Source organism: Genypterus blacodes, unplaced genomic scaffold (assembly GCF_046128005.1).
Source record: "Genypterus blacodes isolate CSIRO-AG114 ecotype Tasmania unplaced genomic scaffold, CSIRO-AGI_Gbla_v1 ptg000121l_1, whole genome shotgun sequence".
Lineage (NCBI taxonomy): Eukaryota > Metazoa > Chordata > Actinopteri > Ophidiiformes > Ophidiidae > Genypterus > Genypterus blacodes.
The window spans coordinates 104,692-175,264 of record NW_027466924.1 but is presented as its reverse complement, the minus strand read 5'-3'; the positions used below and the strand labels follow the sequence as shown (position 1 = coordinate 175,264).

The following is a 70,573-nucleotide window of genomic DNA, read 5'->3' as shown; positions in this document are numbered from 1 at the left end:
CAGACTTCTTCCACCCGGCTGCTGCGGTTCATCCGGGCAGCTCCGGGAGCAGAGGCAGCCCGGGCGTCAGAGGGCCGGGGTCCAGGCTGGCCTCGCCCGCCTCCTGGGCCTCGCTCCGCTCACCCGGAGCCAACAGCAAACCCCTGAGCTCTCAGGTAAAGGACAGGTGTGGGTCAGGGGAAAACTATTTGCTGTTAGGATCTATTAGTAGGTATGGAACTGTTTCTGGAGTGCTAGGAGGGGCAGCTGGGGTCAGAAAGAACCTGCAGACTAAAGAAGAAGAACACTGCTTTATTGATCTCAAGATAGAGATAGAGATAGTCAATATTTACAGTAAAGTCAAATGTACGACTGAGGGGGAAAGACTTCACAATACCTTAACTGTACAATCAATACATCCCATTGAGGATGACTTCATGTTAGCGGCGTGTGAAGGAAGGAAGCTCACTGATCCATGGCTTCCCTCCTGTGAAACCTGTGAGTGAGTTTCTTTTCCTTGTTGTTGAGCTCTCGTCTATACTGGAATCAACACCTCCCCTCTGTTGGCGTGTGCATAAAACAAACTGTAAAGGTCCTTATTTTAGTCCTGGTAACCATGGAGACAGGCTTTGCTTTTCTCTCCTTGGTTACTTGTTTGGTTTGTATCCCGGGCTGCTTGGGCCACGCTCTGCAGCACTCAGCTAATTAGCCGTCCGGCCCCGAGAGTTAACACTGCGCTTTGTGTTCTTCATCGTCTCTCCTCTGTGTCCTCTGTCCTATCTCCTTTATCTCTTTATGTCTTTGTTCTTCTTTGTCCCTAGCTCTCTCGTCTCTGCGTTCTTTGTGCCCTCTTCTTGTTTCTTCCCTCGTCTCTCAGTCTATGAATACAACGTAAACAGCATGTGAGCATCCAGGGACACTCAGGCAACCAAAAGTGTCGATTGTGATCAGAAAACAGTGACCTCACTTCATTCTTTCATGTTTGGTAGCTAGCACCTTCTCCCCTCTTTCCATAGCGCCCCCTGTAGTTTAGTTAAACACATGAACTGTGTATCTGTGAGTCCTAGCTAAACAAACTCCCTCAGCTTGTCCACACCAAACTGCATGTAATCAATGCCTGTTCCTGATCAATAACTTTGTTTTTCTCATGGTGCCTAGCATCCCTCCCACAGTGACTCCTCCTTGGCCACAGGCAGTTCAGAGGGCAGCCTGCAGACCACACTGGAGGAAGGACTCAGCTTCGGTGTCTTCCCACCACGGGATCTGGATCTCCCCAGGCCTCTGCTCTGCCCCCTCCCCCGCCACCCCTCACACCCTCAGGGCCCCGCTTCAGCAGAGCGGGGCAACTCCTTATTAAAGAGGCGGAGCACCGGTTTTACCCTCCAGGCCACCAGGGGGCACCAGAGGAGCCAGAGCAGCTGTGGCGGGGGCAGCACCAGTCCCGGCTGTCCCCGGCAGGACTCCATGGACCCTTCAGACGAGGACGTGGGCATGGGGACCGTCGTGGGTCGCCAGGACTACAACAGTGAACACTTATCGGAAACGCTGAACAGCCTGTCGTTGACGTCGCTGCTCTCCCCGGGCTCTCTGGCTCCCCCGCTGGTGAAGAAATGCAACAGCATGGGTTCGCTGGACCAGACCAACGCGGCCACGCGGCGTAAAGACGGCCGGCAGCCGTACGGCATAGATCCCCAGGGGTACCCGTCCAACCCCTGGATGGGAGGAAGGACGGGAGGTGAGGAGGAAGAAGAGGAGGAGGAGGAGGAGGACGATATCTCAGGCTTCAGCGTGAAAACCAGCAGCCGGCCCGCAAACACAAGCTCCAGGAGAAATAGATGAAACATTTCTTTTGCTGAAACGGAACTATCCAGCAGGTTGCATAGGGAGAACAGAGAGACGCTTTCACCAGCTGTCCTGAGAACGTTCTTCCTCTCTGGCCCCATCAGTCAATTCTCCAGATTGTAACTGCTTCTCAATGTTGAAGTCCTTGTTCATATTCAGAAAGGATTTGACAATAATGACCTTTAGCCAAACAAGGATTGAAGCTAACATGTGGCTTTCCAGTGGAGCCACGCTGCCTAACACACAGAAACCCCTCAGAGAGACGAGCGTCCTCTGCATCCACGGACACAACAGAGGAACCGGACACTCAAAGACTCAATGAGTTTTCTCTCCAGCCAACACACCCCTCCGCCTTCTACCAATACAGTGTTGTCAGGTTTGGACAGATGCTGAACTCCTCCCGAGCTTCTTTACTGGGAGAAGTGAACTTTGTACAGGTTTTTTGTAACATCCATCGCTGACAGTAGCATCAACCAACCTTGGTTCCTCTTTAGCCGGTTCGGCAGGTAACAGAGAAAGGAGAGGTTGTGTATTTGCTGTGTTCCATCCTTTTTCGACTTCGGCGTGCCGGAGTTGTGTGAATGTAGACAACATCCGTCTCTTGTTTGTGAGACAGCGAGGGAGACTAAGACGAGAGAGGAGTGTGGCAGTCTGGAAAGCCATGAATTCAAATAGAAGAAAAGACGTGAGAATGTTGCAGAGAACACATGTGGGTTTACTTCCTGCAAACCCATGAAAGGGCTAAAATAGGTGAGACCAGACTGTGTTGTGTGGGAAGACCTGGGCCAAACGGTGTTTTTAACAGCGCATGTGGAATTATAAAGCACAGGAAACACAAGCTGCTCTCCTAAAAGCTCCATTTAGCTGATTCAAAGACACAAAGGCCTCTTTTACACCTCGCATTAAAGGAGAAGTTTGAGCTCTATGACATCATTGTTTGTGCTCCATTCTAAACGTTTCCCTGGTCTGCCTTTGTAGACCAAACTGGTTTCTCTGCTGTGGTTTCCTGTCTCAATGGATGGGACTCGACTGGGCAGCGTTACGAGGCTCTTAAACTCCTACAAACACTCGGTATGAAAACGTGGCGCTGACGTGTCCGCTGGCAGGTTGATGGTGGAGAAGGACGGGAGGAGAAGAGTCACCAAACGCACCTGGTTTTTGATGCTATAGCAGAGTTTGGCTACTCCTCTGTGAAGATGCAGATGGTGTCTCTCTCTCTCTCTCTCTCTCTTTCTCTCTCTCTCTCTCTCTCTCCCCCTCTCTCTCTCTCTCTCTCTCCGTTGTGCAGCTGTTGGATCTGTGAGACTGGATGAGCTGCAGGAACAGCAAATAGAACTAATCGTGCAATTTGGTAATCAAAACACATTCAGTCTAGAAGTACATTAGTAGAATGAGTTCATGAGTACACAGAGTTGAAGTTGTTGGAGTTTTAGAGCCTCACACTCGTTCTGTCACATTGGGTCGCATTCATTCTGACCGGGCGCTCCAGAAGGGAAACCAACGAAGCGGCCGGCGCTTCAGAGCTTGGAGCAGTTAGGATAGAGTTCAAACTGTATGAGAGTAGAGCTTCAGTCACCTCTCTGTACCCAGATACGTCAGGCAGCAAGAGAGAGACGTGGGCCAGCAACTCCTCTGTGTTTGATGGCGCCGTGTTTAGGAGAGACTTATTCACATTTGGCTCATTTCTGTTTTGAGCAAATCTGGCGTCGGCGGCTCAGCTAGTGAGTCTTCTAAATTGGAAGTAAGTAAGTGGAGTTTAGGTCACTTACTGGGCGTGAGTGTGTAGCGTGTAGCGTGTAACTGTAATCTGGATGTGCTGCTCTGATAATGCCAGCTCTAAACGAGGCTTTGAACAGAGAGCCGCAAATAATGATTCGACTCAGGTTTGCTTGAGTGTAGCAGGATTATAGAAACTACGGTGACGTAAAAAGGTCAAACTATGGCAAGCAGCAGGGCCAAAATGGTGTCGTTTGTAACTTTAAGCTCTTATTTGTCTGACATTTTGACAAAAATGTGGTGATCCGTCCTGTTATAAAGTTGTGTCGCAATCTTTGAGCTCCAGAACAGGAAGACCTCATGTGGACAGGACCTTATGCACAAACTCACACAGACACACACTCACACACAGGCACGCACACACACGCACACACACACACACACACACACACACACACACACACACACACACACACACACACACACACACACACACACTCAACGCCATCAGCAACAGAGTGACCGGGCTCCAGTTTGAATAATTAGGTAATAACACCTTAATAACACTTAAGGGGGACTTGATTGATTTTTACACATTTAAGTCTTTGTTGATATTGATCTGTACACATCATTTGCACCTGTAGCCTTTAGAATCAATAGAGCGTTTATACATTTATACATACAGTCACAGAGTCACAGAGTCTGGAGGTGACACGTCAGCTTATTTTAGTGACTGTGACTCTGGTTCTGGTTCTGGTTCTGGCTCATTTGAACAGGTGAGATAGCAGCAATCTCACCGGGGTACAAACCTAAACATGCAGTCTGCGGCCTCCTGTAAGAGGGCCGGACCCCTAGTTTCCTCATTTGACCCTAATTCAGCCCAAATACAGGAAGTGAGCCGAACACGCCGGTGCATTTGTTTTGCCCTCGCTCCACCCAGAACTTCTGACCAATGACAGATTCACCTTTACTCACACACAACCTTCAACTCCTCACTTCCTCTGGTGCTCTTTACCTCCATACAAAGAGACACAAACCCACCCAGATGAACAAAGACACGTCGGGTCAAAGCTGCTATAATACAGCAGGAGATAAGATCATGACATCACATGACCTGTTAGAGCCCACTGAGAAGCTGTGTGAGGAGGCTTCAGACTCCTGCTAAATAGTGCTACACAAGATGAATTCACTGAATGTCGTCAGTCTCCTGTTTTTCACTTCACATTTGTCATTTTTGCTGCAAAATCACCACAGAATTTGCACATTTAATTACATTTCAGACACAAACTCATCCGTCACACAGCCCGGCAGCCTTACAGTGTCACACACACACACACATTCTACATGTTCACACACACTGCACAGCATGGCACAGTCACACTGAAGCACACACACACACACACACACACACACACACACACAGCAGTCCCACGTCAACGAGCCAAACAAAGATGTCAATGTGAAAACACTGCAGCGTGACTCTGTAGCTGTTTGAGACGAGGAAGGTGACTCCTCAGCCTTCATCTCTCCCACCTTCTTCCTCCTCCTCCGCCTCCTCATTCCCGTTCAGCCCTATTAGCCGCTTCCACAGAAGAAGAAGCTGGCGTACGAAATGATTATAGACTATCCCCCCCCCTATTGGAGATATGCAATATGCTGGAGTCGATGTAGAGTTAGACGTATGAGACTCGTATAGATAGATAGCAATATGCTGAGAGAAGATGATATTTATGAATCCCTGTATTAGAATAAAATGTCATCAAGATTCAAAGGTCACTGAAAGGACGACGATGTATTCATGAATCCCAGAGTGGTGGCGTGTGTGTGTGTGTGTGTGTGTGTGTGTGTGTGTGTGTGTTCTCGCTCTCTCTCTCTCTCCCTTCGTCCCTAAAGCCTCTTTTTGTTTCTTCAAAAATGCATGTGTTGTTTGTTTTCTTTCCGTTTCTTAAATGTCATTCTAGTGTCATATAAAAGTGGAATAGCTTTTCAACAACCCCTCCCTGACTCCTGAACTCCTTCTTTGGAATGGTGACGGATGCGGAGAAGTTCCAGTTGGAACTGCGTCAATGTTGGTGTGTGTTTCAGTGAAGTACACAGAGTTGCTGAGCTCCACTCGTCCGACTAACAAACCGGTTTGATCATTAAGGTGGTGACGTCATTTATTTACCACCTGAGACTTGGAGAAGTGGGTCAAACCCTGACGTGTTGGCGTCTCATCATATTGGCCAATCGGTTATCAGCGTTATCCAGGTGAATGTTTGGTCCTGCCTTCTTCCCCCACAGGTGGTAACGCTCAAGGTGCTCACTCATTTTGACACACGCTCTCTTCTTCAACCAGCATCCGTACGGCCGGCGTGGTCGGAGCACAGGACGCAGACGCAGACGCTGATGTTTGCCGTATCTTCTGCTGCTGTCACCAGAACTTAACTCACCTGGATCCCTGCAGCTCAGGGTCGGGGTGGAGGCTCGGGTTTGGGCTCAGCAGAGTGGACTGTTCTAGAAGGTTCTGGGTTTGAATGTGTTTGCATGTTCTCTCTGTGTCTCTTTGGCCCGTCCAGGGGAGCCCGGTGCGGTCACACCCCAGCCCTCCTCCACCCTGCACAGGATGCTGTAAGTATCTCCTTACAGGTTTCAAGCAAATCCAAAAAGAGAGACCTTACTGTCTTTGATGGGGAACAAACCGCCGCCGCTTCTTCAGAACCCCAGGTCTTTCTTTCTGGCTTTTCAAGCGTGACGTTTTTTCACACTTTCAGCACCCGGATTGCGTTTCCATGGTGATATGATACTTTAACAGGGCTTTTCTGAGCCCAACAGACAGCAGCACACACCCAACACCAGTCAAGTTAGACGTCACATAGAAGAATCACCTATACCTTCCGTCACACACACACACACACACAGCACAGAGAGAAGGAACACTCCGTATTCAAAACGTCTGAGTAACAAAGAGTTGCACACAAACGTTTCCATGAAAACGTGTGAAACCACATCAGCCTGTTGTTATTTCTGATAACATCGCCTCAGTGTTTGTGTGAGACGCCGCTGTTGTTTTCTAGACGCGGGGGCGGACTCGTCAGTCATCTTGACCTGCGATGACGAGTCAAAGTGCTCGTCCAAATACGTTTGGAAAATCATAGAAATTAGAAAAACTAGTTTGACTCCTGTGACTCATTTGACTCCTTCGACTCCTGTGACTCCTTCGACTCCTTCGACTCCTGTGACTCCTGTGACTCCTGTGACTCCTTCGACTCCTGTGACTCATTTGACTCCTGTGACTCCTGTGACTCCCCATCACGACGCAGACAAATGGAGTTTGAATAACGGCTAAAATTCTAATGTTAGCTAACAAACACGCTTACGTAGCAATGTTCAGGTTAGAATGATGGATTTACTTATGACACTGCGGTAAAGTGCTGTAAAAGCTTCTGAACTGAATTGTTGATTAAGTTCAGAAGCACTGACAACAACAACACTGAGTGAAAATAAGGTGTCCATAAGGTTGATCTGACTGTGACCACTTGGCCAACAAGGTGCAGAGTGTGAAACTGCAGCAGATCACATCTCATCCACACACACACACACACACACACACACACACACACACACACACACACACACACACACACACACACACACACACACACACACAGTCTGGTTTTCTGTGTCTTGCCTCAGGCTGAGCTGAACTGTACTACAATAGCTTAACACCACCTGAGAATTGGAGCAGAACTCACACAGGATGCAGAGACAAGATAGCATGTAAACAAACAAACAGGTACGCATGATCCCATTTCAGTCAGCTGTTCTCGCCCACTCAACCACACACACACACACACACACACACACACACACACACACACACACACACACACACACACACACACGCTCTCACTTGACTCAACGTAAACATCTCACAGAGCTCTAAATCATTTAAGGTTCAGTTTACGTGGTACCGTGATATCATTGAATACAAGTTACACACACACACACACACACTTTGATGGGAAATCAGTTTTTCAAAGTGGCAACATGAAATGGTCCTGTGTGTGTGTGTCTCTTGATAGAATTCCCAGTGTAATAAAAGAAGGAGCCTCGGAATTTCCTCCAGATTTCCCATTAAAAAAATGCAATCAGGGCCGAGAGAGAGAGAGAGAGAGAGAGAGAGAGAGAGAGAGAGAGAGAGAGAGAGAGAGAGAGAGAGAGAGAGAGAGAGAGAGAGAGAGAGAGAGAGAGAGAGAGAGAGAGAGAGAGAGAGAGAGAGAGAGAGAGAGGACTCTGGTAGATGTATGCACACATGTTGGGCTCTGTGTGTGAAAGCACATGGGATGTGTGTGTGTGTCCGTGTTTCTGTATCATTCTAAATGATAAAAAAAAAGGTTTATTTAAATTTGACCCCCCCATTACATTTAAAGAATAAAACTCAAATACGATTTTGGACTTTTTACTTTTCGGACAATCTTAAATGGAGAAAATGTGAAGACATTTTTAAAATCAGTGTTAAATGTTATTATTAAAAATACATTATTTAATAAAGACTATTTTGTCATTCTCCCGTATAAATGTTTAAATATAGGAACAAAATGTTTTAGAACCACCAGGAAATGTATTATTATTTCTTTAAATTCTTTTTTTGTTAACAAGCTTTAACCTCTACGGGGTTAATTAACCCTTTAAGGGAGCGACGACAGGAAACTTTCTTCACTTCACAGAATTATCCATGCACGCCTTCTGGTTCTTAGACACACACACACACACACACACACACACACACACACACACACACACACTCCAATCTCATTTCCTCCCTTTTTGCCTGATATGCAGTTTGGGTTTAAGCCTCAGCCCACACTTTACATTCTGCTCTTCATTTTTCAATGCACACCAAAGCCTCACAGCGCAAACACACACACACACACACACACACACACTGTCTGTTGGTCAGATAAACCTCTTAAAACGCTTTGCCTCTTCGTGAGCAAACTGCTGATCTGTGGATGTGACTGAGGCCTGAGCACTCAGAGTCAGATTCAGATTCAGTCTCAATAACGGCTGACGCTTTAACATTTAGCCTCACTCAGAATGTGACTGCACTTGGAGCGACACTTTGTCTTTGTCCTCATCTGTCCTCTCCCTGCTGGTTAAAGAGACACATTCTCTTCTTTCTTATTCTTCCTCGTCCTGCCTCATTCAATGGATTTGTCATGATTGTCTCTTAGCATTAATTTTATTACACACACACACACACACACACCGTCACACTCCTTCCACTCTGCCTGCCTCTGTGCCGACTCCTGTCTGTCATGAACGGTGAACTCTATTGTTCCCGCCGTTGAAGCTGTAACCCGTGCTGGCGCCGAGCCCGGGCTGTAAGAAACGTTCGAGGCCGGGGCAAAGTCATTATGCAGCAGGTATAAAGTCAAGTCTGAGGCTCCTCCCACTGCGCCGCCGTAATCTGCTTATCTAAATGAAGAGGTGGAAAAGCAAAGAGAGAGAGAAGAACTAAGAATCTAAGAACTTTCTGTTCCCTACCTCACGTGGACTCAGAAGAGAGAGAGAGAGAGACAGAGAGAGGAGAGACAGACGGGAGGGGGTCGCCTCACACACACACACACACACACACACACACACAGACACACATCAGGCTTCATCCTCACCATGAGAATCTACAGCAAATATGAAATACCAATATAACTGACAAGTTTGGAGATGTGCTGTGTGTAAGGACGTAACATCAGAGAGAAAACACACACGCACACGCACACGCACACACACACACACACACACACACGCATGCAGAGATCCTGCCAGTTTATGGAGGAAACAGATGCTCTGCCCAAGCCGAGCACAGTTTGATCTTCACTTCCCACACTCAAATGTCAAACTGTTACAAACACACATAGTAACCAAGAGCACGCACACACACACACACACACACACACACACACACACACACACACACACACACACACACACTGCCACCTGCAGTTGAACAGATGAAAGATTTATAACTCATCTAATATGACAGCCAGCAACTCAGGCTTGTGCGCTTGCACGTGTGTGTGCGTGCGTGCATGTGTGTGGGTCAGCACGTGTGTGTGTGTGTGTGTGTGTGTGTGTGTATGCTGTATGCTGTATATAGTGTGCAGTACATGTGTGTCACGGTGATTTTTTTATTTACATTTTGCTGCACTTCAGTGCTGGTTAAGGCTGGCTGACTGTTGCATTGTGGGTAGCCTGGTTGATCTTCTCTGAGAGGCTGTTTATGCACAGGAGGGGTCAGCTGTGCACTTAAGACCTCAGCCATGAGGAATCAATCACTGCTGCTGAATGTAAAGCTCACAGCCAAATCACCTGAAGTCCATTTGTCTCCACTCAGTGTGCAGATGTGATGCGTACACGTCGATGAAGAAAGCAGAGTGTCATGTTTGAGATTAGATTAGAAACATTAGGACAAAGATGAAATTTGTGATTTGGTCCATGAAGACTTTGAGGTTTAAAGACAGAAATGACTCAGAAGGACGATTTGAGTTGTTTTGTTTGTTTGATTTTGATTTTCCGGCGCTAATGAAGAAGAGGAGATGTTGGGCGGGAGGTTGGAGCAAGCCACAGAGGCTCCTCTTCCTCTCCTGTAACAAACGTGTCATTCTGGGCTCAGTGAGGATGAAGTCAGATGTCGTAAAAAGTTGCGTAGTGCAGCTTTAAATGAAGGGGATTGGTTTCCTCTCATCCGACCCGATTTGACCTCTGACCCTCATCTGTGCGGTCACCAGGCAAGGTAAAGCGACGGAGTGGTGTGAGGTAGGAGTCTAACACGCACACACACACACACACACACAACCAGAGTGAGTCCTGGTCCTTTCAGGTCGTTTTATCAGACAAATCACAGAAGCAACTACGTTTCCTCTAAAAACAATTTGTGCATCGGATAAACAACAAACAGGGGCGATGACATCGTCGTGCCGTCTGACTCCAGGCAGAGACGTTTGAGAGCCTCGTCTCTTTAATCAATTTCCAGCTCTGATAAGAGTGTGAGAGTTGTTTTCCTCCCTCCCTCCCTCTCCTGCGTCAAATCCAAAGATCAGATGCTGGATCACACACACACACACACACACACACACACACACACACGCTTGCTCACCTCAAATCCCCCTGTGAGTTTGGTTGAGATGTTTGACGCTGACCCCGCCCCCCCCCCCGGCCGTGATTAGGAACCAGAATCAAACTGTAGCCGGTCGCTCCTGCGGCCCTGGAGGTGGTAATGATCTTTCTGTATGCAAAGGCCCCGGTTCAAAAGGCTGTGGGATGATGGGAACTGGCAAAACCCCATTAACTCCATGACATGAGGCACTCTCTCTCTCTCTCTCTCTCTCTGCCTTTCCCTCCCTCTGCCTTTCTCTCCCACCCTCTCTCTCTCTCTCTCTCTCTCTCTCTCTCTCTCCCTTTCTCTCTCTCTGCCTTTCTCTCCCACCCTCTCTCTCTCTCTCACTCTCTCTCTCTCCCTTTCCCTCTCTGCCTTTCTCTCCCACCCTCTCTCCGTCTCTCTGTGTCTCTCTCTCCCTCTCCCTCTCTCTCTCTCTGCCTTTCTCTCCCTCCCTCTCTGTCTTTTTCTCTCCCACCCTCTCTGTCTGTCTGTCTGTCTGTCTCTCTATCTCTCTCTCTCTCTCTCCCTGTCTCTCTCTACCGTTCCCTCTCTCTGCCTTTCTCTCCCACACTCTCTCTCCCTCTCCCTCTCTCTCCCTCCCTCTCTGTCTTTTTCTCTCCCACCCTCTCTCCCTCTCTGTCTCTCTCTCTGTCTCCCTCTCTCTCTCTCTCTCTCTCTCTCTCTCTCTCTCTCTCTCTCTCTCTCTCTCTCTCTCTCTCCCTGCTGCTGTTGGTTTTGCTGTTTCTGATGTTCCTCCATCTTTTTTTCTTCGTTCTTTCCCTTAAGCCCCAACCAGGCATGTACACCAGAACAAAGCCACGCTCCTCTTCCTCTCCTCTCACACTTACAGCCAAGGACGGGTTTGAAGCCAACCGAATATAAACCTTCACAACCAGAGTTACTCTAAGTATGACATCATCACAGCAGCAGCGAATACACCACATGGAGCCACAGCACACGTTTGATCAACTCCTGTTTCTAATGTGATTGTGATTTACAGTAGATCAGCAGAAGTGTGTATTCTGGGATGTTACTTCTAGTTGTTTCTGCTTCTACGTTTCAGCGGACCTCACCAAAAGGCCGGGCCGCAGACAGGACAGACGCCCCCAGGCAAGACACGTACGGACTAATGGCCTGGACCGGCTGCCATTTAGCGGCTGTCAAACCCAGCAAGCTTCAAAATGCCACCAACTGCGTGAATATAAATCATCAGAGAGAGAGAGAGAGAGAGAGAGAGAGAGAGATGGCAGAGCTACTATGAATTCATTAGTTGTGTTTGTGTGTCTTTTATTCATTTTGGCCTGTAAAAACAAATCACTTTGTCTTCATTGACGTGATGGGCGTCTCGCTCAAACACACAGAAACACTTCACCTCGATCATTTAGGAGTCAGTGCACACACACACAGGCTGACGTCAGCTGTGCCGAAACAGAGGGGAGAAGAAGATGTACAGACTGGGAGGGAGGGAGGGAGGGAGGGAAGAGACCAGCTACTGTGGAGCTTCACATGTCTGCCTGTTTGGTGTTGACAAATGAGCTCAGTAACAGAGCTTTAGCTTTAGCTTTAGCTTTAGCCCACTCGCTGTCAGGGGAAATCCGCTCGTATAAAATCGCAATCAAGCACTCGTTTGTCGCAGTTCTCGCCAAATTGTCCGAACTGTATTTGTATATTTTGCATGTAAACAGATGTTGTGCCCCACAGGAGCCATTGAAGAAGAGGAGGAACATTTATGGAACACCATGATTCGGTCTGGAATGGATCCTAAAATGTAAACATGGAATCCTAAATGAATGTGACTTGAAACTGACAAATGAAGGCTCAAAGTTCAGGAATGAGCAGACTGGAGTTTGGAGGAGGTGACTTTCAGCTTTTACACTTGAAAGCACACACACACAGGCTGCACGGGCTCAAAGGCAGTGAAATGTCGCCACCTACCGATGTAACGAGGAAACTGCAGGGTGAAGTAGTGAATCTATTGATAATCAGTGATTTTTTCTGAACGTTCTGACAAAACAAATATCAGAAAGAAATCCAGAGGAAAACAGTAAAGAAGGTGTGTATTAATAATAATTGGCATAGCTATAAATTTATTTTACTGGGAAAATACACAAACATCACTCTTTAAAAAGACAACACATTTTGAGAAAAAGTTTTCAAATAATAGAGAAAAAAAACGGTTTCTTGATCACGTGACACGAACTCTATCAAATAAATCACGTACAAACTTAAATGACAAATAAGGTCCGAATCACTGAAAACCATTCCGGTCCCAAACCCCGGACCCTGTCACACCATCGCGCCACGTCCGTTTGTGTTTTTCTCACTTGAAACCGACTCTCGACTCTGTGCATTCAACCACATCCGGTCTTGTCCAACGCTACTAACATGTGTCTGATGGCTGATGAGCCGCTTTGCGTGATCAATCAGAACAACATGACTGGACCCCGTTCGTTCGGCTGTCGGGCTCAATCCCCGCCGCCCCGCTCTGTGGCAGGCAGGTGAGGTGAGCCCGCGTCCTGCACCCGCAGGTGGGCGTCGGTGCTACACGGATGGAAGCCTGAGCCACAGTTATGCGGAAAAGCAAGTGTGAACAAGCCTACCTCCCCGCTCACTTCCGAGGGAGTCAGTCCTCCTCACACACACACACACACACACACACACACACACACACACACCCCGCGGAGAGCGCACAGGAGCCCGCGGCCGGTCGGACAGGCTGATCCGTGGTGGAACGCTGGAAGAGGGGAACGGCGCGACCGAGCAGGACCGTCGGCGGCGAACAGCGGGAGTTTGTCCCCCGCAGCAGAGGGACAGACAGGGCGGACATTTGGATGGAAACTTTCTCAACGCACTTTAGGTGACTTTTCTCCTCGCCTGTGCCGTGAGAGCTCACCTGTGCGGACCTGTGCGGACCTGCCCGCCCCTCTCACTCCTCTCACCCGTCTCACCCCCCGCCCCGCTGCCCCAGCACCCCGGACCCCGCTGCCGCCCCGCGGACCCGGAGGAGACGCTGCAATGTCGATGAGACATGAGAGGTCGACCCGAACATTGAAGGAGATTCTGCAGAAACCTGGAAATGACGCATGCGCAGACTGCGGCGCGCCGTGTAAGAGCTTTATTTAACTTTTATCAGCACGAATCAGTTTCCAACCCGGCCGCTGCGCTGCCAGGGCCGACAGGTAGGGGGCGCAATGCATGTCATCTATCTATCTATCTATCTATCTATCTATCTATCTATCTATCTATCTATCTATCTATCTCTCTCTCTCTCTCTCTCTCTCTTGTCTCCAGGTGAAGCTGTAGCTCTTGCTCTCTCTCTCTCTCTCTCTCTCTCTCTCTCTCTCTCTCTCTCTCTCTCTCTCTCTCTCTCTCTCTCTCTCTCTCTCATTCTGTGTTGTGTAGACCCTGCAGGATCAGAAGCCTTCACAGGCCTCAGCAGGTCCTGACTTGCTTGCCTTCACCTCACCCACCCTGACATACATGCAGACTATTGTGTTGTGTGATGGTTAAACCTATATGTAACCCTCATGGAGAGCTCATACCTCCACCAAGCCCCAGCAGATTTCATGAAAGTTTATTCCAAATAGTCTCCAATAGTAAATCTCAAAGAGTTGCTAACACAAGAAGCCCTCGTCTAACTTCACTACACAACAAACCAAAGGACCCACTCCAGAGTGAAGTGCAGCTAAATTCCTGGAATGGTGAAATGGAACGCTTCCACAAGGGGGCGTGTCCAAGGACAACCTGCATTGGAAACCTAAGTATGGTACTACTGTGTATTTGGGTTAAAGTGGCCTAGAACCCCGCCCCCTAAACGTGCCTGAACCTTTCAGAGGGACAGAAAAATCCTTTGAGATTCTTCTGGTCCAAAGCCTGCAGCTGCACCGTGTCTCTCCTAATACAGAACCCTGTGTGTCCAGGTCCGTCCATCAGGTGGACAGAGCTGCTGCTGCTGCTGGTGTGTGTGTGTGTGTGTGTGTGTGTGTGTGTGTGTGTATTAACGGGCCCTGAGGCTGTTCTGCTGCTTCACATATTGCTTCCATATTTGCTCATGCGAGGAAGTTTGCCGTGACTCAGATTTAATAATGATTCATAACTCTGAGTTGTGTGGTTGGGGTTGCGGCCTCTTCCCTCTTTTCTTCTTCACGTTTCTCCCCACAGTGGCGCTCTTATCGCCTCATCTCCTGCCTGCTGATGAAACGCGGCCATTTTGTGTGTTGGCCTGGGTTCATTTTTAATTCATCTCTCGTTCTGTTGCATTGTGAAGTATCGATGTTAGAGATGTGAGGCGTGAGCACAAACCACACACACACACACACACATACACACACACACACTCAGATACTCAGAGAACATCCGGTGTCTGTCTGTCTGTCTGTTTGTCTGTCTGTCTCTTTGTCTCTCTGTCTGTCTGTCTGTCTGTCTAACTGTCTGTCTCTTTGTCTGTCTGTCTAACTGTCTCTTTGTCTGTGTCTGTCTGTCTGTCTGTCTGTCTGTCTGTCTCTTTGTCTGTCTGTCTGTCTGTCTAACTGTCTAACTGTCTCTTTGTCTGTCTGTCTGTCTGTCTGTCTGTCTGTCTGTCTGTCTCTCTGTCTGTCTGTCTCTCTCTCTCGCTCTCTCTAGATGTCTCTCTATGTCTCCCTCTCTCTCTCCCCTCTGTTTCTCTCTCCCCCCCCCTCTCTCTCTCTCTCTCTTTCTCTTCTCTCTCACTCTCTGTCTCTGTCTTTCTCTCTCTTCACCCTTCATCTTTCTTTTTCTCTGTCTCTGATCTGCTGATAACTGGGTCAACCCTCTCTCTCTTTCTCTCACACACACACACACACACACACACACACACACACACACACACTGGGTTTACTGGCAGGCTGCAGTGTGTGTGTGTCAGGGAGATAAGACAGGTGTGGCCAAGCAGAGCAAACATTCACCAGAAAGACCGCAGACTTCATGTTTCATTATTCATCACACCATTCTATGAAATCTGCACTAGAGATTTGAGTGTTTATTAATAAATCAATCGATCTCAATTACTTATGATGCCGAGCCGTCCCTCCTCCCTGTACCCCCCCCCCCCCCCCCTGCAGACCCAGAGTGGGGTAACTGCTCCCTGGGTGTGTTCATCTGCCTGGACTGCTCTGGGATCCACCGCAACATCCCCGATGTCGGCAAAGTCAAATCCCTGAGTCTGTCTCACTGGGAGGACCAGGAGGTGAAGGTGAGAGACTCCCACACACACACACACACACACACACACACACACACACACACACACACACACACACGGGATTGTTTATTATAAATCAAGTGCTCTTCATTTCAGATCTTCCTCATATGATCTTCTGACAGTGAGGAGGATGTTTTCTAACATTCTAGGAGTTTAGCTGATAAATGATGATGGCGCCAGAGAGTAAATGTCCATCTGTCTTTTTGTTACATCATTTGTCTCTTATCATTTATTTTTATTCTACTTTTGAGAGGAAGAAAGTCCTTAATGTAACGACCCCATAATGTCATTCGTCCTCCACTGCTCTCTCCTTCCATTAATTGTGTGTGTGTGTGTGTGTGTGTGTGTGTGTGTGTGTGTGTGTGTGTGTGTGTGTGTGTGTGTGTGTGTGTGTGTGTGTGTGTGTGTGTGTGTGTGTGTGTGTGTGTGTGTGTGCCCCCGCGCTCCAGTTCATGGCTGAGAACGGAAATCAGCTGATGAAGAGTACATATGAGGCCGCCGTTCCCATCTACTACTACAAACCAACCCACAGAGACTGCCAGTGAGTAACCATAGCAACACACACTCACACCCATAACCAAATCAAAGAAAGCACACGTGTTGTATGTGCATGTGTAGCGTTGAGGTGCAGCCCGGCTCGTTCCTGTTTCACTCAAGCTCCGTCACGTCTCCCTGCCTCTGATTATGAAACCTCATTCTGAAATCATTCCACCACCAAGTGGGCGAGCCTGGGCGCTTATCTCTGCTCCTCCAGCACCCAACACACTCCGGCTCTGAACATCTGTGTGTGGAGAAAGAGAGCCAGGATGTGAGACAAACAAGTGAAGATGTGTTCAAGTGACACACAATGTAACCATGGAGACTCACCTGACATTAGTGTTGCTAGTATGATGATCTCATAGGCGTGTTTACAGGAAGACGTCATTGCGAAATGCATCATGGGGGGGAGACACAGGGGGGAGACAGGGGGGAGACAAAACAAAGAAACGGGAGGACATATCACGCAAAAATTGATCCGATTCAATCTGATTGTCCTTTATCAATAATATCACAGTGTGAAGTGTATTTGGTTCACACGTGTTAGCGATCAATAAACCTGACCCTATCTCAGCCCACTCAGTTGATCAGTCACTTTATGTAAATGGAGGGTTTTGATGGACGTGTGTGTGTGTGTGTGTGTGTGTGTGTGTGTGTGTGTGTGTGTGTGTGTGTGTGTGTGTGTGTGTGTGTGTGTGTGTGTGTGTGTGTGTGTGTGTGTGTGTGTGTGTCACACACAGGGTGTTGAGAGAACAGTGGATCAGAGCGAAGTATGAGAGGGAAGAGTTCTGCGACCCTGGAGTTAACCTTATATATGAGGAAGGTGAGTCCACACACACACACACACACACACACACCCCTTCTTTCTTTCTCTCTCTCCCTCCCTCTCTGTCTCTCTCTCCTTGTCCCTCCTCCTCTGTCTCTCTCTCTCCCTCCCATTCACCCTCATGACCTGTGCTGGATTCCTGCAGGGACTCGAGATGGTATGCTGATGAAAAGGGGGCGGGACAACGGGCAGTTCCTCAGCAGGCGATTTGTTCTCTCAGAGCGAGAGGGCACGCTCAAGTATTTCACCAAATATGACGTGAGCGGCCACACACACACACACACACACACACACACACACACACAGACACACACCCACACACACCCACACACACAGCGTTGACAGTATAATCATGGACACTGCTCTGCGTGCTCAGACAGGCTGTACGCTCTGTGTGCTGTCAGCTCAGCGTCTGAGGTTTTACATCTGCACTTTGTTTGTATAAAGGGTTAAACATTTATCTCTGGAATCGTTTCCCTGGCAGATTACAATTTTTCTTTTTTTTTGTATTCTTAGGGATTTTGTACATTTTAGTTTTATAGAATCAACATTGTGTGTGTGTGTGTGTGTGTGTGTGTGTGTGTGTGTGTGTGTGTGTGTGTGTGTGTGTGTGTGTGTGTGTGTGTGTGTGTGTGTGTGTGTGTGTGTGACCTCGCCACCTAAGCCACACACGCAGACTGGTGTTCAGATGCTACTTTGAGATGTTGCCCTGAGGCGCTCATCCACACACACACACACACACACACACACACACACACACACACACACACACACACACACACACACACACACACACGCACACACGCACACACGCACGCTTGCACTCTGATGCCAATAGCTGGTTACCAGGCAGGCAGTGACAGAGTGTCATCTTCATCAAGTGTGTATTGAGTGTGATGTGCGTACACATTCATGACACGCATGTTAACCCTTTCATCATGCTCTGAATGAGGCCATACATCCTTTATGAGTGGACTGAATCCAGCATCATCACTGTGAGTTTACTCAGGCCTAGTTTACACATTTAGGACCATGAGGAGATTTAAGGTTCAATTCATTTGTTTGCTGTTGTTTTCAATATTTATCTACCAAAGAACACTGAAGTGAGCATAACACCTGAATACCACCTTAACTCTGAATACAACAGAGTCCCACCACCTTTAGTCTGAGTCTGACTCCTCTCCTCTCCCCTCCTCTCCTCTCTTCTTCTCCTTATATCCTCTCCCCTCCCCTCATCTCCCCTACCCTCCTCTCTTCTTCTTCTCTTCTCTTCTCTTCTCTTCTCTTCTCTTCTCTTCTCTTCTCTTCTCCTTCTCCTTATCTCCTCTCCTCTCTTCTTCTCCTTATCTCCTCTCCTCTTCCCTCCTCTCCTCTCTTCTTCTCCTTATCTCCTCTCCTCTTCCCTCCTCTCCTCTCTTCTTCTCCTTATCTCTTCTCTTCTCCTCTCCTCTCTTCTTCTCCTTATCTCTTCTTCTCTCCTCTCTTCTCCTCTCCTCTCTTCTCCCCTCCTCTCCTCTCCTCTCCTACTCCTTATCTCTTCTCTTCTCTTCTCTTCTCTTCTCTTCTCTTCTCTGCTCTTCTCTTCTCTTCTCTTCTCTTCTCTTCTCTTCTCTTCTCTCCTCTCTTCTCCTCTCCTCTCTTCTCCCCTCCTCTCCTCTCTTCTTCTCCTTATCTCCTCTTCTCTTCTCTTCTCTTCTCTTCTCTTCTCTTCTCTTCTCTTCTCTTCTCTTCTCTTCTCTTCTCTTCTCTTCTCTTCTCTTCTCCTCTCCTCTCCTCAGGCGAAGGAGCCCAAGGCAGTGATCAAGGTGGACACCATCAACGCCACCTTCCAGCCGGAGAAGATTGGAAACCCCAACGGCCTGCAGATCACCTACCTCAAAGACTACAGCACCCGCAACATCTTCATCTACCACGACAACGGCAAGGTGTGTGTGTGTGTTTGTGTGTGTGTGTGTGTGTGTGTGTGTGTGTGTGTGAGGTTCACTATTTGTAATCTTTACTTTCCCTTTCTGTTTCTCTAAAGCAAGTTTGAGTTTGTTCAGCACGACCAAGAGAAATTGTTTAACCCCCCCCCCCCCCTCTCTCTCTCTCTCTCTCTCTCTCTCTCTCTCTCTCTCTCTCTCTCTCTCTCTCTCTCTCTCTCTCTCTCCATCTCTCTCTCTCTCCCTTCATCAGGAGATTGTCGACTGGTTAAATTCGATTCGGGCAGTTCAGCTTCACTATCTCAAAGTGGCCTTCCCTGGAGCTACAGATGTTGAGGTAAGCACACACACACACACACACTCCCTCTCTCTCTCCTTCTCTATCCCCCTCTCTCTCTGTCACACACATTGATGATTTGATGAAAGAGGGAAGTTTGATTGTTTCACAAAGTTTTCTTGTTTATTCTGGATTCCTTTGCTCGCCGTTTTCAGCTCATACCCAAACTCACACGCAACTTTCTGAAGGAGGGATACATGGAAAAGACGGGCCCCAGGGTATGTAACGCACACACACACACACACACACACACACACACACACACACACAGTCTATCTCCGGCTGGGTGACAGATTGATGTCATTGTGATCTTTGTTCTCTTGAAGCCAGTTTGGCAGGTGTGTGTGTGTGTGTGTGTGTGTGTGTGTGTGTGTGTGTGTGTGTGTGTGTGTGTGTGTGTGTGTGAACACGACGGGCCTTTAAACGCATCAGGCTGTCTCTTCTGTAGGTGCATTGTTGTCTCAAAAGTTGAGCAAAAGCAAAAGCAAATGAGTCCGGCTCGGAGCTTGACCCGGCACACACACACACACACACACACACACACACACACACACACACACACACACACACACACACACACACACACACACACACACACACACACACACACACACACACACACACACACACACACACACACACGGGTCCATCCATGACCGGAGACCCAAACAAGACGTTTACCTGTCGGCCATTTAGAGGCCCATTTAGAGGCCCACTGAGGCAGTGGCTCAGTGGGTAGTGCTTCCGCTTGGGAACCGGAGGGTCGCTGGTTCGAGCCCCTGCCGAGGTGCCCCTGAGCAAGGCACCGAACCCTCAATTGCTCCCCCCTCTGTGAAGGGTGGTTATGTAATGTAAGTCGCTTTGGATAAAAGCGTCTGCCAAATGACCGTAATGTAACGTAATGTAGAATCCCATTTATATTTCGTGATGTGAGAGATTCATTCATCTTACCGTCAGTCTGAGGGGAGAGAGAGTTAAAGGCTTCATGCTGAGTGCAGACTCATGCTGCACCAGGACAGGAAGTTAAGTGGTTACCTACACAGGACACACACACACACACCATGGAACCTGAGCCTCTGACACAGCTGGTGTATTCAGACAGGCGCAGACACACACACACACACACACACACACACAAACGTATTCACACAGGCAGTCTCTGGGTTTCGTCTCCGTCTGTCAGGCTGAGAGATGAAAGCTTTCACAAACTTGCTGCGTCGGGCTGATATGTGCTAAATGGGCGTCGTCGTTCTTCTCCCCGTCTCCTGCGACACGTATTTGTGGAAGGAGCCGCTCGCAAAATGAGAAGTAGCAAGTGGCTTCTGCCTGAAGTGAGGAAATCAAAGCGTTTGTCAGCAGCCGGGCACCTGAACGTCCTCATTATCTGAAAGCAGGCCCGGGCCGTCTCTGCACCTGGGCCAAGCCTCAAAAGCTGCTGCGCTCCGTATTCTCCCTTGACAGCCGCCTCCCTCGCCTCCTGTATATTTAACAGCTGAGCTGATGCGTTAACATTCGATGCGACGGCTTTAGCTTTTCTGTTATGGTACAAATGTGGGACGCAAGCGGAGCGATAAAGGCTTGAATCCCAGTTGACAGCATGAAGCAATCGTGACATTAAAGGATCCTTTCATGCGTCATTCTGAGGTTAATGCACTTTTCACGGGTGAACAACAGCTCAGGTGATGTGTAACAGAGGAAAGGGGCCGAGAGAGACGAGGTCGGACAGCACACACACACGCTCAGCTCCAGCTTTACGCTTTCATCAATACATTCAATAAAGATTTAGGTTGTTGGGCCTTTCTGATGTTGACTTTGATATTTGTCATGTCTCTCGGTCTCTCTCTCGGTCTCTCTCTCTCTCTCTCTCTCGGTCTCTCTCTCTCGGTCTCTCGGTCTCTCTCTCTCTCTCTCTCTCAGCAAACGGAAGGCTTCAAGAAACGCTGGTTCACTCTAGACCACAGGCGGCTCATGTACTTCAAAGATCCCCTGGTATGACAAAACCACACACACAAACCCACACACACAAACCCACACACACAAACCCACACACACAAACCCACACAAACAAACCCACACACACAAACCCACACTGACACATTTAGAGAGAGAGTTGTCATTTGGAGAGCAGACACAGTAATGTTTCATAAACAAGCTGACACAGGAACATAGACACACTTTGGTCGGCTCATAACAGCAGAGTTTGGGGTTAAAGCACAAGATGAACACTTTCCTGCTGGGTCTGAAATAGTTGATGTTTAGGTGTAGAAGGGTGATGTTTGGGTAGAGATGAGAGATGGTTGTTGTCTCTCATGGATCTCTAACCACCACCACCCCGCCAGGAACGTCTGGACCTATGGACCTGGTTGATGAACGTCCCATATCTGGTTTGCAGTCACATTTATGGCCACTTGATGAATGAGAGTCCAAAATTCACTCCCCTTTGTGGACTTTTGCTGATTACACAATATGTACTGATAAATGTTATTGCCATGGAGACGTACAGCCGGTAAAGGGAGTTAGAGTAAAAGGCACAGGATGGAGGCACCGGCCCTGCTGAGCTTTGTGACTGACGCAGCAGTTCAATGGAGCAGTGTAATAATTATAGGTGCTAACTGACGGAAGTGTTGCCCCAAGAGTGTCAGACACGAAAAAAACTGTCAGATGAAAGGCAGAGGAAGTCTGGGGGAGTTTAGAGAGGGTGTGGTGTCTGTATCGCAATCTGGATATGGCTTACATCAGAACAGGGAGGGAGCTTTGTTTAAGACCATTAACAACACTATGATTGTAAAATAGAGATCATCTGTATTGTCTAAGTATCGCTCAACCAGGGGCTTAGTGAATAAGAGAGAGTGAAAGCGCCCTCTGACTGAAGGAAACGAGCTGAAACGATCCTCAGCAAGCACTGATCCTTCAAGAGCCTCCTCCAGAAGATACATCCTTACTGGACCATGTCAACGTCTGAAAGAACAGACTCCTAATGTAAAGAGGAAGTTCTTATGCATCACTGCAGAGATCCAGGTCGCACGTTCCCTCCAACGCCAGGACACAGCAGGAGGTCTAAAGGTCAAAATGGTGTTTGTGTGACACCTGGTGTCGCTTCGTTGACGTTATCGACGACCTGCAGATCTCCTCCACTCCTTTTGACTAGTTTGTGTCTGGTATAGACACAAGGAGACGCTCCGGTGCAGATAGTTGCTAGTTCTTTCCCAAGTATTCACTTTATATGCACAAACTCAATCAAAAACACTTCACTAATCAAGTGCATCACACCTGCAAGGATCAATACCAACATAACAGAAGGCTCTCCTGTCCCCTCACTCTTCTCTCCTTTGTCTGACCTCTCTGTCTGAAGGACGCCTTTGCCAAAGGTGAGGTGTTTTTGGGGAACAAAGACCACGGTTACAGCGCCGCTGCCGGCTTGCCCGCCGGCACCCACTGCAACGGTGCCTGGCAACACGGCATTACCATGGTAACGCCCGACCGCTCCTTCCTGTTTACCTGTGAGACGGAGGGCGACCAGCAGGATTGGCTGAAGCACTTCAATGATGTCCTGAGTGCTACGATGTCGCCTCAGGAGTACACGAGTAAGACCTCAGAGCTTAATCATGGTCATCCAATGTTCAGAAGTCATTATTAGGAGCTATTGTTGGCTTGAAGTTAGAAGGGAACAAATAAGAGACATTGACTTCTACTTAATTAACAGATCTGATTAAGTCTGATAGGAAAATTATTTTATAATGAACTTTCCTACATTATGTCAGGCTTTTCACTCAATAAGTAAACAATTATATATTATATTTTATTACAATGTTTGGTCAGTGCTAGCTTTACTGAATCTGGATTTTAATGTTTTCCAGTGGCAGCCTTGTTCAAGCACAGGCCCTGAGGGACCCCAGGCCTGGAGGGACCCCAGGCCCGGAGGGGCCGACACCTCCTCCCCCCTCTCTACATATCCACACCCCCACACCTCCTCCTCTGCTTTGGGATCTATGCAGCCTGGGGCTCAGACTGCATGGCTTTCTTACTTCTTCCCCAGAGTTGTTAATTAAAAGATTTGTGCTTTTAATTATTTTGCCGGTACCTTGACAGTCTGGGCTCCAACTTTACGGCCTTCTTCATGAGTGGTGGTTTGACATGTTAGGACACATTTGGCTTAGGAAGGTGTTCCTGGTAAGGAAGCGTTGCTACGCCCCTTCATCCCAGTTTACTGCCTATTGAGGTTGTTTCTGGATTTCCATTGCTTCTTTAATGGGGCTCACTGGGTCCTACTGTCCCAGTGGTTGGATGTTGTGCTGTGGGAAGAGACCTACACTGGTCTAAGAAGTATGTAGAAGTAATACATATTGTGTAACTTGGGTGATTGCATGATTCTGCCCCCTCCCCTTCCATGATGTCTCTCCCTCTGTTGCAGACTCCAGGTTGTCTTGTTTGGCTGGATGTGCTCCTTATGTTTTTATCACCCAGCATGTTAGGTCTATAGCCACCTAGGGGCCACGTGTCAAAACACCAGAAATGCTTGTGAAGAAGGCCACAGAGTTCCAGTGGAAACAGTCAAGGAGACAAAAACACAGCGGTGCCAAATCATTCACATCACAGCTGCACCCTGACCGCTGCTTTGACACGTGTTCTAATACACTCATGGGTTCATGTCTGTAAAGAAATATCAGCCACTCTGTGATTCTGTGAACCTGACAAAAGTCATTACATGAAAAAGCAGAACATCTTTATCTCAATTTTATTTGTTTATGGCCTGAAAATAGACCCGTTGACACAATCCCACGAGTCTTTTGGAGACGATTAGTGCAGCAAACATCCTTGTTATAGACTTAACAGACTCTCTAACTGCCGCCTGGCCACTGCACCACTGCACTCTGCTCCTCCACTCCTCCACTGTGCAGTTTCACCAGTTTCTCTTTGAGCTAAAGCTTCAGACCTGTACAGTTTACATCATGACTTCTTCTGTATTATTTTGTATCATTTCTGGGACGTGTGTACTGCTGTTCAGTGTGTTATGCGGGGAAAAAGCAGCAATTGGGAATTGATCAGTAATTGTTGATGTATCGGCGCCCCCAGGTGGCATTTGTCAGCAAGCACACATTAAGTCTAAATAGTAATAGTAGTAGTAATAGTTATTTTTTTCTGTTTTTCATAAATATCACACACACCAGTTGATCAATTGTATATCAACTCACTTTTCTACCAGGCATTTCTTTGTTGGGCTTTGTGTCATTGTGCATTCATGATCACTAATAAAACATTTCTTCTATAGTTGTTGGTGGGATTCCATCTGTACATTTGTGTTTGGTTGTACGTGTGTGTTTGTTGCTCACCTTATCACGCTCTTAAAGATAGACTATCCAAAATGAGTGGAAACCCGCTACAGACCATTGTGTCATTACATTACATTGTTTACATTACAGAGCCAGAACTGCACGGGCAATCGCTATCAATAATATAGTTCTGAAAAGTGCAGCACATAGTGATTGTTGTGTTTCTCTCTGTGTATATGTGTGATGCTCTTGCTTAGGAGTGTTGTCCTGTACATGTGAGTGTGTGTCCCCTGCCAATAATTGCTGGGTGCTTAAAACTACACCCTGGTGTTCGGACACAGCAGGTTGGTGGCTCAGATGAATACCTCGTAAATCTATAGGCCTGTGCTGGCTTTTCACCCAGGTGAGAAAAGGGAAGGGAAGGACTAAAGAGAGGAGAGGGGAGAGAAAGCCAGAGACGTTCCTCGATCCAACCCGAGACCCTGGAGTGCTGAAGATCCCGGGACGCAGGAATGGCGTGGATACAACAGCAGGTCTGACCTACTATGAAGTACTGGTGTGTGGGTGAATCGCTGACAGAAGCTACGGTTGGATGTCATCGGGAGGAAGACGAAGTGCAGCCGTTTCACATCACATCAAGGCAGAAATTCAATCATTGATGGAAGGGACAGACTTCGGCAGTGCAGGTGCTCGCTATCAAGAGGTTCTCAAGCTGAGAGGAGGAGTCCTGACACCTGACCCTGCTGCCTCCAATCAGTCCCTATCTTATATAGTTGAGAACAGAAAAACCTCTGGACTTCAAAATCCACTCAGAAGATCCTGATAATAATGGAGCAATGTTAGGTCATGGCTGTACGCAGGACTCTGTGTTGGGGAAGAAGTCTGACAAACCACAGCAGAGCGTTTCTGAAGCCGACTGCCATGCCAGGAGTTTTCTAAGAACGAGCACTGAACTCCATGCTGCACTCCCTCGTTGACTTGCTCTTGGATTTTTCTCACACGGTTCTTGAGCGAGGATTCTTAACTTGGATTGTCTGTGTCACCTTTGGGAACATAAGGTTGTCTGACTGACTGACTGTCTTTATGTAACTGGACCAATGTGCCAAAACCAGAACACAAGAAGAGCTGAAAGATTTATGTCACCAATGTTGATGGAGCGGTGCTGCCGTCTTCCCTCTGCGCTTCACCTTACAGCATGAAATGCATACGGACTTGAGAAGCCGTTCCATTTCCCTACAGGAGCACAGCCCTCCAGCCTGGCTAAAATACATTGTAGCGTGACCTCCGACCCTGCTTTGTGAAGTCTCCCCTGCAATGAACTGTACTCCCAATGCCACCCGCAGCCCTCAGCTGGGACCCGACCTAAGCCCTGAGGGTGGAGGAGCTGGGTCTCAAGACGGTGACGGCGGCGGAGGTGCTGGTGGCCTTTGGGTGACGTCCCTTCTTGGCGCCACGCTTTTGACCATGTGTGCCATGGGCGTGGTGGGCAACGTGTACACCCTAACCATAACCCGCTCAGCCGCGCTGCGCCGCACAGGTTCCATGTACATCTACATCGTCAATCTTGCTCTGGCAGACCTGCTCTACCTTTCCACCATCCCATTTGTGGTCTGCACCTACTTTGCCCATGACTGGCTGTTTGGTGAGGCTGGCTGTCGCGTCCTGCTGAGCCTCGACCTCCTCACCATGCACACCAGCGTCTTCATCTTGGTGGCTATGAGCCTGGAGCGCTACCGTGCCGTGGCCAGGCCCTTCAGCGCCCACAGGTCTTCATCTCGCGGACGACGGCTGATGGCAGGGATGATCTGGGGGTTAGCGACGGTGCTGACGCTGCCCATGATGGTGATGATCCGTCTCAGGGAGGGCAAACCCAGTGCGGCTGGTTTGGTGAAGAGAATCTGTTTCCCCACCTGGACCCCAGAGGCCTTCAAAGCGTACATCACCATCCTGTTTCTAACAAGTGTTTTAGTCCCTGGATTAGTTATTGTTGGGCTGTATGCAGGGCTAGCCAGGCGCTACTGGGCAGCACAGGCCAGCTTGGGAGGAAGCAGCCGCTCTGCCCGAAGGAGGGGACTCAAACAGAAAGTTGTGTCAATGATCTTTAGCATTGTGGTGGCGTACTGGGCATGTTTCCTGCCTTTCTGGGGATGGCAGCTGGCCAAACTGTTCTCACCCGAGTCGCTTAAGGCTCTGTCCCCGGCGGCTCACAATTATGTGAATTTCTTTGTGACGTGTCTGACCTACGGGAACAGCTGCATAAATCCTTTTCTTTACACTCTCCTGACTCGGAATTACAAAGACTACCTGGCTCAGAAAGGTCAATCCACGGCAACCAGCAGGGTGGACGCGGGGTCAGGTGCAAGCACGCCGCTGCAGGAGCTTTAGTGGACAAATAAGTGGCTACCGACCATAAACAAGGTTAAGAGCCTGAGTGAGGACATTTTTGTTGTAGTGTTTGTAGAAAAACTGTTAAAAAAAAAAGTGTCGTCTTTGTAGTAGTGAAACCTCACAAATGCTGTGTGTTTGCCTATGCTTCTACTCTGTCGATGTGATGATTTGAGTGTTATTGCTCATTTACACTAAATTATTATATAAACAAACCTTTTCCATGTTGCATCATGGGTCATGTGTTATGTTGTCCTGGTGCTACATGGGGAGGCTAGCACTAGCTTGCCCCCTTACTGTGTAAAGCTAGCTGTGGCGCTCTAAATTGCAGTAATTGTTCACTACCACATCTTTGAAATGTCACACGACAAATTAGGAGCATGTGAGACAACACTGGAACCTTGTGGCTTTCTCCTTTAACCATCAGATAAAGCTGGCAAGGGGCTCATTACTGGGCCAAACTTGAGTTAGTCTGAACACAGGTAGTTTGTATACGAATTGTTTGCCGCAGCAAGGAAGCAAAGAGTAAGAAAAGACTAAAAAGAGCTCAGTGACGCAGGTGGGAAGGGTCTGTAGGTTAGACACAGCAGTTTCCTCGCCTCTCCTATCACCGCATACAGTAAAGGACCATTTCATCTCCTTCCAGGGAATGTAGTTGCATCGTGCCACATTCCTCAGCCTCGGGCCACGCTTCTTTTGAGTCCTCCTGCAAATTGTCTCCGTAGGAATGTGCCTCATTTCACCTCGGCCGTATATCATCGCCGTTTCTGCGTTATCCTCTTTTATTCCACATGATCTTCTCCAATCTCCTCAGTGCAGTCTATCGGCCTTAAGCCACATTCACAGTGCCGGGCTTGATCCTCAATTCTAATTTACTGCTCATGTTATAGTTTTGAAATGACTTTAAATGATTGTATCATTCTTCATGGACGTGCAGGTCATTTTAAATTCAACCATGGGCTCATTATGAAGCTCCTTGTGGCTCTGGTGACATTTTATGAAAGCGTTGAGTCCCCTTGTGTCCTTGTGACTTTCATCTCTTCCAGCAGGTTCATACCCATATTGAAACTTGGACTCTTCCTTCTCAGCATGGCACCACAAAGGCATCCTTGACCTGTACTCGGATGGCAGTTTTAACAGCTTCTCCAATCTGTCAACTCCATATAGACTACCTGCTAACCAATTATTTCAATACTTCTGAATCAGACACTTTGCCTGCAGCAATTTCTTTTTATTGGGCGTCGGGGACCGATCTAATTCTAAAACAGTGGCTGCCTGGGAGGCTGAGCTTGAAATGCATCTAGACATAGACTGGTGGGACAAAGTCATACGTAATCTACATACTGTCTCGTCATGTGCTCGTCTCGCTCTCATCCAGTTTAAGGTCGTACACGGGGTCCATTTTTCTAAATCCAGATTGGCCGAAATGTACACAGAAGTAGAAAGACAAATGTATTAGATGTTCAAACCCTTACTGTAACCTAAGCCACATGTTTGTCCTCTGCCCCAGGCTGCACAACTATTGGTCCGGTTACTTTAACACATTGTCCATCATATTGGGAACGCGCGTTCAACCCTCCCTTCATATTGCCATCTTCTGTACCCCATCTGACTCACGCCAATTTAACACCTCACAAAAGGTTATGGTCATGTTCACCTCAAGTTCACTATGAGGGCCACACTGATAAGTTCTATCAGAGATGGCAACCATTTCTCTCTTACTTCACAGATCTACAGGCTATGACAGACCAGTGACTGAAAACCTGAACACCTGAACAACAGTCTCTTTTTATTTTTTCATTTTATTTTACATCCTAGGCGGGCCAGGACGGGTTTGTGTGAATGTGGAGTTGGGTTGGGTCTCTGGGTGGGATGTCCTCTCTTTGTTTTTTTGTTTGTTTTTGTTTCTCTCTTCTCTCCTTCTCTTCACCACAGCCTATGATGCGATTTGTACGAGCCTACATTGCTGTTTGGCATCAGCCTGTAAAAACTGTATTTACCAAGTGAGATCATTTTTTTCTGTATAAAATATGATCTCCAAAATATCCTATACTTGTATGCGCAATGTCATGTAAAATGTTTGCTTCAATAAAAACAAATAGCAACAAAAAAAAGAAACTTGGATTATACTGCTATTGAGGCAACACATTCCTGTTTACAAACATCATGTACTCACCGTGATGCAATCATAATTGGCATAAATTGCCGTAAATTGACTTTGAGTGACGGACCTAGAGTAGGCAAAGAGAAATCCATTTATTCTGGCATCTTGGAGTAAGATAGCCATTGGTTAGTAAGCTATCAGATTCTGCTCATATGCTCACCTTGAATGATGTACAATTTTCTTCCGTTGAGCTTTGCTTAAGACCAAAAGGACAGATTCTACTTTAATATACTGTATGTGCTTAATATGGGTATGAGGTGAGGACATGCATGTCACTGCAGATGTGAAGTCAAATAATAACTGAAGTTAAGGAATTTATAATCTCATAATCAAGGTACGTTCTAAACATTAAGGCGATTTAAATTATACATGTTTGCTGTACTCCATTTAGGGCAATAAACCTTTAATGTGCAGGTTCTGTTTAACTGCTCATACTGACATTCTGTAATACTGTAAATGTGAGATTATGGTGTGTGTGTGTGTGTGTGTGTGTGGGTAGTGTGTTGTGCTGTAGAATGAAACCCAGGCTAGCTTGCTACACAGCATTTATTAATCCCAGTGATTGAAGATGAGATGTTGAACAAGCAACAGTGAAGTAACATAGTGGTGTAGCGCCCTCTTCAGACATCTTCATGTCATTACAACTTCACAACTGCAAGTTGGAGGAAATTTGTGAAGCTGAGGGTAAAAACACCAGAGCCTCTTATACCCCTCAGCTTGTAAACTCGTAGTAAGGTTGTGAACGGGCACACACACACACACACACACACACACCCACGGGGTCGACACTTATTTGATCTTGATGCCGATGATCTTTGCGTCGCCGCTGACGTCAAAGAACTTGTACTTGACGTCCCCCAAGCGGTTGGGGAAGTTCATCATGCTGCCGTCGGGGAGCTTGATGTAAAACTGCTCATTGTTGAAGTTGATGTAAAACTGAGAGAAGACAAACGGAGAAAGAAGCTATTAAAATTTTTGATTGCCAGCAACTGAAAGAGCGTTTTTGACTTTGACACTGAGCTGAGATGATGTCTCACTCAGCAGCCATTGTGTTTTATGAGCCCATAAAGCCTTTCATTCTTTATAGAGCTCAATGTCTGTTGACCTAACAGCTTTGATGAACAGATAGCGAACAGACTAACAACGTTGTTGTGGCGACGGAGATTATGAAAGGAGAACTCACCTTGCACTCCTCCCCACGTGAGAAGGGGAGCAGACCCTCACAATGCTCCTCACCCCAGGATCCCCCAGACAAGGAGTTGCAGGCAATGACGCCAGCCTCAAAGCGAGGGTTGAAGTGCAGCGCAATGTTCTCAGAATCATGGCCAATGTTGAGGGCAAAGCTGCAGTGGAGGCAGGGGGGACCAAGGTCAAAAGTGAGGAAAGAAAAGAGGAAGCCTGTCTCAAAGCCAACTTCTCTATCCTGTTAATAAACTGCCTACTACAACCTCGACTGGGATCAAAACAGAGGAACTAAGAGGTGATTTCCATACGTATCGACAAAGGGCTTCATCCGATCTAGTGATCTAATGTGAAAAGGACTTACGAGCAGCAGTCGTCTTTGGGTTTGACGCGGATCTTAAACTCATGGCCCTCCTTGAATGACATATTTTTGACCTTCTGCAATTAGACACACAAAGAATCATAGAAATGTTCAATAATGATCACAATCTTGACAATTCAAGCCTGAGAACCTGAGAAGTCAAAACAATTCTGCTCTTTTATCTTATTAAGAAACCAGACGGTGACGGTTGCTATGAGATGTCTCAAAATCCTCTATTCTTGGTTCAATTACAGATGTTCCTAATGTTTGTTAAATTACAGCAAAATGGCAGTGACCCACTCAGGTAATGCTCACAATGCCAGACAAATACAATCTAATCTAATCCCTAATCTAATTTTAAAAAGTTAAAGACGCAGGACGTGCTGATCTGTGTGTTGAAGTTTGAGAATATTCAAGTTAACATTACGCATTTAGTTTACAATGGCATAGTAATTGGTGTCCTACACACTGGCATACTGTCAAAGCAAAACTGATCATGTCATTTCCAAGTGAGACTTCATCAGAAATGTTATCTTTTCAGTTAATGATCAACCAGGATGGGACAGCGGACCTTACGGCTGTAAAAGTGCTGAAACAGGAAGGAGTTGTATTTGACCATGAACATGTGATCATCAAATAGAGACAATAAAACCATAAAGACACTCGCACACACACAGACCATCTGCAGCAATATACGATACAGCAACCTCACCTTTGCGCGCAGTGCGAGTGTGTGTGTCTGAATGTACCCATGAAATTAATAAATAAAAGAGAACTCCAGGAGGATTCGTCCTGCCTAACTTAGGAGTTCTCTCAAATGTCCCCACCAATAAAATGTCTGATCAATGCCCCTGGCATCACCTGATGACACATCAGAGGTCTCCAACATCATGAACAGGATGTCCCACACCCATAGATACTGTGGGCTCTATCATGTCTCTTTAACCTCACGTCAATACTGGTTTATCATTGACCGCAAAGGAACACGTGCTGTAGAATGGTATGATAGAGAATGGGCCATTGATTTGGGTTTGGAGAATTCCTCCCTGGAAAAATTCCAGGGATTTGAGATGCCTTGTTTTCACCTTTCAAAGTCACTTTATAACCTTTATATAACCTTTGTTACCTTCGTGTCATTCATAGTAATACAGGTCTAAATTTAACAGTAATATATGAAGAGTTGGATAGGAGCAGTTTAAACTGTGATAACGTGTTGACTATAAAGTTTGGAGAAGTCGCAACAGGAAATGGCAAGAAATACATTTCAAAGCATCACATAACTCATCCATCCATGCCTAAACTTATCATTTAGTTTCAGTCAGAAGAGATAATAGTCAGTTTTTGTCCATAACAATTCATTGCTGCTTTTTTAATTTGCTCTGTCTACACAGTGTTGTGTCGAGCTGAACTCAATGAAAGAATGAATGAATGAATGAAATTATGTCAACTGAAGATTGAACACTCAGTCACAGAACTAAGGACTAACAATTAGGTTAATGTTTAGCTTCTAGTGACAGGAATCAATGTGGAACAGAGTGTTGGGTTGTGAGAGCCATGCAGTAATCTATGTGGAGAAGACAAATGTCCTGCTGTGAGTAAAGCTGCATTCTCTACTTACCATTGTGGCTGTCTTCAGTGGGTTACACCTGGAGCTGCCAGGTAAGTTGTATATATAACGCTGTGTGACGCTGCGTGGGAGCAGGAAGGAGGGAGAACCAATCAGGAGTGAGAACAGGAGCACGTTTCCTTCCTTTCAAACAGGGGCTCTGTTCTGCTTCACTTAACAAAATATTATATTACAAAAATGTTGGTCATTGGAGTCCACCTCATGCTGGCCCACAAAATGGCCCAAGATTTCAATTACTATCTATAAATATGCAGCTTATTTATGTTGATGTATTGCACCATGAGTATCCCTGTGCTACAGTTTTTTGTGGCATTTTAATTCATCCTGTCCCATTGAGTCACCTGTCAAAAACCCTGCATGTTATTTTCTCTGAGGATGTTTCACCTACTTATTGTTTATGTGAAAGCAAAGATTCCTTTTTTTTTTTTTTTTTTTTTCTTTGAAGCAAACATTTTACATGACATCGTGCATATGATTGTAGGATATTTTGAGATCCTTTTTTATACAGAAAGAGAGGGAAGATGAGAGAGAGAGAGAGAGAGAGAGAGAGAGAGAGAGAGAGAGAGAGAGGAAGAAGGAAGGTTGTATTATTATTTCTATTGTTGTTGTTAAACTTTATACGTAGACCCTGAGGTAGAATACAAGTAGATTGAAATTGCAATGATCTCATAGGGTAAATGCAGTGTTTACAGGATGATGTCATACAGCAATGTAGGCTTCAAATCCCATCATAGGCTGTGGTGAAGAGGAGAGAAGAGAGAAACAAAAAACAAAACAAAGAGAGGACATCCCAGCCCGAAACCCATCCCAACCCTGCAGTCACACAACCCCGTCCTGGCCCGCCTGGGATGTAAAATAAAATGAACAAATAAAAAGAGACTGTCCGGGAGGTCCGGGCTCCGGACCTCCTTTTCACCGTCGCTGTCAGTGTTTATAACATAAACATAACAAACATATTCGACTAGAGAACGTGTTTATTTCTTGACAGTCATTGCCTTACTGTCTTATTGTTTTTGTTTTTCCAATGTTTAATTAGCTTTTTTTGGTTAGCACCCTGTCCACCATCACTGTAGTCTGGAGTGCCACCAACAGAGGGGGACATGTCTCCCACTCAGGACCCAGCCTCTCGTGGTGTCACACATCCCTCCCCCCACATTGCTTAGGCGGTGTATATGACATCCCGTCGCGGGAAAGCATCAGCTCCCTTTCCATGGCTCTGGCCAGACCTGTGAACAATCAAACAATTACATGCTTGGAGACTCAACGCCCATCTGGTTTGCTTCCCGAGTTGTCTCATCTTCGTCTCCGGACATCAATGAGCTCATCTCCGTGTTGCTTTAAGGAGCCCCGGCCTGTTCCACCGTCTTCATGTCCTCCATCTCCTGAGGATCACAGTGGTTCAACGTCTCCGGCGCTTCTTGTGGACCATTTGGTTTCCTGACCTGGACGATGATTCTAAATTGCATTAGTCATACCGTCATTCTGGACATAACAACATCATGGAGTTTCTTAAAACAAACAAATCAATAAGATAAGATAGGATAGGATAAGATAAAAATGTATTATCCAGAGGGAAATGATTGTGCAGCAGTTACAGTTACAATGGCTGATGACAAACACTGATCATTTAACCCCGCTTTAACCATGCGACCACATCCACTTATTCATCTACAATCTTGTCCAGTTGCCTACAACTTTAGTTTTCATTTGTTTAACTTATGTGATTCTCTGCAATTTACAACCTGTCAAGACTTAAATCATGTCTGAAGTCAGTGTCTGGTGAAGGCAGAGGCCTGAACTCATCTTTCCACTAGCCATGCAGCTTCATCTTCTTCTTCTTCTCCTCCTCTCTTGGCCTTACCCTCAGCCAGGGCCCTCTTAAAAGCCAACAGGACCTCCTGACACCCCTCCAAATGGGCCTCTGGCTCCCAGGTGTCATCGTCAGAGCAGTAGTCCTTCCAGCGCACCCTGTAGAGCACTTTCCCCTCCTCCACTTGCATGTCGATGATCTGCTCCACCTCGTACATGTCGTCCTCCTCCTCCTCCGTCTCCTCCTCGCTGTCCGTGAGGTCCATTTTCTCGGGTTCAGTCATGTTGAGTTGGCAGTTTCTCAGGACCTGCTGCAGCTTTTTCCGGTGGCCTCTGTCTTCTGGGTCTTCATCCACTCTTTCAGAAGTTGGAAAAGTTTGATTCCGGTGTCTTCGTGCATAAACATCAGCTGGTGGCGCTGCACCCTGGGCAGACTTTCAGAGATGTGCCACGTGAGCTGCGAGATGCCTCGTTTTTATCTCTTAGATGATGTCACGATTAATGACATCACTTTTGTAACTTTCTGGTGACATTAATGTTGACCACATTTGTTGAATTGGATCACTTTGTCAATGACATCACTATTGGTTATTAAAGTAGCTGTATAGCCTGAGCAACATTTGAAGCCACACAGCCTTCTGACCGTAAGTTTGACTCTGTATCTTTGTGTTTTGTGATTGAAACTAAGGAAATTTGACGTTGTCTTATCATGTGTGGAATAATTGCTGTGTACCAGACTTTCCTAGGAAGTGACACATCTACGTTGAAGATGAAGAGGAAGTGTGACAGCCCACTACCGTAAGCAAAGATTCCTTTTCTCTATTAAACACTAACACTGACTGTAAAACATATACATTCATGTATTCACAATATGGGTTTCAACATGGCAAGATATCAGATTTACACCATCAAATGTTACTCACCAATGTTGCAAATGTAATGCCAGCTTATCTCATATACAGGTGCATCTCAAAAAATTAGAATATCATGAAAAAGTCCAATATTTTTTGTCACTCATCTCAGAAAGTGAATTCCATATATTATATAGATTAATGACACATAGAGTGAAATATTTCAAGCCTTTATTTCTTGAAATTTTGATTATTATGCTTACAGCTAACAGAAACGCAAAATTCAGTGTCTCAGAAAATTAGAATATTACATAACATCAATCAAAAAAGGATATTTTAAACAGAAATATCAGGCTTCTGAATGAATGTTTATTTCTATGCACTCAATACTTGGTTGGGCCTCCTTTTGCATGAATTTCTGCATCAATGCGCCGTGGCATGGAGGCGATCAGCCTTGGGCACTGATCAGGTGTAATGGAAGCCCAGATTGCTTCGATAGCGGCCTTCAGGTCATCTGCATTGTTGGGTCTGGTGTCTCTCATCTTCCTCTTGACAATACCCCATAGATTCTCTATGGGGTTCAGGTCAGGCAAGTTTGCTGGCCAATCAAGCACAGTAACACCATGGTCAATGAACCAGCTTTTGGTACCTTTGGCAGTGTGGGCAGGTGCCAAGTCCTGCTGGAAAATGAAATCAGCATCTCCATAAAGCTTGTCAGCAGAAGGAATCATGAAGTGCTCAAAATCAAAATTTGAAGAAATAAAGGCTTGAAATATTTCACTCTATGTGTCATTAATCTATATAATATATGGAATTCACTTTCTGAGATGAGTGACAAAAAATATTGGACTTTTTCATGATATTCTAATTTTTTGAGATGTACCTGTATGTATTATTATTTTCAGAAACAGGTAGTTAATAGCACTAAAGGACTCGCAGTGTGTGTGTGTGTGTGTGTGTACACTTGTACACACACACACACAAGGATGCGTGGAGCGCCGGATCTCTCCGTACAGTTTCTCGTGACGACATTTCACGCGCGCACCCCGACCCGAATTTCAGGATTAACGTGCACGCGGAGAGTAGGGAATTCGGCGTGTTGGGCGTGGCCTTTAACGCTGTAGCCTATCCGGTGTCTTCATTCTATGATGGGCGTGTCGCCGAGTTAGGGCACCGAAAACGAAGCTAACACGTAGAAACAACTGAGTTAGCTTCTCTGCTAGCTTCGGAATTCTGGTATGTTTTAATGCGGATACATACATAAATTCGGCTTTATTAATCGGTCAAATGGCAATAAATGAAACGTAATTTACACGGTGCAGATACAAAACTCGTACTTGCCGTAAGAAAGTTTCCACTGTAGCATCTGGTAACGTATTGTTAACTAGTGGCTAACAATTCGCTAGTAAACCAATCAGCACGTCTGTGTTATTGTTGAGGATAGGTTTTTTTTTCTTGTGAAGTCCTGAAGAAATGGCGTCGACGGCGGCGGCAGAACCGGCACTATATCCGGGTGCGTTGCCAGCAGCCGAGCCCGTAGTGCCGGCTTACATGTTTGGACCGGACCGCGGAGCAGAGGGCTTTGAGGACGGCGAGGGTCCAGACGGCGAGTCCGCGGATCACATAGACCCGAGCAGCAAGGTAGGCCTGACTGTAAACACCAATCATTGATGTTGACGTTGTTACGGTCACTCCGGTGTGTGTGTGTGTGTGTATCGATGCATTGAGACAATGTTGCATCAACATTTCATAGCGAATGTAGCAGGGGAGAAAGTGACACGTATGTTGCTGTCCAGCTGGCAGGTTCCCAGCCACAGAGACCATCCAGCCTTCAAACGGGACGCATCTCACGGCGCCGCTTGAATAAATGTTTTCATGAGTATTCTTAATCTAAATGTCGATCTTAAGGTTATAACTTTGACATAACCTTACTGTAATAACTTACACTTGTTGGTGTAACGTCATCTTCACCTGTATTCACCAGCATGACTTGTTTTGGTAACGCTGCCTCTCCTCGCTCAGATGGTTCTGGTGAGCCCCGCAGCACAACAGTATCAGGCACTACTACTGCAGCTGCAGGAGCAGATAGCAGAAGGCTGTGGGGAGACGATCTACGTAGTGGGTAGAGGCTCAGGTAAGCAGACACATCTTAAGTATCTCATTGCTCTTGACATCACATCTTTCCTGAAGCTTTATGGCTTACTTAAGATGTAATACACATGACCACACATGATGCCGTTCCCTTGTGTCTGCAGCAGTTTGAGGGAAGCTATGTGTTATGTCACCGGTTCTCTCCTGGACTGGGAGCTAAGCCCATTTGTATGCTAAATGGTTTTGCCCCACAAGGGCCTTTGTTAACAAGAGTCCAGAGTTATTTTCTGCCTGATACAGCAACATGTCTGACCCTTGTGGCCTTTTGGAGGTCAGAAGGCATTTGTGAAAGGGAGTCGTGTTACCCTGCTCAGCAGAGGGACTGACACAGCAGTATTCCTGGCTGGCTGGCACCAGGTGGGTATCCCTGATGGTGGCCCTAATGCTGTCTCAAACTTGACCAGATGCCGCCCCTTACACTGGACCAGATGCCGTCCCTAGCACTGGACCAGATGCCGTCCCTAGCACTGGACCTGATGCCGCCCCTAACACTTGCCAAGACGTTGTCCGTCACTCTCACCCCGATGCCGTTGCTCATCCTCGCCCTACTGCAGGCCCCAACATTATCTCTGAGGCTGGCCCTAACCCTCCTACAGCCGCTACCCCTAACTTGCCTCTGAACGTGTTATCAACCATCATCAAGCTCTGCATGTCTGATGATAAGTGCATGCTGGCCACTTTCAACAGAGTGTCCACCTTGTTCAGAGATCTCACCCTGCCATTTACACCAACCATATATATCCGAGATGATTTGGTGGAATGTATGAGACTTCCAAGGCATTGTGACTGCCGTCTCAGCATTGAGCAGCTGAGGGAGGAAGCTGGGCGCGGTAGCGGCCTCATGTTGCATGTCAAAAAGCACTTTGGTAGAAATCCCAGATGGAAGATGGGTTGGATGCTGCTTCGCCATGAGTATCGTGGATGGTTCAGAATAAAAGACATTGAATGGAGAGATGAACTCCACGTTTAGGACTAGGAGCATCATGACTGCTCCGCCCCCCCTGGATGTTCAGCTCAATACCTGTTGTTGCATTTCTGGTGGTTAAATATTCTTATTCCATTTATTCTTGTAATTGCTCTTTTCAAACTTCATTTAAAATAGAATTGGATAAATGTGATGCTTGCATCGTGCACTTAATATAACAGAAGATAGACAGGGACAATACTCTTCTATACTCTCTGTCATTACACTATGTGTTGAATTTATTTATTACATTATTCAACTCAAGTTTTTACTACATTTAGAGTCAAACACTTTTGCCATGTTATAACTTATTACATTATGCTTTACCGTCTTTAAAGTCCTTGTATGTGATATTGAGCTTTACAAGTAAAGTTTATTACATTATACAGTATGAGCTGTTTTGTTTTGACATTAGGAGCTGCTACAGGTGTGGATGAAGAAACGTCAACAAAGTCAAACTGCAGACTAGATTCCTCATTTCCTTCTACTATTATTATTATAATATTATTTATATTATTATATTATTATGTTTATGATGGGTTCTTGTCCTCTTTGTTCTTAACCAAACCCCAGCCAGCCCATGTTGAATATAGTGAAAATACTTCCCTGTATAATTGAAACAGCTGCCGGATCCAGTCACCTGGCCCTGGTGGGACTGGGTTGGAGATAGGGCCCTGGTGGGACTGGGTTGGAGATAGGGCCCCGGTGGGACTGGGTTGGAGAGCCCTGCTCCAGTCTGAAGTTCCCACTATGCACATGAATAAAGAAACTGTTGGACCCCTGATCAATGTTTCTTGCAAATTCCAAAAGAACACCCATCATCGTCATGAGAAATGTCATCTTTGTGAACGACATCATAACACATTACCTGTGTTGAAACCAGGTTTGGAGGCATGAAAGCCCTCTGCTGTCTATCAAACCTGACAAGTTTCCCGTTTCCTGCCTCTCCACTTGAACTTTGTTCCACATGCAGAGGGGACAAACGGGCGACGCCAACCAACCGCAGCCAGTGAGGATATGTTGAAGTGACCAGACAATGTAACCATGGAGACACTAATGACATCAGCGTTCTAGTTTGATGATGTCATTCCACTGTACCAGCTGTTGCAAGACAAGAAAGAGGGGAGCCAAAACAAACGATGTATGAAAGTGGTCTAAAACTGAACTTATTCTTCCTTTGCTTTCTATTTCCCCCTCCTCTCCATCTTCCCCCTCCACCTGCTCACTCTGGTTAGACGGCAGCGACTATGGGCTGAATGACACAGACATGGAGGCGTCGGTGGCCACAGTGAGGGCGCTGTGCGAGCAGATAGAGGCGGACCTTATCTTCTTGAGGGAGAGGACGGACACCGGGGGGAAGATTCGGGACTACCTCATCCGCCAGAGCGTGGGCGAGGAGGATTTCTTGGAAGTCAGGTAAAGTGAATGAGTATGTGAGTAAGCGTGGCTAGCTGTAGCTTCCCTCCCCTCATCACGTTCCAGTAGAGGTTCAATCGTGGTCCCTTGAAACAGGAAATACGTCTCAATCAACATGTACAGAAATCCTCCTTCCCCTTGTCTCCAGAGTGGCAGTTGTGGGGAACGTGGATGCAGGGAAGAGCACCCTGCTCGGGGTTTTGACCCACGGCGAGCTGGACAACGGCAGAGGCTTCGCTCGACAGAAGCTCTTCAGACACAAACACGAAATGGAGAGCGGCAGGACGAGCAGCGTCGGCAATGACATCCTGGGATTTGACCAGGAGGGCCAGGTGAGGGCTGCTGCCGGGTGCACATCGGGCTCGGCACCGTGGAGGAGGTAGGTTGTGTGTAATTTGCTATGGTTCCCTGCTGTCCAGGTGGTGAACAGGCCAGACAGCCACGGCGGAGGCCTGGACTGGACCAAGATCTGCGAGAAATCCTCCAAGGTCATCACGTTCATTGACCTGGCCGGCCACGAGAAGTACCTGAAGACCACCGTGTTCGGCATGACGGGACACCTGCCCGACTTCTGCATGCTCATGGTGAGAGAAAGCAGAGGTGTGTGTGTGTGTGTGTGTGTGTGTGTGTGTGTGTGTGTGTGTGTGTGTGTGTGTGTGTGTGTGTGTGTGTGTGTGTGTGTGTGTGTGTGTGTGTGTGTGTGTGTGTGTGTGTGTGTGTGTGTGTGTGTGTGTGTGTGTGTGTGTGTGTGTGTGTGTGTGTGTGTGTGTGTGTGTGTGTGTGAGCGCGCGCGCGCCAGCCAGCCAGCCAGTGTGTGTCTGTGTATTTAAAAACTGAACAAGAGACCCAAGGCAAATATTCAGGTGTGTGTGTGTGTTTGCTCTGAACCTAAAGCTCCTCCTGCTCTCTCTCGGCCCTCAGGTTGGCAGTAACGCCGGCATCGTTGGCATGACCAAAGAGCATCTTGGCCTGGCCCTGGCCCTCAATGTGCCGGTGTTTGTGGTGGTGACCAAGATAGACATGTGTCCAGCCAACATCCTCCAAGGTGAAGGGACGCAGTGTGTACTTCCCACAGCCAAGTCATTGTGTGTTGACGTTCAATGTGTGTGCCCAGGCTTAGTGAGAGCCAACGCTTTGTTCCCCCAAATCTGTAACGCTGTTTATTTTGTGTGTGTGTGTGTGTTTACAGAGACGCTAAAATTATTGCAGAGGTTATTGAAGTCACCAGGCTGCAGGAAAATCCCAGTGTTGGTGCAGAACAAGGATGACGTCATTGTCACGGCCTCCAACTTCAGCTCTGAGAGGTAGGCAGAGGGAGAAATGGAAAGAAAGCAAAGAAAGCATGAACGTGGCGAGGAAATGAGACGTAAACAGAGTCATGAATCACAACCGGGGCGTCTTATCACTCTGACATCTGTGTCATCTGAGCTCTTACTACCTTCCCTCCTCTTCCTCCACACAGGATGTGTCCAATCTTCCAGATCTCCAACGTCACAGGGGAGAACATGGACCTGCTGAAAATGTTCCTGAACCTCCTCTCCTCCCGGACCACCTTCAACAACGAAGAGCCCGCAGAGTTCCAGATAGACGACACGTACTCCGTGCCGGTACTACATGCACACGCGCACACGCACTCGCACACGCATGCACGCACACACACACACACACACACACACACACACACACACACACTCTTACACACTCTTTGGCTTAAACATTCTGCTGTAGGTTTGTTCACTCTTGCCGCCTGTCTCTTTGGCCTGTTGTTGTTGTTGTTGTTGTTGTCACTCATACCGAGTCTTTAAATAATGCAGTTCAGCCTGGTCGGTGGTCTGACCTCCAAGTCCAGCTTCCTGTCACGCTGATCCATCGACTCAGTCACTTTCAAAGTTCCCGTGGTGTCAATCTCTCTCTCTCTCTCTCTCTCTCTCTCTCTCTCTCTCTCTCTCTCTCTCTCTCTCTCTCTCTCTCTCTCTCTCTCTCTCTCTCTCTCTCTCTCTCTCTGCAGGGTGTTGGCACGGTAGTGTCGGGGACGACGTTACGCGGTTTGATCCGGCTCAACGACACGTTGCTCTTGGGCCCGGACCCCCTGGGCACCTTCATCCCCATCGCCGTCAAGTCCATCCACCGCAAGAGGATGCCCGTCAGAGAGGTGCGAGGCGGACAGACGGCGTCCTTCGCCCTCAAAAAGGTTTGAGCCACAATAACCAGTGTGTCTGCTCTCCGTCCCCTCTGTCTGTCACTGAAACAGGGAAGGAACTCATGAACACTCATCCTTTGTGTTTGCCGCCAGATCAAACGCTCGTCCATCAGGAAGGGCATGGTGATGGTCTCCCCTAAGTTACTGCCTCAGGCCACCTGGGAGTTTGAGGCTGAGATCTTGGTCCTGCATCACCCCACCACCATATCACCAAGATACCAGGCCATGGGTGAGTGGTAACGCCCCTGCCACTGCCCTTCAGCAAGGTCCTCTGTGCTGCACCGGGCTACATGCAGAGGATGAGCTTCTCTGTAGGGATGAAGAACGGACCAAACAAGTCTCACTCTCTCGCTCTCTCTGCCTCCCTCTCTCTCTCTCCCCCCCAGTGCACTGTGGGAGCATCCGTCAGACGGCCACCATCCTGACCATGAACAAAGACTGTCTACGGACGGGGGACAAGGCCTCGGTCCATTTCCGCTTCATCAAGACCCCAGAGTACCTGCACTGTGAGCAGAAGCTGGTGTTCAGGGAGGGCCGCACCAAAGCTGTGGGCACCATCACCAAGGTAACGCAAAGTCTGATCCACTGTGAAACGCCTCGTCGTTCTCTTATCCCATCTGAACTCCACGTCGGGTCTGTTTCCTCTTCCTGTTTCAGCTGCTCCAGTCAGTGAACACCCAGGCGGTGAAGGCCCAGCAGGCCAAGATGCTAGCCAGCAAAAAGCTCTTCAAAGAGGGCGCCGCTGCTGCCGCCGCCGCCAGCGACGAGGCCGGCTCAACGCCGCGGCCGACCAGTCCCAACTCAGGGCAGCTACCGGTGAGTGTGTGGAGGAAATGTAAACACGCCGAGTATCTGACCTCCACCTGTGCTTAAGTGTGTATACACACACACACAACGTGTTTATTTGTAGCACAGATTTGATTCCGTCCGTTTGCAGCGCCGCTTCTCCCGCCTGCTAATTTCTCTTTCACTCTCTCTTCCCTCATCCGCTCTGTTCGAGTGTTCATCCTCCCGTCTTCTTATTCTTTTTTGTTCCGACTCTTCCTCCTCCCATCTCTTTGTTTGCCCCCCCCCCCTGTCTCTCTGCTTCCTCCCTGTCTCGCCTCGCTGCATCAGACAGTGGCAGAGGAGGCGGCACTGAGTAAAGACGACGACAAAGAAAACAAGGTAAAGGCTTCTCCAGGCTGGAAGCTTGAAGGTCTCTACCTCTGAGTGCATGCTTCAGCTGGACCCGGTGCCTGGTGAAGGAGACATATCAGGCCAAAGTGCCACTCAGTGTGCATGGCAGTGACAGGGCGGATTGGACCAATGTGAAAATGGATCCTTTAAGAAATGAACGTATGAACATGGATGTACCATACGCTCCCTTTAAAGACTGTGTGTGTGTGTGTGTGTGTGTGTGTGTGTGTGTGTGTGTGTGTGTGTGTGTGTGTGTGTGTGTGTGTGTGTGTGTGTGTGTGTGTGTGTGTGTGTGTGTGTGTGTGTGTGTGTGTGTGTGTGTGTCCTATTTCCTCACTGTAAGGTCAAATTCTCAGCTTGTGAAACTGTGCAGCCCCCCTCCCCCGTCTTCTCTGGTCTAAGACCGGAGTGAGAAACGTGTCTGCCAGTCTCAGGACTCGGGGTGGGGTTTGTGCGTTTGTGTCCAGTTGTGACGGTGGCGTTTGTGTGTCTGCAGCTGAAGTCGGGAGGCGGCGGGCGCAGGAGAGGAGGCCAGAGGCACCGGGGGAAAGGCCTCAACACCCCCGCCATCTCCACGCCCGTGTCAGCCGGAGGAGCCGGCACGGCCTGAAGCTCCACCTCCACCTTCCTCTTCCTCTTCCTCTTCATCATCTCTGCCACGGGGAAGGAGAGGGATGGCGGCGCCCTCTGGTGGCCTCACAGAAAGACTGAGACGTGATCAAGAGGTTCAGACATGATAAGAGAGTTGACTTATTTAGTGAGTGAGAGTGTTGACCTGGTTTGCGTGTTGTTGTTGTTGTTGTTGTTGTGGTGAAAGTGAAGGCGTGAGAGTTTCAGTCTGCAGCCGTCTTGAGGCACGGATCACTTTCCTTCCCTCAGTGTTTGCCCCTTCTTCTTCTTCTTCTTCTGCCTTGCTTTCTCATTTCCTTTTCCTCCACTCTACATCTTTAACTCTAGTTTCACCGGTGCAGCTCGTCCCTGGTGTCCTTATAAGGAGCTTTTGTGTCTCCAGTACTAAAAAACCAGCAAAGATTTTAAATGAAATGTTTCTGCTTGAATTTGATTGAATTGAAAAAGGGAACTCGTGGAGCTTTTGGAGCCTGAGCGTCTTTAAGTTTGCTCCTCTGCGTCTAACCGGCGTTTACTTCTGGCACAGGTCAGGCAGTCACACCCCCGCTGCATGCTGGGTAATCTTTGACGTCCAGCCTGGAAGGTTTGATGAGCGTTATTTACATTTAGTTACTAAGGATGCTGGCTTTTCTTAAAGTGACAGGAGTTTTTTTGGTTTCCGGGACTTTTTAATCTGGCGTCACGAGAAGTCTTCCTCCTAGATGAAGAGCGAGAAGTCTCTCATCCCAGCCATGTGATGTTACTCGTGTCATCCTGTAGTAGGATCTGGATTCAGAAGGAGCAGGGAGAGGAGAATACACAGCCAGCGCTCTACAAACTCTTCCTCCCATCAGTCTAAATACTTGTAAGAGATCGGCTCCGCTCCAGTACAGTCGGCCGCCGGTGTTGCCTCAGCGTTCGTTTACGTTACTTAAACAAGATGATGACGGTGTCGGCAAATGACCCAAACACAGCAAACCACTGCGTACAACAAGCACACCTCTGATAAGCTCACACACTGTCCGTACGTCCAAACACCAGGCGGGGAAACGGCCCGACCTTTGCCGTTACATCGCCGGTTCATCCACGTCTCCTGCGAGCCGCCTGCTCTCATATTTGACAGATTCTGATTGTGAGCCGGTTGCTTTCGGCCTCGGGGGAGAGGGGTGAAGGAAAGACAGCAGCAACGGCGAGTAACACACACACACACCGGCACACACACACACACACTGTTTTCTCCTTGAAACATCCCAAAAGTGCATGGCTTTATTTCTGAACAGATACATCTTTGTGTGTGTGTGTGTGTATGTGTGTGTGTGTGTGTTTGTACAAAGTGCAGATTGTGCAGAAGAACTGTGGATGAAAGCGTGATGCCATCTAAATGAAGTGGTGCCAGTTTGTGTTGTAAATCCTTTTAAATAAAGATGTTCTAGAAAAACAAAACACTGATTGTGACTGAACGAAGCTGATTGAAGGTGAATGATGACTGAGCCTGAGTCTGTGCGACACACAGCAGGCTGAGGCTGAGAGAGGTGAAGAAGAAGAAAAAGAACGAGAGAATAGGAAACAAGAAAAAGGAAAGGAGATTAGAAAACTGATAGAAAGGAGAAAGGAGGCGATGACTTGATTGTGTTTGCTTTGAACAGCTGACTCAGCTTGTTGCTGAGCTGACACTCTCTCTTTAGGCCAGCAGGTGTCATTGTTGCTTAAGTCTGTGTGCCTAAAGCCTCTGGTCTCAAGCCATCTATCCTGAGGGTCTGCCACATTTCCATGAGAGAGAGAAACGCAGACAAAACGATTGAGGGAGAGGAGGACGGACAGAAAGCGAAGGAGAGGGAAGTTGTCAGTTGTATTTACAACGTTTCATTAGCAGCTTCTGCTTTTGGCCCAGCGTCCCCCTGATTCAGCTCCAACTGTCTCTGCTCGTCCTGCCCACCCACAGTCCTCCCTCTGGTGTCCTTCATCTTCACCGTCTTCCTCCTCCACACGCTGGAATCCCCCCCTCCCTCAGCTTCCTGACGCCGCTGCCACTTCACTCTCAAACACTTGTGGCCTGATGTTGACAGAAGAAGCTGCCACAGCCAAAGAGTCTCCACTTTCATTGGTAGATCGTTCTTGATTCCATCAGGCAGCACCGCTCAGTGACAGGAGATCGGTGACCCCTGACCCAAACCACGTGTTCTGAGTTCTGAGCCCACCTGCACAGGGATTAAGAGGAAAGGTTTGATCGGCGGGGCAGATTTCCTTAAAACCTCATTTGAGATTAAGAGATAAACAAGAAAATAGAGAATCAGAGACTTAGCACCGGTGCCACTCAATAAATGATTGCTATAAACAAACAGATCATCAAAGGGACTTCCAGGTTCCCTGATTTAAAGTCCGTAACCAGGACCGTCCACCGAGTGGCGCTGTGGCACAGCACACACATCCACTGGATAGGAATGAGGAGACAGAGCGGCACACAAAGCCCCGAAGCAAACCTTTGGAGCTGATCGTTACTAATGAAATATTATAACAAGGATTTGAAGTTGAGTTTCAGTTTAGCCAATGTGACCAATATTTACCTGTGAAGGCTCCAGGTTGAGTCGTCCTCTTAAACCACACTGATGAAGTCTGCGTGTCTCTGACTGGGCTCCTACAACTTATGACTAAAACACAACCTTTTACCTTTGAGATCACTGTTTCATTAAAGCTTCAAGCCACAACGATACGATCCGTCAAGCTAACAACCACCGCAACGGTTAGCTTGACTGTAGCGAGTCATTCAGTGAATACGCCACAGCCAGCCAGTGGGCAGGAAGTGGGAGCTGTGGCCACGAGGTCAAAGAAGCAGGCCCGTGTCCAAAAGATGGCTAGTCGGAGTCCTTCCACCAACCAATCCTGAGCTGGGGCACGGAGGACAGAGGATGAAACTGAAAGAACGGGCAGGAATCATTGGTGACGCCTCACACTCCTACCAAAGGGGCTCCGCAGTCTGTGTGTGTGTGTGTGTGTGTGTGTGTGTGTGTGTGTGTGTGTGTGTGTGTGTGTGTGTGTGTCTGTGTCTGTGTGTGTGTGTGTGTCTGTGTGTCCAACACAACCTAACACGCAGCATGGAGTTTACATGGCGAGTCGTCTAACCAGCAGCTTCTGCTTCCTGTGACCCTAAGAAAACTTTGATAACATTCTGACCGGTGTCATTTTGCTTCTCCTGCAATATGGCGGAGGACAAAAAGACTAATGAACTTTTATTACCACAACCTTTACAGCCATTAAATGAGTTTTAGTCCGGGTCCAATCACATTCCTCTCTCTCTTCTCATTCCACCGTCCCACTATCTACAACTTTCACCAACTCTGGCATGGACGCAGCGGCTCTGTGCTAAGATTTCATCTTTAAAAGTATTCTGACAGAGATGACGAGCATAGACTCTCTGGACGAGCTGAGACGTGAGCCCTGTTGGGACGGGATAAGGTTGACATGAGGAGAGGTGATGTTATAATTAGCCGAGCGCCGCTGCCATTTCAGTCCCGTCTGAATTGCTCATGTTAGCTAACATCTTATGGACTGTGACGTCACGTTTGGGTAAAGATCCCGCGGCGTTTCAGCCTCTATCAAAGTGACACGTCCCTCTATTCCTTTAGTGTTTGTGAAGCATGAAGGCAGTGGAAGCTTCATGAGCTCTGTGTGACCGCGTCTCCTTTTAGAGGAGATTAGGCACAGAGACATTTGACGTGACGAGCCTGCTGTTCTGTAAATGAGGTTTGGCCAATGACGGTGTGTGTAGGGGAACTTGTAGTGTGTGTTGTTTCCAACCAACAGACGACACAAATGCAGCACAGTTAGCCTGATTGATTGGTCCTGTTCATGTCATGTGTTAGAGAGGTTGACCGCCTGCAGAGATCAATCTTTAAATCACATTTGGCCTTTATGAAAGAACTCTGACTGCATTCTGACACAGAAGGGAATCAACTGTTTCTAATGACATCAGGGGGCAAACAGCTGGAAGATAGTTTGGCTCATAGTTGAATCATTTGATATGCAGGATTGATTCTTTGATCAATCAACCAGCTAAGAACTCCACCAATCACTGACAAACTGATGAAGTGTCTCCACAAGTGCAGATATGAAGGAGTGGAGAACAGTCAAGTACACACACACACACATCCTGTGATGAAGACTGCTGACTGGGACAAACTGGTCAAGTGTACACACACACACACACACACGCACACACGCAAACGCACGCACGCATCATCCATAATTATGTTGACAGGTCTATGAAACACAGCTTTTAAACACACATTGAACACACACACACACACACACACACACACACACAGTGATACACGACTCTCTACAAGCTGCAGACAAAAATGTTGAGCTGATGACAGAAAAGTCTTTCACTGCAGCTTTCAGAATGTCCAGCAGGTGGCAGCATTACTGGCACCTATGATGTCATGGCACCGACAGCACTGATGGGTCACACTGTCATGTCTTCATCACTGGGTTCTGTCGCCGTTGCTTTGCTTCCTTTGCTTCCTTCGCCTCCTTAGCTCTCACTACCTTTTTCTTCTTTTCTTCCCCTCTGTGTATAAAAACAATTTCCCAAATGTTTCATAACCGCTTCCTCATAACACACTTGTATTATTTATAAATAACTTAAACAAACCGACTCACAGAGTTGTGCCATAAAGTTTTGTTACACAGAATCCAACTAAACAAATATATGATCAGATACTGTGGAAGTCTTGTTTATGTCCAGGGTTCTGCTCCCAAATAACAACCTGTGTGTGTGTGCGTGTGTGTGTGTGTGTGTGTGTGGCCTCATTGTAGCAACTTGAGTGACAGTGTGTGTGTCCAGAGTGGGACACACCAGGTAAATGATGTCATCCTGTGGCCAAGCGTCAGAAAGTCCTTCACACACTCCTCGCAGGCTTAACGAGAACTCAGACGCCGCTGACAGTGATCAGACAGACAGATACTGTGTGTCTCACTGCTTACCCTTACCAGGACTGAGCCTGGGTTGCATCATCATCTGGCTGTGACCGGAGCATGGAAAAGGATTCTAAACATGGTGAGCGACAGAGATCAGGATTTTGATTGGTTTCGGACATTGACCCATCCCGGAGACGAACAACCTAGAGGTCGATCTCGGGACTGGATTGTTTTGGTCCAAAGCTTTCCAGGGAGAGAGAGAAAGGCAGAGTAATGGAGAAAGAGCGTTTCTGTTAGTGTGCCTGCTGTGCTGCGCTCCACATTGCTGTTTGAAGAGCATTCCATACACACTTTGACTTTATAATGCTCATTAGTGCGCACTGAGCTCATTATGATGCATGTTTAAGTGACTTTATACTACACAATGCACTAATGAATATTGTTCCCAACTGCCTAAATGTAATTTGATGTGTAGTGAAGAAGCCCACTTTCATTCTCTTGGGTTCTACATTTTAATGTCTGGAGTGGCTTTCAAAGTGTTTATTAGTTCATTATACTTCATAATCACAGGGATAACTTCAGTATACTTTACTTTACTACTTCATTTACTTTTACAGTTATAAAGATGCATAAAGTTATACAACAACTAGCAAATGTACTCTGAATCCGTGTCCGTTAGAATCCCTGGAGGAGCCCGAGTCAAAGTGTCATTGAGCAAGGCACTGAATCCCTAAGTGCCGGAGTGTTGAGCAGCTTTGGCGCCTTTGCCTCGCCATCGTTGTGTGAATGAAAGGCATTGTAACGCACGTCTGGACTAGAAAGGTACCATAGAAGTACATTTACCATAAATACAGTTCACTTCACGTATTCTGCCAACTTATTTACAGGTTATGACAGCGAAGACGAGTACGGACAGAGAAAATCCCTGAAACTCCGCCCACCGACCAGGGAATAGGGCTGACGGTTGAGGAAGCGACTCCCCATGTTGCTGTGAAAGGCAGGGGAGTCTCATTTACTGGAGCTTGACTGCAGGGGTGTCTCCATTTGGCGTTTTGAAACATGGCACCAGCCTGAGAGCTTTGGCGGCGACGAGGAAGAATTAATATTTATCTTTGGTGCCGTGAAAGCAGGTCGGGTGATAAAAAGTTATGTTTTCATGATGTCTTCCCCTCGCTTCTCAAATTTAACACTGACGGTTAATACTTCAACAGCGCACACACACACACACACAAACACAAACACACCCCAACATCCCACTTTTAAATTATATGAAATGCATCACCATCGACTTACAGTGGGTGATAAAACATCCTACTTTCCATCCCACAAACCTCAAATCACACACACACACACACACACACACACACACACACACACTGCGGAGCCCCTTTTGTAGGAGTGTGAGGCGTCACCAATGATTCCTGCCAAAGCCTCAGGCTGCAGATAAATTAGTGTCATATTAACAGGAAATGGAATGAATTCAGCCAAAGGGTCTGAGGGTCTCCATTTATTTATGGGTGTGTGAAAAACTGAATCTGTCATAAAATAGGCGATAAAGGAACACTGAGCAGATGACAGAGCGTGTGTGTGTGTGTGTGTGTGTGTGTGTGTGTGTGTGTGTGTGTGTGTTTATCTGTCTCTGTAAAAGTATTTTTTTCAAATCTAATTTCACTTTTCATTGGATTTGACGAACATCAACCTGACATGGAACAATTACCAATAATCATTTTCAATCTCTCTCCTCTTTCTGAGAGTTTGTAGCATTAGAAAACAAATGGTTCTCTTCCCCTTGAAGATTCAGAATAGATTTTTACAGATTTCCTCCAGGAATTAAATTTCTTGGATTTTCCAACTAGGAAGGGATAAAAATGAACGTAGCTTGTAAATGAGAGCGTCATCAGAAGTGGAATCTCGCATTGGACACGTGATGAAGCTGTGCCTCCCTCAAGCACGACACACACATCCTGCCGTCCTGCCCTCATTCCCTGTGTGGTCCCGAACCAGCATTTGGCTTTTTCAACATGACCTCCAACACCTTTAACAACACGCCCGGGGCCTGACGCTGAGTAAACACACACACATCTATCAGGTTGCAGTTAAATGATGCCGATCCAGATGAAATGCATTTCAGCCCGGGTCTGGATCCTGAGTCTGGAAACTCCACCGCATGAAAGCTCAGACCTACACAAATGTCTTCATCTACATGTGTTGCATTTCAAAGTTCCACACTCTTGAGTCATCTTCCTCGTTACCGTGTTACTCTCTCACCTCTGCGTCTCTCCGTGTTTCCCACTCGTGTTTAATCAGTCCATCAGGCGCTCGTCTCTGCAGGGGACGGTGAATTATTGATGCCGGGGCCGGGAAGAGGACGAGGACAAACAGCAGGATGCAGCCTGGAGGTGAAAGGAGGGGTGGGGTGGAAAATGTGTTTACCTTTGTCAGACGGGAAGAAGTCCAAAGTGAAGGGCCAGAGAGAGAGAATGGAAGAGAGAGCTTCCTGTCTGACAGAGAAGTCAAATTCTTCTATAAAGCATAATAAAGACTTTGATCCTGCACCAGAGTCATCTTATCACACAAAATCATGCATGACCAAACAGGCCCGGTGATGTCAGTGTGTGTGTGTGTGTGTGTGTGTGTGTCTGTGTGTGTGTGTGTGTGTGTGCGTGTGTGTGTGTGTGTGTGTCTGTGTGTGTGTGTGTGTGTGTGTGTGTGTGTGTGTGTCTGTGTGTGTGTGTGTGTGTGTGTGTCAGTGTGTGTGTGTGTGTGTGTGTGTGTGTGTGTGGGGGGGGGGGCCTAAGGAGCGACCTCATCCTTGATGGATCCCGCCTTCGCTCAAAACATTTTGTTCGGCAAATTCTGCACCAAACTCTTTCAGCTGATTGAGTACTTTTGGATTTCATTAATCCTGGGTTGCTGGCATCTGGTTGGCCTCACACACACACACACTGCCCCCCGACATCATAGGTCCCAGAACCAGAGAGACCCTCACTAATACCACTGCTCTGTATTGTGCTCCCTCTCTCTCTCTCTCTCTCTCTCTCTCCCCCTCTGTCTCTGTCTGTCTCTCTCTGTCTCTCTGTCTCTGTCTCTCTCTCCCCCCTCTCTGTCTCTGTCTGTCTCTCTGTCTCTGTCTCTCTCTCCCCCCTCTCTCTCTCACATGAGCACCTTCTTTAAATGAGACTGAGGTGAATTTTTTCCACCCACACACATTTTGCCTTTACAGACCAACCCTCTGTTTGGAAGCTGCTTAAGTAAGGCATTGTGTGTGTGTGTGTGTGTGTGTGTGTGTGTGTCCGTATCGCTTTGTGTCTGCACCTCATAACCAAATCCTCCTGGGAGTGTGAGAGGAAACATGCACAGCACCAAAACAATTTAAAAGTCTAGGTGTTTCTGTGTTGCACCGTGCGTGTGTGTGTGTGTGTGTGTGCTCAGTGGTTTCTGTTCCAGGAAAAATGGCGCAGAGGCACAGAGTAGGGACGCAGAGATACAGAGACAGAGAGACAGAGAGACAGAGAGACAGAGACGCAGAGACGCAGAAACGCAGAAACGCAGAAACGCAGAGACACAGAGACACAGAGACGCAGAGACACAGAGACACAGACACACAAAGAAGAAGAGACAGAGAGACGCAGAGACTCATGGATGCAGAGACTCAGAAACCTGGGTGTCATTATCAGGCTGGAAGCTAACAGCGTGTGTCAGAGGGAACATTCTGAGATCGAGCTCTCCAGGGCAAAAAGACATCAAATTAGGAGGAGATCACAGAGAGCTGCCGCCACACACAACGTAACGACCCAAGCAACACGGGGCCATCAACAATAAATGTCACATGTGGGAGAAATATTGCGGTAATTCCGTTTGTTTTTGAGGTTCTGGATGGAGAAGTCCACCATCCACAAGCGTTTAATAATAACAGAGGGATGAACCTTTACACCTTTTATTCCAGCCCTTGTGGCTTTCAGAAAAATGAGCACGGGGGTCTGAAGTGTCCCAGGCACAGACAGACAGACAGACAGACAGACAGACAGACACACGGACAGACGCTGCACTGGAGAGCAACGAGCGGCGAGTGAGCAGACACACAGCACCGACTTCTCACAAGTGTGGAAGGCCCCTGTGAGTCACTATAGGATAGAGATCCATGGAGACATACTGGGGTTACAGGTTAAACACAGTTGTACGTTAGTGTAGAGCAAACATTGGCTCCAACAACAAGAAAGAACAATGTGAAGAGGGATCTGGTCTGGATGGAATTTCCCCAGCAGATAAATAACCAACAACACAATCCTGGGGTTTGAAATTACTCATCAACCGCACCACACTGTCCGCTTGATTTATTTAGTTTCTACTGAGAACAACACTGACTGCATGATGCCCAAGACAAATCCTGCAGCAGGCCCAGTCTGTTGACAGGTTACCAATGGAGACTACACTTAGATTCATTTGATGGTGTGCAGTGTCACCTTCCACTGTCACCACAGCACAAAGCTCAACCAGCAGCACAGAGGGCACGGAGGCTTCTTCAATCAGTCATGGTCCTCACCACGAAGTCAGTAAGTATGTTTGTCTTTCAGTAGATCCCTTGTGTTGGGGTGGATGAGATGAAATCACCTTTCAGATGAACATCAAACCTCCCTCTAAACACTCTCCTGCTCACCATCCACTGAGCTGCAGCACCACGAGTGTGTGTGTGTGTGTGTGTGTGTGTGTGATGTGAAACCATGGATGGAACTCTACAGTCTGTGAACATAACAGCACCAAAGGCTCACAGCGGCGCTGCACTGATGTCCACATCAGTGAGGACCAGTTGGTGAATATGGTCGCATCCCCCCTTTAAGATCAATAGCTATGTCATACAACAGTGTGTGTGTGTGTGTGTGTGTGTGTGTGTGTGTGTGTGTGTGTGTGTGTGTGTGTGTGTGTGTGTGTGTGTGTGTGTGTGTGAGTGTGTGTAGTGTGTACCTGTGTTAGCTCCCCATGGTCATTCCAGCAGATCGATGGGTGTTCTAATGAGAGAGTGGGAGGGTGAGCGAGACCTCGTGAAGCACGAGACTCCTCAGCAGGCCCGGAGTGGCGACTGGAAAGCGTTGCCGCAGTGATAATTCACTCTGGCTGCTGAATGAGCCGGAGCCACGAAGAAAGCGAGGGGGGTGGAGGCGTGGGAGGAGGAGGAGGAGGAGGAGTTAAACAAGAGACGGATGGATGCGCGGGGGAATAAAAACACAATTGAACGTTTCTGCATCGACCTGCCGGTTAACGTCCGCTCAGGCGTACGGCGTGCTGAGCTGCGTGCAGAATCCTCAGACGCGTCACGTTTGGGCGACATGGCATGGTCATGGCAGGAAGGACAAACACTCACACACACTCACCGCCACCAAATCTGAGGAATGAGCTCAAACACGTAAGAACTAGACTACTAGCTATCGCACGACGAGCAGGAGCAGCGAGCTAGAGACACAACACACCCATATGGAATTAGACCTTCAACATTCTTAGCTAGAGTTAGTTTTTGTTGCATGTTTGTTTGTTTTGGCTTCACAGGTGGGACACAAACAAGGTCTCGTCCTTCTTCACTGACTGGTGACCCCTACTGGTGGCTCAGGGTAGCTGCGTGGCCGGGGCAGGAGCTTTGGCTTTCATTCTGGAGTAATATTTATCTTTCTACATGTAAAATCACTGCAGCGTTCCTACTCCTTTAGTTCGTTGTGGACTTGTTCTTACATTTACACATTTTCCAGTAAATGTAACCCCCTGATTTATCCGGCCTGTTGTTGCCTTTGTAGCTGGTTGTAGCTCCATCAGCGTTCCTCTGGTGTGTGTTCCATGTGAACGTGTGTGTTTCCTCCTCAGGACTTGGTCTAGCGTCTTTCTTTGATTCATTCTCAGTAGCTTACGGGTGACGTTAAGGCATCGGGCCGTGAAATGAGGGCAGTCACCTGAGAACAGAACAGGCAAGTGTCTACTCATGCACATGCACACACAAACCAGAGCGGCGGTGTGAACTGCATGTTGCCCTCTTCATAGTCCGTCCTTCAAACGTGAAGATGTGACTGAGACATTTACGCAAAAACCTACATGTTAATCTGTTACTAACGTCAACATAACCTGACTGACAAAGGGCAGACTGATGCAGAATGGGAGCTCCACCTCCTGCAACCTGGTTTCCCATTCACAGCACAAGATCATCTCAGTCACCATGTGAAGGAGACATCTTTGTTCTATGGTGTTGACCCTGGTCTGACCCTGGTCTACACACACACACACACACACACACGCACACACACACACACACACACACACACACACACACACACACACACACACACACACACACACACACACACACACACACACACACACACACACACACACAAACACACACACCAAGCATTTAATGAAGTCTGTATTCTTTATTTCACAGCCATATATCAAGATTAGGTCCTCCGAGAAATCTAGGACAGAGAGGAGGAACGGTTGCTGGTAGAAACTGCAGAACTTCTCCGTCTCTCTCCCTCTTCCATGTCTGCACACCTTCACCTCTCTCTCTCGTTCCTGTACCTCTGTTTGTCTTGCTGTCATCTCCCTTTTCCTTTCAAACGTCCTCTCGTGTACTTTGATCCACTTCCTCTTCTCTCTCTCCTTCCTCTTTCTTGTCACGTTGCATATTATTTGTTCTCTCTCCTCTTGTCACCCTAACCTCTCTCTACCATTCTCTTCCTACAGTGCATGATGCATCCTCTCTCTCTCCCTCCCTCCCTCCCTCCCTCCCTCCCAATCACTGATTAAAGTTCATTTTACAAAGCACAGTTTCCATAGTAGCCTTGAAGGTTTACTGATGGTTGCCTTTGTTTCCATCTCCTTGTTTTGCCTGAATGAGAGTTGTGACGTTTCCTTTGTTTGTTTGTTAACCTTGAATTACTTATAATAGATTGGACGAGGCTTTGCGTCTTTTTCAGAAGCTCTGTTTTCTAAAATGACACCAGCTTTTCCAGTTTCCTGTCGAGCCTTGGACGATCAATGATCAGTTTTGTCCCACGAACAAAGACGTGGATGAGACACTTAAGGCTGTAAGGGAACACATCTTGTCAGGTGATTTTGACATTAAGTGTTACCCCAATATAAATATCTAAAAGTCCTCACCGTGCCTCTGGTAGACTGTGATGAACTTTTTAGCGGATGCAGTTGTCGAGTCTGTGGATGTTGTTTTGGTAGTGAGAATGGAAGTTAATTGCTTTTTCCTGAAGGGACAATAAAACCCCAGGAAGTGACAGATATTATCCTGTAAATGCTTTGCTCAAAGGCATCTTGTTGACGGTTGCTGCATTATTTATATCACCCACCCACATTTCCACCGTTTTTCTCTGCTAGCCAGTCAGTTCATATCCAAGAACTCTGTTAACGTGACAAAACAAAACAATTTTCTGTAAAATTACATCTGAACCAAGTCACTGAACTTCCACATCCACAGTCCACTGGACCCACTGGACCCACATGGACCCACAGGATACAACCCCCATGTTTCAGCCCCCAGAAGCTCCTCCACATGAACATATACGTTTGGTTCAACAATGCCCCAGAGAGTGCTCTCTGTGACTTTTGACCCTGAACCCTCTGCATTTTGTCATGGATCTCTATCCTATAGTAACTCTGACCTTTGACCCTGAACCCTCTGTATGTTGTCATGGATCTCTATCCTATAGTAACTCTGACCTTTGACCCTGAACCCTCTGTATGTTGTCATGGATCTCTATCCTATAGTAACTCTGACCTTTGACCCTGAACCCACTGTGTGTTGTCATGGATCTCTATCCTATAGTAACTCTGACCTTTGACCCTGAACCCTCTGTATGTTGTCATGGATCTCTATCCTATAGTAACTCTGACCTTTGACCCCGAACCCTCTGTATGTTGTCATGGGTCTCTATCCTATAGTAACTCTGACCTTTGACCCTGAACCCTCTGTATGTTGTCATGGATCTCTATCCTATAGTAACTCTGACCTTTGACCCTGCACCCTCTGTATGTTGTCATGGGTCTCTATCCTAAAGTAACACTGACCTTTGACCCTGCACCCTCCTTGTCATGGATCAAAACAGAAGGTCTGGTTGCTTTTTGTGCGATTGCAGCAGCGACATCTGTTTGCAACACAATCGTAGGGACTCACAGTACTAAGTCTAAGTGCTTTCTAGAACAAAGAGTGCAGGTTGTCTCCATTGTGCTGAGATAACAAAGCTTCATCATGACACCAGGTCTTTTATACGTTATAGAATTCTCTCCGCCTGTGGGAAATGAACAGCGTTCACACAGAAAGACAGATGGACGGCCGCTGCTGGCTTTACACTGCAGACAGGACACATAAAGGTGGAACATACACAGCCTTAATGTGGAACTTTTTGAAAATAAAACCTTATGAACCTCTTCATCATTCATTATTCTGTTAAAGTGCCTTCATTTGCTCCACAAACACTTTGACTGCCTGCACACAGAGACGCGTTCACTTCCTCATTTTACACTTGATGTTTCCTCTCATGTCTAAATAAGTTCTCGCTCCTTCTTCTCACACACGTCTCGGTTTACCACACAATCTTTTGTGCGTCGGAAGTGTGGAGTCATTACAAGTTGCCCGTTCTTTTTGTCTTTATGTGCACCAAATAACTTCATAAATAAACTAAACTATATCCTATACTGTAGTAATGGTGTGTGTGTGTGTGTGTGTGTGTGTGTGTGATTTCAAGACATTTCTATCCAAATCAGGCATTCGTTACAAAGTTCCTGGTGCGTAGAGATCAACAATCAAATAAAGGAAATGCATGTTAGACAGGAGTGTGTGTGGCCAGCAGAGCAACTTTAGAGTGAGCGCCTATCTTCCACTGGAATGTGAGTGTACCTATGTGTGTGTGTGTGTGTGTGTGTGTGTGTGTGTGTTTATCTCCTTCTTTATACACAAGATTGATTCCATTTGTTATGAAAGCTTCTAAATTAAGATTAAGATTATTTTCTTAAATAAACTCAAACCTAAAGCTAATTTTCTACCATCAGCAAGTTGTGACTCTGATTTCCCAGAGACGTTTCTTCTCTTTTATCTGTTTGTCACTCGGAGGCAGCTGTGGTTTTTGTTGCTGAGGATAAGAAGCGGAGAGCCTCTCAGACACAACGTGAAGCAGACGGCGGTATAGGTGACCAAGTTAGCTGTCTCTCTCTCTGTCTCTCTCTGTCGCTCTCTCTCTGTCTCTTTACCCCCTCTCTCTCTCTCTCTCTCTCTCTGTCTCTTTCCCTCTGTCCCTCTCTCTCTCTCTCTTTCTCTGTCTCTTTCCCTCTCTCTCTCTCTCTCTCTCTCTCTTTCTCTCTCCCCCCTCTGTCTTTCTCTCCCCATGGAAGTGAGTTGAGATTGCAGGCAGGACCTGATGTTTGCTGTATGCTGAGAGAGAGAGGGGGGGGGGGGGGGGGGGGGGGGAAGAGACACAAAGAGAGACAAACAGAGAGGAAGAGAGAGAAAGAGGGGGAGAGAGAGTGAGAGCGCGAGTGAGAGCGAGAGGGGAGAGCGGGATGATAAACTCCTCCTCTCAGGGGAAATCAGAGCCTACAGGTGGACGCTGCTGCTGTGATGGAGGCTCTGATTAAACACTGCAATGCGAGTGGAGGCGACATGGTTCCAATGTAAACAGCTGTGTTTAAGCAAGACGGCGAACAAGAGCGTGAGCCGCTTTAACAATGGCTCATTAGTGTGTGTGGACGGCCGAGTGTATGTGTGCCTTTGTTATAATAACCAAATACTCTTTAGGTTCCAGCGTCAGCATATGCTAACCATCGGCTTCTGCTCAAACCCGAGCCATCAGCCAGATAAGAGAAGAGATGCCGTCTGTTTTTGAGATGAGCTCTTCCAATTATAAATCCTCTGAAACCTATCGCAGAAGGCAACACGTCCAGAAAGACAAATCAAATATTAGGAAATAATCAAATAAATACTCAAAGGATTTCAGAGGCGATGGTTTGATAGGTGGGTGTGTTTCAAAGCAGCGCCCCTGTCACACACACACACACACACACACACACACACACACACACACACACACGCTCTTGCTCCTGTGAAGGAAAGAACTAATGAGCCCGAAAGCTGCTCTGCAAATTTGAAGTAAGCTCAAAGATTGTCCGACGCCATTTTACGAGGAAGAAAGCGACTGTGAGGCTCGATGGAGTCTTAGAGTCAAAACGTCCTGGGTTTGAATCCCAACAGGCTGCTCCACTGTCCAGAGACATGCAGCAGGAGGTTGTATCCCGCCTCCAACACAGGAAAAACAGGCACCACAATGAAAAAGACAACGCAATACGAGTCATATTGAGCTCCTGTAGACACCGTGTAGATCCATGGAGCGACGCATGTGGGGCGGGGATTCAGAGGAGCAACAAAGCCAGATGCGTATTGATCCATTTCATTTCATTATCTTTGAATGTTGCGTGTATATGTTTGTGCAGTAAACTTCTCATCCATAGTTTACAGTCAGGGGTGCTTTATCAAAAAGGTAAAGTTGATTACAGAAGAGACACAAACCCCTCAAAGCGAGCGGATGTGTAGCAGCATAAAGGATCTGCGCTTAATATCCAGCACTCATTTCAGTTATACTCCTCCATAGAGAATGATGTCAGAGAAATGCAAAATAATAGTGTTATTATGGGATGGAGGCTGTGGTGACGGTATTCAGTGATTTCTGTCTTAATGACGCTCAAGGATGAATTAACCTGAAAATACGAATAAAAACCTAGTAAACTTGTAAAATAAGACACTTTGGAAGAGGACGGCCATTATTCCTAATATCTGCTGCAGAGAAAAAAAAATCAAAGACACATTTTTAATTTGGAAATGGCAAAGTAAACTTCATAAAAGCCACTTTATGATTCAAAAGGATTCGCTGCCAGGACGTTTCAGTGTGTTGGAAGCCATTTCGCTACTAAAACTGGATAAGGTGGAGTTTTCTCATATTCACCTAAAGTGCTGTTGAATCATTTATATTTATTTATAAAAGGTATATTGCTCAAAATTGGAGACACGGAAGGAATTCATAAATCTACCAAGTCTGCGAGCACAAACAAGGTCACACAGTTTCAATCTTTGTGATGTTTTCATCTGTACTTGCCTTAACATGTGATGTGATCAATGAATTTGATCGAAAAGCCCGCTCAGTTAATTGATCAGGAGGATCTGATTGAAAAAAATCAGGATGGAGCACACACACACACACACACACACACACAAATCCATTTCAGTTGACAGAAATATGTATCTATTTATTCATTTTCATTAAACGCAGAGTTTATTTTACATTTAGATGTTTAATAGCTTTACTACTATCAGCCTTAAATTAAATCCAAGCTTAACCCTTTGTGGTGCGGTCTGGTTCATCATGAAGATTGAATCCTAGTTGCGTTGCATGGTATGGTATCCAGACACGTTGTGCCCAGTCCAGCGTCGTCTAAAGGGCTCCAGCACGTCCCATCATTGGTCGCACTAAACGTACCTTAAATGCATCGCCTCATTGATTTTCTCTTTAGATATTGATTTGTTGGGTCTCATAGAGAGACACACACACACACACACACACACACACTCCCCTCCTCCACACGGGAGGCAATGGCACCCCGATGTGTAGTTGGGATTTTTCATGAATTACCCCAAGGACTCATATTTTCCTCTCGTTATCCAAGACGACACTAAGCTTTTCAAATAGAATTCATGCACCCGGGTCAGGTAACCTAATCAGGATAAGTGACCGTGGAGACTTGCTTGTCAGATCACAACATAAAACTTAGAATGGCGTGTGTTCCCCATCGGGCAATCTGCTGAAGCTACCGTTTACCCGCCACCATCACCCACAGCTACATGCCAGGATGCCTCGCTCCACCAATATCTGTCACTTTACTCTCCGGCTAACCTAATTCCAGCAGAGGGCTCAGGGCAAGACGGGGGTGGGGTGGGGTGGGCGGTGGTGGGGGGTTACTTTGTGGCTGCGTCTGTGTCGTCCGTGATGAAGCCTTTGGGAGGACGTTCCATTCCCAGGTCCCCTCAGTGCCTTGTCATCATTCATAATAGGACCATGGAATGTAATTTTGGGAGTGACTGATTCCGGGGGGGGGGGGGGGGGGGGGGACACTTAATGTAATGCCATGCTGAAGAGGGGACCCCTGTGCTCAGTTTGATCCTTAATCTGATAGAAAGATGTAATATCATCAATCCCAGCGCTAAGAGACACAGAAGTGGTATTCTGTAGATCATCCTGCATACTGAACACAGCATACACAGGGATCTGTCTGAGGGGAACCTCCACGTCAAAGATACGCCTGTGGAAAGGTCAGCGGTTCCCATCATGTATTTGTCCGGCTGTGAGACTCAACTGTTAACTCATGGGTTCACCGGCCTTTCAGTCCTTGTGTTAGAACGGGATCGCAGTGTCTGGAGAATGACACCAGAAGCCGCATCTCTCTTTTGTTTTTTGCGGCCAGTGAAGCTAAGTCCGACCCAGTAGAGCCCCCTGCAGGGTTGAGGGTTGAATCGCACGAGGACTGCGACACATGTTGCAGTCAGCCAGGGACAGAGGAAGTTGACTACTTGTACCTGTAGATCTGCTGGGTGAAACCTGTGAGTGCAGCAGAACACAGCAGCTTAAACAAAAACACCTCCACACAACAATTGTAGTTCATTTGTGCCATAGGAGAATGAGCCTACATTATACCACTTGCTGGACATATTAAGAACTGCAGTGACGTGTATCAGTCATTGTTTGGGAGAAACAGCAAATGAGTGAAGCCTTAAAGTGTTACTATGCGGAAAAAATGTTGTGCGAGCAGAAATACAAAGTTTTTCTCAAGCTAAAATTTTGCATCCTGTAAAGCAAACCAGTTTTTAACAATACAGTAGTTTGGGCCATGAATGAAAGCTGAATTCAGATCAAAATGAGCTTGATTGAGTTTAAAATGTAATGAGGATGCTACACGCAGATAACGTTTCGGCTCCAGTCTGCATGAATGGATTGGAACTCAACCTTCTTGCCTTGAGCACTTTGTTTATGCTGCAGTGGAACTTAAACGAAAGTAAACACATAAAGAGTAATTATCCAGATAGGAAAATAAATAACACATCCTTCTAATTCATCAGGATGTGGAAATTCTTTCTTCTTCCATTGTCACCTTGAGTGCATCCTGATTATTTTCTTGGCTTATGTCTGATATGAAAGTGGCTCAAAGCTTAAAACTGAAGCAACTTCGTTTTGTGGCGCTTCTCCATCAACCTTGAAAATAAATTTGGGCGCATAATATATGTTGAGTGACTTCTGGGTTCAGTTTCATGTCTGCACAGCCAGGGACAGGTGCTCCTCCCTTTCTTCAGTTGTGAATTGGAAATGGGCTCAATGTAGATTATTCCACAACAACAACAACAACAACAACAACAACAACAACAACAACAACAACAACAGGTACAGAGGCAACAGGACAAAACATTTGAGTTTTTATGTCAAAAGGCTTCCAGACTGGAGGAGCAAACAAGCTGTAACCCTTTGGTTTGTGTGCACGAACACAAGAAGAGGATATCACTTTCATGTTACAAACAAGGTGACCATGATTTCAGTCCTGTACTCTAAATGTGCACTGAGTCTTTTTCCTCTGCCACCTTCAGAAGGCAGCACTGTTCACATCCTTCCTGTTACTGCGTCTGTCCCTGCCAAAGGCACGTGCCGCGTCTGCTCCTGCCAATGTCGCCTTCCAAAAAACTGCCGGGAAAGTGTGACACTGACTCACAACACCACGCTGGTGTGAAAGTCAAATTTCAATCAAATGATACAGTATGCTGTCAATCACTCAGGGGCAGAGATTAAAAATAACCAGGATTTCATCATTTTCAAAGAGAATTGAATAAAAATTCAGACCGTACTTACTTACTTGACCTCAAATACAAATACTGACCGCAAATATGGGATTTAAACCAATAAATCATCTTGTGTCCATGCCAGAACATTGTGTAGTAGACATTTTGTGTGATAAAATCACACTCTGATGTCCAACAAAGCAAAGTTGTTTCAGAGCAGATCAGCCTGAACTTTACATCAGAGACTCACACATCACAGAAAGGACTAGAAGCAGAGCTAAAGGGGGCTCAGAAATCAATTACACACACATGGCTCTCTCTGTGTGTGTGTGTGTGTGTGTGCGTGTGTGCATGCGTGTGTGTGTGTGTGTGTGTGTGTGTGTGTGTGTGTGTGTGTGTGTGTGTGTGTGTGTGTGTGTGTGTGTGTGTGTGTGTGTGTGAGTGCTTAAGGTAGACACAAACACACACACACACACACACACACACACACAATCTGCCTGCCTGTCTTGAAATACAACTCAGACCTGGTGAGAGTACACTGTTCCTGCAGAGCAGAATGTTACTCAGTGTGTGTGTGTGTGTGTGTGTGTGTGTGCCAGTGTGTGTGTGTGAGTGTGAGTACATCCCAAAGTGTCTTTCTACTTTGAAGTGTGACTAAGTCCTCAGTGACAGGACAAACTGCCACTGAGTGTTTGCTGTTTGTGAGATTGTGAGTGTGTTGTCGCTGAGCTCTGGGGAGGTAAATGTAAATCTGCACTGGAGACACACGCACACACACACACACACACACACACACACACACACACACACACACACACACACACACACGCGCACACACATCTTGCTTTTTACACTAAATCTAATCCTTCTGGTGTGTAAAGTGATTTCTGCCTGTAAGCAACAAGGCTGCAGGACTCCAGCACTTTAATTCAATTGAGCTTTTATTTGACAGCTAAAACACAAAATCTGCAAGAGGAGACATTCTACAAACAGTGTGACATCATTTTAATGGAGTGGCTCACACCGCCTCTGTGTTGTTGGCAGCCTCTGTGAATTTTGGCTTTTGATAAATGTTCTGCCGGGTTACAAACAAACTCAGCATCTTGATGATCAGAAATGGAGCGGATGTCATTGGATTTTGCGATAAATTCCAACAAATCTTGAACGTTGCACCTATAGAATATAGAAGTATAACGTCGTTTTCAGTCCATAGGGGACTCTGCTTGGGAACCGGAGGGTGGTGGGTTCGAACCCCCTGTGGACTAAAAGTGTGGATTGGCAGCTGGCAGCCGAAGAGTTGCTGCAATTGAGCAAGGCACTGAACCCCAACCTGCGGTGCACCCTCAGGTGTGTGTGTGTGTGTGTAGGAGGGGGCGCAAACTTTCGAATGTGTGTGATTTGCATATGTGTGGAATTTGCATTGCGTGAAACATGTGTGTATAAAAGCTGCATGGAAACAAAACAAAAAAGATGAGATAATAAAGTGGGTCTTCTTCTTCTTCTTCTTCTTTTCTTCTTTGTTGTTTGCATGTTTGGCAGAGATGTAAACATTCCCACCACCCCGAATTTGTCATATCTCATTATTAAGGAATATTTTTTACAGTGCATTTTAGTCTGTAAATTCAATCTGAACTCATTGAAACATAAAGCTGCAGTATGAGTTAGTCCATCATGAATTTAAATGTGTTGTCTTCTGGATAACATTGTATCCAAATCTAAAGCTGCTTTCCAAGCACTCTACAGTCCACAGTTACACTGAGACAGCTGCTCTGGAGTCTCTCATCTGGTGCAATGTGAAAGCATCAGTCACAGTAATGTGATCATAACTGTTGCTGAGACATTTAATAAGACTCGTTTCACTCATTTAACAGCTGAGTCCCTGTGTTTGTGTGTAGAAGACACGAGCCGACAGATCCGCGTGGGAGAGAGAGGGAGGGAGGGAGGATGGGAGGGAAAAATCAACCCCATTCAGGTCTCCATTCAGGTCTCCATTCAAGTCTCCCTCAGGTCTCCACACAGATCTCCACTCAGGTCTCCCTCAGGTCTCCACACAGATCTCCACTTAGGTCTCCCTCAGGTCTCCACTCAGGTCTCCACTCAGGTCTCCACTCAGGTCTCCACACAGGTCTCCACTCAGGTCTCCACACAGGTCTCCATTCAGGTCTCCATTCAGGTCTCCATTCAGGTCTCCATTCAGGTCTCCATGTAGGTCTCCACACAGGTCTCCACTCAGGTCTCCACTCAGGTCTCCACTCAGGTCTCCATTCAGGTCTCCATTCAGGTCTCCATTCAGGTCTCCATGTAGGTCTCCACTCAGGTCTCCATGTAGGTCTCCACACAGATCTCCACTCAGGTCTCCCTCAGGTCTCCACTCAGGTCTCCACTCAGGTCTCCACACAGGTCTCCACTCAGGTCTCCACTCAGGTCTCCACTCAGGTCTCCATTCAGGTCTCCATTCAGGTCTCCATTCAGGTCTCCATGTAGGTCTCCACACAGGTCTCCACTCAGGTCTCCACTCAGGTCTCCACTCAGGTCTCCACTCAGGTCTCCATTCATGTCTCCATTCAGGTCTCCATTCAGGTCTCCATGTAGGTCTCCACTCAGGTCTCCATTCAGGTCTCCATTCAGGTCTCCATGTAGGTCTCCACTCAGGTCTCCCTCAGGTCTCCACTCAGGTCTCCCTCAGGTCTCCACTCAGGTCTCCACACAGGTCTCAATTCAGGTCTCTACACAGGTCTCCACACAGGTCTCCCTCAGGTCTCCACACGCTGAGCATGTGGATCCAAGTCTGGAATGAACAACACTGTCTACTCCTGTCTAAAATACTACTTTTAAGTTTGAATCAGAGATTTGTAACTTTTTCAACAAAGCTCAAGTCCTTGAAAAATGTATTCAACAAGGATCGAACTCTCGACCAGTCAGTGGGCTTAAACAGTGAGACAGCCCAGCAGATCTCAGTACGTCCATAATGAGAAGGGATGGATGTGCATGTGTGTGTCCAGCTCGAGTCACAAAACACACACCACCGAGAGGAAAGAGAGACCAGATGTGTGTGTATGTGTGAGTGTGAGTGTGAGTGTGAGTGTGTGTGTGTGTGTGTGTGTGTGTGTGTGTGTGTGTGTGTGTGAGTGTGTGTGTGACTGTCTCTGAGTTTGTCAGTTCCTCATTTATGGCCATCAAGCAGCCTGGTAGTGGAAGAGGACAAACTGTGCTCTCGTCTCTACACACGATTTTAGCAACTCTCGTTTTATCTCATGTGGTCACAGAGACACAACGCCTCTCTCTCTCTCTCTCTCTCTCTCTCTCTCTCTCTCTCTCTCTCTCTCCCTCTCCCTCTCTCCTCCTTCTCGCTTCTGTCGCTGTGTATTCTTCTGTTTTTCTAATTGGTGTGCAGTATCCACCCACCAGCTGTCAGAAGAGGGCCCCATCGCGGAGCTCGGAGCCAGCCAATTACTGTCTAGGCAGGCTTGTGCCACGAGGATTCAGTCAGACATCCACAACCTCCCGGAGGGCTCTGTCATGGCGCCCAGTGACGGGGAGGTCAAAGCGGGTCAAACACTGGGGCGGCTCCCCGCCGTCATCCGCAGCGCCTTTGTCTTAATGGATCTGACAAACAAGAACAGCTCACAGCCACGGGGTCTCGTGGGGGGGTGGGGGGGGGGGGGGTGAGGACAAGGTGAGGAGGGCCACAGAGGACGGGAGGGAGTCAAGGAGGAACAAACTACACAGGAGGAAGAGCGTGTCGGATGTGAGCGGTGAATAATGCAGCTGATTACACATGGAGCATGTCCAAGTCTGCTGGATGTTAGGAATGCAGGGGTGTGAGGGATGGAGAGCAGAGAGGCTTCTGATAAGGAGGCAGCAAACTAGACACAGGAGATACAGAGGACACTCGGTGTAGTAATGACAAGATTAAGCTTCTCTATCAATAGGAAATGACCAAAGATTTGACTCCATGTTTCACTCAACACGCTGAACACCAGAGACACCTGATGAAGCACAAGCTGGCTCCATTCATTTATAATCCGCTCTGCCACAAATGTCTGGAAGGAAGGAAGGAAGGAAGGAAGGAAGGAAGGAAGGAAGGAAGGAAGGAAGGATAATACCTCGATTCCACTGAGCTCATTCTGGCAGTCAGCATTGCATGTAATACATGTGGTCTCACGCTGGGGTTTACATTTGCAAACAAGCTAATCTGTATCACAAACTACACACAGATATCATAATTATCTTTGCAGGGGGAAGCATGCATCCGTTTGAGCTTCACACTGGCTTAATCACACCCACACCCCCCCCCCCACACTCACACACACACACACACTCTCCAATGTGATTTCATTTGGGCTCAATTAGGTTGGCCAAAACATGTCAAAACATGTTTAGGAAACCATCCCATTTTCAAAAGAATGATATTTGATTGGTCCAAGTTATAAATACAATAATGTCTCCTGGCCTTCACAGTCACCATTAGTTAGTGATGTAACCTGGGTTCCATCCTCGCTTACAGCTTTGTACATTTCGGAACATTTCTCTCTGGAACAGGAAACAAATGAGGTTTTCTTGTTGTGAATAGGTTGCTAATTTGATTGATTGATCCTAGTGCACTTGTGTGAAACGTGTCCAGGAATGCAGACACATGACTGTATGGAGCTCTATCTCTGAGCATCAGCCCGAGAGAACAAAGAAGAAGAAGAAGAAGTGCACACCAAACATACGGGTCTGCACTTTCCCTGAGTCTTAAACGTCGTTATCAGCCAGGAAATGTCATTTAGATGAACACATTTCATTTATGGTTGAAATGGTCCTTCATCTGAAATGCAACTTTAGCATCTGAGCTGAGCTGTGCAGGTACAAAGACGTGCACAGAGCAGAGCAGAGCAGAGCAGAGAGCAGAGAGGAGAGGGAGTGACTGTGGACTCTCCCCAGCTGTATCTGCAAAAATTATCAGTTTAAGCAGCACAAGGAAATCAGCGGAGCACAGCAGACTCCAGGGGAAGTGGCTTCAAATTGGTTTAATGAGGTGTAATCACTGTACTATCAAAAACTTTTTTCATTTTTCACATTCCCAAGGCAAAGTTTCAAATTGCTTTGCGATCTGGGAAATGAGGGGAACTCACATTAAAACTTGGAGAAGGTAAAGTGCCGGCTCGCTCACACCAAATTAAGAACAAAATGTAAAAAGCAAATAAGAAAGCCGTTGATTATACTGGAGGAGTCACGCCAGGAGGTGCTAACAAGCAAAAGGCTGCATCCTGCCCCATGGCACCAACCTCCCCCCCCCCTGTTTGGAATACAGAGTCACCCTTCAATCCATTAGGCCAATGCTCAGACTTTGTCAATCACAACCAAAACTCAATTACATCCAGCAAGACAGAAAGCAGAGAGTTTGTAGTGTCTGAAAATGCCCGTGTGCACTTTAGGTTACAAACACAATCACACAACAGGCATCAGAATGGAAAAGGCTGAGTTCAAGCACATGGTGTCATCAAGTGTCATCAAGCAGCAGACACCGCAAGCTAGCTTAGCAACATTTAACAGCAGCTTTGAGGCAGAAAGAGGCTCTTGGATCTACACCGGAGAGGAAGCGGCACAATGTTTGAAAAGGTCACAGAGAGACAGGCGCACAGCGTTGGAGGGTAAAGCTTTGCTCCCAATACACAACCACAGAGGCTACATCTGCTCTACGGGTCGTGATGCCCAATGTCTTCTCCATGTGAGCCTCTTTGTTATGTTTTAATTGTCCCATATCCCATTCCAGTGTTGACATGGTTTAGAACTGAAGCCACATGCATGGGCAAATAATGGTTTAAGGCCCAGGTCATAAGAAGTATTCTAGAACGTTCAAGGCAGAAAGACGTCTTGCAAGGATGGAGATGTGGTCCAGGCTTCTTTGTTATTTTCTACTTCTGATCAGACCCGGTGGCCAAGTGGTCCCAATATGATGTTGGTTAGATCCCTCAGAGCTTGATCCTTAGTTTGGCTCATTGGCTTCTTCCTCTGCTGTTGAAACAACTTCACTTAACTCTGCATTTGTTGAACGAAATAAAACATTCTCCACATTCATTCTTACTCTGACTGAGAGAATGAATGAACCATCTCCTTTTCTTTCTTCTTTTGAACCCCTAAATAAATGACAGACCTAAATAAACTACTGCAAAACAGCAACATGTTGCTTTGAAGCCACATCGCCAAGCTTTAACCCAAAGTTGTTGTCATTTTTGTAAACAGAATCCAAACAGCTGTGTAAGGAGCTTCTGCTTGACTCGGCACACGTCTGCCTTCACATCACCCCGACCCCGCTGCTGCTGCCCCGTGCGGCTAACGCTCCACTACCTCCCAGCCCCAGAGTTAACTCTGTGAGAATGTAGAGAAGCTATTAAAACAGCAGCGACCTCACAAACACACCAAGTGTTGCCGCGTGAAGCCACCGGGGACAGCAGCAGTTTGAGGAGATGCGGCGAGAGGACCGAAGGGAAATTTAAATGGAAATCACTTCAAACACAAACCACAGCTTCACTCTGACTTCACCAAATATGACGTGTTTCACATTCGTGTTATTAATCAACAGATTGTCACCACACAGTAGTGCGCACCGCTGTTACACAACAATGTTTGCAAAGGTTTTAAAACTTCTGAATTTGCCCTCTCCACAGCAACAGAGGCCACTTCCATGAATCACGCTCCACTCACTCATCACGCCTCCATTTTGGTCGTGTTAGCGCGGTGGCTCCGTGCGGTCGCTTAGCAGTGGGTTAGAGCTTTGCTAGCAGATGTGACCCTGAGTTTCCTACCAAGGCTGGCAGAAGAACGGAAAATGACCTGGATGAACGAAAACCTTCACGTTCCTCCCTCACGCTTCCTGTTTCTCGCATGCAAAAAGCGGCGGCGCGGGGAGACGCTAAGTGCACCTGGCTGCGTATTTCGAGAGCTGCAAGGATGAGGGATGCTGTGCTTTTTTTGTCTGGCCAAACAATACAGCAGCTGTTTTCAGAGTGAACATTCGTTGTTGGATACTTACGGGTAATTGCTTGTGTCATTTGTTGTTTTTAGCGTGACTGTTGTTAAGTGGCTGGTGATACGATTTGCAATCAAGGCCAGATTATCTGCGCGGTGTGAAAACATTTGAGGGAAATTTAGATCAGATTGTGATACGTTATGCGTCTGAGGTCCCACTCAGAGCAAAATGGAATTCGGCTGTGGGCAGCAATTTACCGCTCAGCTTCCACGCAGCAAAGACAAGCTGGTGAAGTACAAGCCGGTTAAATTGTGGTTTTATGTCAAAACAAGGGAGAGACATCCATCGGCTAATATCCACACAGGATTGTTAATAAAATGCGACAGAAATAAAATTTGAAACGCTGACATCTCAGTTTGCAATACGTTTTCTCTTAGCATGTTCCGCTAACAACATCTTTCTCCTCCTCAGTTGGCGTTCGGCCTCCTTTCCTCTCATTTGTGCCGGAGGTCTAAATACAAATAATACTGCAGACAGTGGCGGGTGTTTGGGTGGAAATTGGGATCTGATCAGAGAGCAGACGTAGCAAAGCATCATCAAGCAGCAGAGACGATAGCCACTGCGAGTTAGCCAGACACATTTAGCAGTCATGGATGAGGCATAGCAAGTCTCTCACACGCGACTATGGAGAAGAAACCAACAGCATCTGCTTGAGTGCATCAAAGCTTTTATGTTTGTGTTTTCTTTGTGTTGTACATCTCAGGATGTTGCTTGACAGTACTAGTTAGCAGTAGTTAGCAGTTACTCATCCATAGTTGTGTCATTTCTGGCTCTCGTCTCTTCATTGTCATTGGTTGCATGTTTGAAGGGTCACTGGCAGAACGGGTCAAAGTTGAATTTCGCTGGTTTCTACTGATTCATACAAACTCTTGAGAAAAGCAGACACCTGCAATTTTTTCTTTCTTCTTTTTTGGCCTCCTTTTCTTACATTTGTGCCAGCGCCTTTCCTGAACAATATAAAACACCAATAATGATGATTTGGATTCAAATCAAGATCGGAGCAACCTATCTCCTGAGCGGGAACCTCATTAGCATAGCATCTTTATTTTCTCCCTGCTGTACTGTGTGCTGTCCTGGGATTCAACTCTACACATTAC

General features: G+C 47.0%; 5 protein-coding genes across 8 annotated transcripts in view; 4 read left to right on the top strand and 1 right to left on the bottom strand.

The window, feature by feature from the left end:
• The window catches only part of LOC143010205 (voltage-dependent T-type calcium channel subunit alpha-1I-like), a 78,613-nt gene extending 73,089 nt beyond the window's left edge, over positions 1–5,524 (top strand). The window contains 2 exon segments of the mRNA XM_076162415.1: positions 1–155; positions 1,138–5,524. The exon segment at positions 1–155 is cut by the window's left edge and continues 66 nt beyond it. Of these exon segments, the coding sequence (XP_076018530.1) occupies positions 1–155; positions 1,138–1,818 (836 nt within the window). The 3' untranslated portion in view covers positions 1,819–5,524.
• Positions 5,525–13,250: 7,726 nt separating this feature from the next.
• Positions 13,251–24,789, top strand: LOC143010207 (arf-GAP with dual PH domain-containing protein 1). 2 transcript variants are annotated; one of them, XR_012964770.1, is made up of 12 exons: positions 13,251–13,784; positions 15,760–15,890; positions 16,349–16,440; positions 17,177–17,259; positions 17,408–17,520; positions 19,041–19,187; positions 19,438–19,521; positions 19,677–19,739; positions 21,439–21,510; positions 22,874–23,105; positions 23,379–24,143; positions 24,189–24,789. XR_012964770.1 is itself a non-coding variant. In XM_076162420.1 (11 exons), exons 1-11 carry the CDS (start codon positions 13,694–13,696, stop codon positions 23,405–23,407), a joined length of 1,137 nt encoding a protein of 378 aa, XP_076018535.1. In that variant the 5' UTR covers positions 13,251–13,693; the 3' UTR covers positions 23,408–24,789. The 2 variants fall into 2 exon arrangements, 1 of the variants encoding a protein (XP_076018535.1); XM_076162420.1 differs by having other exon boundaries at positions 23,379–24,789.
• A 1,316-nt stretch (positions 24,790–26,105) lies between these two features.
• On the top strand, positions 26,106–27,176 carry uts2r4 (urotensin-2 receptor 4). Its single transcript, XM_076162421.1, has one exon. It carries the CDS (start codon positions 26,106–26,108, stop codon positions 27,174–27,176), a length of 1,071 nt encoding a protein of 356 aa, XP_076018536.1.
• Positions 27,177–29,868: 2,692 nt separating this feature from the next.
• lgals2b (lectin, galactoside-binding, soluble, 2b) lies at positions 29,869–32,598 on the bottom strand. The gene is made up of 4 exons (XM_076162422.1): positions 32,502–32,598; positions 30,887–30,960; positions 30,524–30,683; positions 29,869–30,276 (listed from the first exon to the last, which is right to left on the bottom strand). Exons 1-4 carry the CDS (start codon positions 32,502–32,504, stop codon positions 30,130–30,132), a joined length of 384 nt encoding a protein of 127 aa, XP_076018537.1. The 5' UTR covers positions 32,505–32,598; the 3' UTR covers positions 29,869–30,129.
• Positions 32,599–36,302: 3,704 nt separating this feature from the next.
• LOC143010206 (GTP-binding protein 1-like) lies at positions 36,303–45,134 on the top strand. 3 transcript variants are annotated; one of them, XM_076162417.1, is made up of 15 exons: positions 36,303–36,406; positions 36,634–36,811; positions 37,193–37,304; positions 39,521–39,701; positions 39,850–40,033; positions 40,121–40,285; positions 40,623–40,746; positions 40,891–41,005; positions 41,164–41,308; positions 41,710–41,892; positions 41,995–42,130; positions 42,288–42,466; positions 42,559–42,717; positions 43,018–43,068; positions 43,577–45,134. In XM_076162417.1, exons 2-15 carry the CDS (start codon positions 36,644–36,646, stop codon positions 43,688–43,690), a joined length of 2,016 nt encoding a protein of 671 aa, XP_076018532.1. In that variant the 5' UTR covers positions 36,303–36,406; positions 36,634–36,643; the 3' UTR covers positions 43,691–45,134. The 3 variants fall into 3 exon arrangements, with proteins under 3 accessions (XP_076018532.1, XP_076018531.1, XP_076018533.1); XM_076162416.1 differs by having other exon boundaries at positions 36,323–36,811; XM_076162418.1 differs by lacking the exon at positions 43,018–43,068 and having other exon boundaries at positions 36,323–36,811.
• Positions 45,135–70,573: the final 25,439 nt, after the last annotated feature.

Coding starts and splice junctions, on each gene's coding strand:
- uts2r4 (XM_076162421.1), top strand. CDS start 26,106: ATGAACTGTACTCCCAATGCCACCCGCAGCCCTCAGCTGGGACCCGAC.
- LOC143010206 (XM_076162417.1), top strand. CDS start 36,644: ATGGCGTCGACGGCGGCGGCAGAACCGGCACTATATCCGGGTGCGTTG. Junction 39,702..39,849: donor GAGGATTTCTTGGAAGTCAG/GTAAAGTGAATG, acceptor CCTTGTCTCCAG/AGTGGCAGTTGTGGGGAACG. Junction 43,069..43,576: donor ACGACGACAAAGAAAACAAG/GTAAAGGCTTCT, acceptor GTGTGTCTGCAG/CTGAAGTCGGGAGGCGGCGG.
- lgals2b (XM_076162422.1), bottom strand. Junction 30,684..30,886: donor CCCAAAGACGACTGCTGCTC/GTAAGTCCTTTT, acceptor CCTCCACTGCAG/CTTTGCCCTCAACATTGGCC. Junction 30,277..30,523: donor CACGTGGGGAGGAGTGCAAG/GTGAGTTCTCCT, acceptor GTCTTCTCTCAG/TTTTACATCAACTTCAACAA.
- LOC143010207 (XM_076162420.1), top strand. CDS start 13,694: ATGTCGATGAGACATGAGAGGTCGACCCGAACATTGAAGGAGATTCTG. Junction 13,785..15,759: donor CGCAGACTGCGGCGCGCCGT/GTAAGAGCTTTA, acceptor CCCCCCCTGCAG/ACCCAGAGTGGGGTAACTGC. Junction 17,260..17,407: donor TAACCTTATATATGAGGAAG/GTGAGTCCACAC, acceptor GGATTCCTGCAG/GGACTCGAGATGGTATGCTG.